A 72,089-nucleotide genomic window follows, 5' to 3' on the forward strand; every position below is an offset into this window, starting at 1 on the left:
TGGGATACATTTCATTATCTACTTTCAAAGCCATCTTGAGTTGCTGCAGCCCATGTAGTGATGGTGTTAGATATTGAATTCCAAGGTTTTGACCCAGCGATAATGAAGGAATGGCGGTATATGTCCCAAGTCAGCTCAGTGTGTGACTTGGAGGTGATGGTGGTCTCACAATATTGCTGTTCTTCTCCTCCTTGGTGGTGGTGGTGTTATGGGCTTGGGAGGTGCCATTGAAGTCAGCTCAGAGGCGTTGGGTATTGACTCCAGCGGTTGAGTTGTTGATCAACTGGGCTGCTTTGTCCTAGTTGATTCCACTTTTAAGAATGGTATCTCCATTTCTGGTTTAATTGTTTAATTCTCTTTGTTAAACATTGTATGCATATTTTTATGTTTCTCTATATGCTGTTTGTTCAACATATTTTCAAATAGTTAATGAAACATTACAATGTAACAATTTGCATTTCAGATTCATGCCATTTAATTTTGCCTTCTAACTTTCTATAGAGGTCGATGCTAACACTGTGATTTTCCTTCTACCTTGCAGAGGTTCCGTTTCTGTGGTGACCTGGACTGCCCGGACTGGGTACTGGCAGAGATCAGTACCTTGGCAAAAATAGTTGAGTATCTAACCTTTGAATGTCTGAGTGTTTCTGCAATTGTTATGCTGTGTGCTCTCCTAGCAACTGTGCCAAGAGACAGTCTTTACACTAATGCAAGTTATCCAATATTCTGCTGAGTTCTAAATATATGATTGGTATAGTAAATAGTTGCCCATTAAACATCAACTGCAACATTTTGTTGCAACCAATAATTTTACAGTATTATGTTTCCAATAGGAAATGTAGTGCAAGGCACCAAAATTCAAACTTCCCTGTAGTGCCTCCTTTTTTCCACATAAAGAAAGATTTGCAGTATTATAGCATGTTTTACAACTCAGGACGTCCCAAAGCGCTTTTGAAGTGTAATCACTGTTGTAGGAAACGCGGCAGCCAAATTGCGCACAGCAAGATCCCACAAACAGCAATGAGGTAATGACCAGATTATCTTTTTTTAGTGATGATTGTTGAGGGATCAATATCGTCCACGACAGCGAGGACAACCCCCCTGCTCTTCGAAATAGTAAGGAATCTTACATATTGTAAGATTCCTTACATTTGTCCACCCCTGTCCATCACCGGCATCTGCACATCTTCGAAATAGTGCCACGGGATCTTTTACATCCACATAAGAGGGCAGAAGGGGCCTCGGTCTCTTCCGAAACGGCCGACTTGTGATGCAGTTTTATTTGTTGTGTTTTTAAAAAAGTAAGGAACTGTGAAATAGATCAGATAGATTTAGTATTCGTTGAGTGTTTTGGGAGGTCGCTCAGTGATGTGACCAAGCAGGCTGGTCTTTATTCTCAAAGTTCTGATTTTACACTCCTTATTTAAATTTTAAATAAACAGATAGTATTGGATTGAGTTGCATATTAAGTGACACAGTTTACAGTAGATAATCTTCAAAATGTTGTTGCAGAGCTCTTTATTTTGTTATTTTTCTGAGATAGAGAGGCTGGCTATTGGAACATTATTTTAGTGTCACTAAAACAGATAATCTGGTCATTACAATTATTGCTGTTTGTGGGATCTTGCTGTGCGCAAATTGGCTGCCGCGTTTCCTACATTACAACAGTGATTACACTTCAACTTCATATTGCGAGTATTTAATGGTCTGGCTCATTTTACTCCACATCTTCTGCATCAAAAGATTTCACATTCATGTGGAATGGGCAGTCTGTGCATGAGGTGAATATAAGAATGATTTTATGGTTAATATAATTTTATGTCTTTTAATATAATTGATTTTTCTTGCAGTCCTCCGTAAAGATGAAGTTGCTGTGTGTCCAGGTACTGAAAGACCTGTTGGGAGATGGAATTGATGTAAGATTTTTAAAACTATTATTATATGACCTGTGTAGCAAAGGGCCTTAAAGGAGCAGTGGGTGTCACAAGCGATGGAAAGCTCCATTTTTTTTTTGTGATGACTTTCTGGTTTTCATTTTTACCAGTCAACTTGGTAAATACTATCTTCTCTTTCCCCCTCTACCTCCATGGTTATAAAGCTAACTGTATTACACTATGAATTCCCAAACCTATGAGCTCAACCACCTGGAAAGACAAGAGCAGTGGTCGCATGGGAACACCATCACCTCCAAGTCACACATCATCCCGACTTGGACACATATCGCCGTTTCTTCATCGCCGGATCAAAATCCTGGAACTCCCTACCTAACAGCACTCTGGGAGAACCTTCACCACGTGGACTGCAGGTTCAAGAAGAAGGCCCACCACCACCTTCTCGAGGGCAACTAGGGATGGGTCATAAATGCCGGCCTTGCCAGCGACGCCCACATCCCAACAATGAATTTTTTTTTTTTAAATGATCTGATGTAATGTACTTTTATGGCTAATTCATTTGAGAAATCTATACAACGTTTTACCCCAGAATGATTTTATATGGGTTCCAAAGACATCCTTGTAAAGAGGGTCGGCTATGCTATACTGTAGAGTGTCTGCAAAGCATATCATTGATTTCACGTAGCTGTCTGTGAGCAGATCATTTCCAAGTGTGAAGACCTTGACAATAGAACCCTTTAAATCAACTTTTCTGTATGTCTTGTATTTAAAGTGGAGTTTTGGCCAGACATGTAAGGGATAAGAGTTGTTTTTGGGTCAGTGGCACTTTATTTAGTTCAGTGTACGGCAAATTACCCCGGAGTGGAGTTGCTTCTGGTATTCTAGAGGAGACTGTGATCTATTAATCACTGGGTCAAGATCTGGGAACTCCCGACCTAACTGCACGTTTGGGGTAACTTCACTACACAGACTGCAGCAGTTCAAGAAGGCCCTCTTCCCACCTTCTCAAGGGGCTACTAGCGATGGGCAATAAATGTTGGTCTTGCCAGCGATGCCCATTTCTTGATAATAGATTTTTTCTTAAATCATGGCTTCTGAGTGAAGGAAGGAAAGAAAAAGAGCTGCAAGGGAGAAATTGGAACTGCATATTAAAAGTTTGAGGTTAAGGTTTAGTTTTACATTCCCCTTTAAAAATACATCATTCGATTTTGCCTCTTTAACAGCTAAGTCTGGCAGTAAAGCACCTTTCTCTTAGTTTCATCGCCGCTAGGTCAAACTCCTGGAGTTCAATACCTATTGCGATTGGCTATCTTTGAGATTTAAATGTCTGATCAGATTTCCTCACGGTGCCCAAATTAATTGAACGGATCAAAGAACTAATCCCATTCGATTTGGATACTTCAGTTCTATGAAAGGCACCAACCTGCTAAATTTTTTCCTGATTTTTGTTCATTTTCTCCACTGGTAATAATTTATCATTGAATCGCTTCAATTTTTAAAAAAACTTGTTCTCTGGATGCGGGCGACCCATCTCTAGTGACCCCCATCAGTTGGTGATGGGCCTCCCTCTTGAGTAGCAATAGTGTCCACATCTCAAGCATGCAGCATGGAGGCGTGGGCATTTTTGAAAATAAAGGCTGAAATTTATAAGGCCTGTGGTCCCTGATCCTTTCAGGAAGCACATAAAATCCCGGCCTTTTACCCATCCTTAAGTATTTTGATTCATCATTTAATAAAGTGTGTAATTGACTATGTTATGATGCACCAATGCATCATGCCAGTGTATTTCTATGTACTTGATTGTGGATCCTTACCTGAGATGTGCTGCAGTGGAGTTACCTGGCTCATGGAGATATCTATAGCACGTATCAACTCTTGGCTTGCAGCAGCTGTATATTTGTTCATAAGAATTTGAGAGGGTAGCATAAAAAAGGGCCATGTGAGGGGTAGTGAAGATACCGTTAACTTAAGGTAGTCTGTTGGCACCAATAGTTAATATACTGTGCTACAAAGTGATATCGAGCCCCTTCAAACTTGAAATTGCCCCCCCAATGTAAAGACCCCATGAATTCTCTATAATCACCACCTTAAGGAAGTGAGGCACATTCATATAAGATCTGTGTGCACCCTGCCAGTCAGTTACAGTGTAGGCCACTTGCTGTGAATGTCCACGTTATAGATTGGCACAAGTAAAGTTGTGGAGGTACTTGGCTGATTCCAGAGTGTGATAGCAATAGAAAAATCATTCCCACCAAATGACAATCAATAACATTCCAGTGCCTTGCAATCACTTTCCTGCCAATGGAAAGCTTGGCCCACCATTTGGCTGCCATCTTGAAGGCGATAATTCATGTGATGTGCAATTAAATGCAGTGAGCAATGTAAATACAGTCTTCAAAAGCATGGACCTTACCTTAGACTGTAATTTTTTTTAAGTGAGAGAAGAACTGCAACATATTGGGTTTTTGAGAAGTTTCTTTGCATTGGCAACAAATTAGACTTTAGTTGCGTTAGCAATAACTTATTGTCTGTTGTCTGTCCCCTTTCAGTACGAGAAGATTGTAAAACTCACTGCAGATGCCAAGTTTGGTAAGTCTGTATAAAGCCTTTTCATGCATATTGTCTGATTACCTTTGCATTCCTTAGAATATTTTTAAAATGTTATGCATTGATAACCAACCATTCATACAGTGCCACGTAATGCTCATGATATTTTCATATTAATGTTCATATTGACCAGCGAATGTTATTACCTATATCCAGAATAAAGGAGACTCGCTGTGATACAAACATACAAAAAGACAATCAGGTCCACCAAGCCCACTCCAGCAGTGCAACCACGCACACCATGGATTCAACCTTCAACCTCCCAATCTTGTACACTATTGTTCTAATTGCTAATCACCTAATCTCATGGGAGAGGCAAAAGGCCTATGGCCAATTCAGGAAAAACCCTGGGAAATTTCTCTCTGGCTCCCTAAAGGCAGTAACTTATATAACCTGATATTTGAAAGTTGAATCTTCACATGGATCTGGATGTGTGATGAGAAATTTAATGAGACTTAAGGCTCCCCTTGATGGGAAAATACACTGCCTAGTGTGGTACAAAGCTATCTAGGTCCCTGGTTTGGTTCCCAATCTGTGTTGAGTTAGCTGATCTTGGGTAGGGAACAGTTGGAATGCTGCAATTAGCCTCAGCACTCTGGGGATGGGGAAACATTTGTCAGGGTTCCTGCTCCTAATTGCTAGCCATTGACCACTGCTAGTGTGCCTGAGAGTATTTTGGGGCGAGGACAAGATTGGGCTTGGGTGTGATGTCCTCCACAGTTTAGTAGTTTGTTGACATTTAGGCCCCAATTTTAACAGAGGGACGGGATGGGTGCGCGAGAATCTCAAAGTGGGTGGTGCACCTGGGGAGTCCAGGATGTGGAGGGCCAGGCCATCTTAATGGCAGGGCCTGATTGAAATCAAAGTTCCCGGAGTCCCGGCTGACATCCGGCCAGATTCACTACCTGACCGATGGGTGGGTAAGAGTATTTGGTGGCAGAAGGGGACCCTTGGGGACAATCCTGGCAGTCAGTGCTAGGAGGGGTTCCAGGGCGATCGAGGGTTCCAGGGCGATCGGGGATTGGCAGTTGGGGTGGGGTTCCCTCGAGATTGGAGGAGGAGGCCCAAGGATTCCTTGCGGGGCCTGGGGGTTGAGGGGAGCACTCCTGCCTCTTGACTCACAAGGATTTCTATCCGAGGTAATTTTTGAAGGCTTACCATGGCCTCTTCTGGCAGACGGTGCGGGACTCCCCCTGCTTTCGTTAATATTGCGCCGATGACATAATGGGGCGGGCAACTTTTGAATATTAAGTAGGCTCCCGCCTGCCTTTAGTGGGAGTCTCATTGATGGCCTAATTCGCTGTCATAAAAATTACAGCGGCCAGGAATGCAATGGGTTGGAGCTTGGAGGTTGAATTTTCAAATTTAACCCCTTCCATGCATCATTCTCACTGAGCGATTGGGGTGGGGGAGGGGTTAAAATCCCGGACTGACTGGGTTTACACATGATGATTTGGTCAACGAGGGCTGCTGAAGCCCATGGAACCAGTCCAGCAAATGGCACCTTTGGAAGAGGTGAATAACTGGTGAACATTGCAAATGTTTTTTTTAAATTAAGATTAGAAATTATATTGCTCAGGACGGGGATCCTCTATGACTTTCAGATGAGGCATTAAACTGAAGTCCCGACTGCCTGTTCTGGTGAATGTTAAGGATCCCTTGACTGTATTTGAAGAGTTGTCTTCCCAACATCTCTCCCTCTCACACTACCACCAAACAAATTAACTAGTCGTTCACCTTTTTACTGTTTGCTGGATCTTGCTTTGTGCAAAATGGTGTTTGCCTGTATACAACAGTGGCTACACTTTAAAGCAATTCATTGTTAGCTTTTGACACACTTCTAAGAAACCTGATGAGGTGTTGGAAAGATGTACGTCTTGTAAATTCCCCTCAGAAACACCAATAATATACATTGAAAACTAAACGGCTGAAATCATTTTAGGAACATTGGATCAGGAGTAGGTCATTCAGTCCCTCAAAGCCTGTTTTGCCATTCAATTAGATCATGACTGATCTGTATCTTAACTCCATCTACTCACCTTGGTTCCATAACCCCTAATACCCTTACATAACAACAATCCATCAATCTCAGTTTTGAAATTTTCAATTGACAGCTTTTTGGGGGAGAGTGTTCCAGATTTCCACTCCCCTTTGTGTGAAGAAATGCTTCTTGACATCACCCCTGAAAGACCTGGCTCTAATTTTAAGGTTCTGCCCCCTTGTTCTGGACTCCCCCCATCAGAGGAAATAGTTTCTCTCCATCTACCCTATCAATGCCTTTAATCATCTTAAACACCTCAATTAGATCACCCCATAATCTTCTATATTCAAGGGAATACAAGCCTAGACTCTGTGATCTGTCCTCACAATATAACATTTTAGCCCAGGTATCGTTCTGGTGATTTTCATTTGCCTGCGATAACTATGATTCAGATGCTGTTTACTTGACAGCCCTAAATAAATTAATATTTCGGGTGGTCGTATCTGGTACTTTGTGATTACTGAAGTTTGTCTGAGAGTTTGGTTTTCAGACGTTACTTCAAGTATCATCCCTTCAATTCTGGTGAATTTGGTAGAGTTAAACTAGGGTTGCTAATATATTGTACGTACAGGATAACAATCCAGCTGGATTGTTACAAAGCAGTGACGCACAGAGTTCAAACGATTTTTAAAAACTGCAAGAGCAAAGCTTAAGAAGTTGATCGAGGTTATCTGAAAATAAGGATGTTACATCCGTGCAACACATTCCACCCCATGTTAGTCTTTGTAATATACACAGTCAGGGTTTAGAGAGCCTGTCTTCCATTTTTGGCAAGGTTTAGTTTTGCAGCCTGCCATTGTCCTGGTTGATAACAATGGACAGATGGTTCCCACAATTGAACCACATTATTTGAGCTGTTGTGACATTGGGCTTTTTTTTCATGGCATATTACAGGGGAGATATTCTGAGCTTGCTAATTCAGGTACTGAGAATGGAGACTTATATAGTGGTTCCATACATAGCATGCTCATTCATTGTATCTGTTTGAAGGTGATTTTTTTTTCTGAAGTGTAGGTTAGCTCACTGGTAGCACACTTGCCTCTGAATAAGACGGTCCTGTGCTCAAGCCCCAATCCAGGACTTGAGTACTTAATCTAGGCTAATAATTAAAGGCAGCACTGAGGGAGTGCTGCACTGTCAAAGGTGCCATCTCTCAGATAAGATGTTAAACTGAGGTGCAGTCTGCCTACTCAGGTGGATGTAAAAGATCCCATTGAAGTGCAGGGGAGGTTTGGCAGTATCCTGACCAATATTTATCCCTCAATGAGTGCCACCAAATCAGATTAACTGGCCAGTATCTCATTTGCTGTTTGTGGGACCTTCCTGTGCTCAAATTAGCTGCCGTGCTGCAAAGTTATTGATTGACTATGAAGTCCTTTTGGACGTCCTGAGGCCGTGAAAGGCACTTTATAAATGCAAGTTATTTATTTTCTTATCTTTCCTTTACTGATGAGAAGTTTGATAGCTGTGTAGTTCACAGGAACATGATGCACATGTGGTTGAGATCAAGAATTTTGTTAATTTTACTTTTGCACAGTACCCAGGAGTTCCGTGCTGTCACAGGGTGAGAAGCTGTACCTATGTGTTTGCAAGGGGGTACTGAAATTCAGTGTTCAACCACAGGAAGAAACTGCCGTACCTGACCACAAAAAACCTGATACAGGTCACAGTATCAAAGTTGGAAAGTCTCCATTTTATGGGGATGTCACCAGCATGCTTTCCGTGGAGTTTAAAACACTAATATTGTAAATATTTTCTTTAGAACTGAGTTCCCAAAGTTTTTTTTGTTGCCAATGTTCTGTTACAAAACGAATCTTTGTAAAGTAGCGTAAAGGACATTCAGTACTCCTAAAAAAAAAATTAATGAGATCTTTATTTTTCCCTTTTTTTAATTCCAGAAACCAGTGATATTAAGGCCACCATTGCGGTGCTAAACTTTGTTTTATCAAGTGCTGCCAAATATGGTGTTGATGGTGAATCATTGTCTAGTGAATTGCAACAACTTGGTCTGCCAAAAGGTATTATTGTTCCCACCTGTAGCAATAATAGTTATATTTTTGATTTAAGAAACTTGATTTATATAATCACTAATAAATCCAATCGGGAATTCAGGAGAAATTTCTTTACCCAAAGAGTAATTGAGGCGAATAGTATAGATGCATTTAAGGGGAAGCTAGATAAACACACAAGGGAGAAAGGAATAGCAGGTTATGCTGATAGGGTTCGATGAAGAGGAGTGGGAGGACTCGTGTGAGCACCAGCATGGACCAGTTGAGCCGAATGGCCTGTTTCTGAGATGTACATTCAATGTAATGCGGGGTATGTACAAGCCTCGTGTCCTATCCAAAGTGGCACTAAAGCCCAGTGATAAAACCGTTCCTTCTGTTACGTGACCCACTGTGCAATGTGCTGCTTTTTACAGAGCAGACATATGTACCTACTCATTTAGGTCACTTGACCTATGATTGTATCTTTTTTAAAAGTCTCCCACAGTGTTGCTCAGAATAAGCCAAAGGATATGCTGTTTTATAAGTATCCGGAGTGCTAAACGATGCAACAAACAGTGTATTATTCTGCTGCTAAGGTGGAACTGCCTCTTTAAGGCCAAAAGGTCTAATTGCTGTAAATGGGTGCATGTGGGGGTCAATTAAAGGCTAATTGATGGGAAGTTTTTCAGTAGACTGGCAGCTGCTTGTAAATCCCCAGCTCCTTCCCAGTCGGAAGAAACCAGCAGAGTAACCAAAAGAAGTGAACATAAAATACTCTGACCAGAGGGATGAACAACATTTGTGGTAATTAAATGGAGAGTAATTACTAAAAGAAATTATTTTGCATTTGCTGTCTATTTTCTCCTTCAAGTTACTAAATGTTGAGTCCATTAAGTTCTCAGTCTAACCAAAACAATTCACAAAGTCATTAATTTCAATTTTGTTTGTTTTTCTTCCTCTTACTTTATTTTTTCTGTTTTTGATTGTGTGGATCTCTCCTCTGTCTTTTCGCCCCAATAATTCTAGGGAGGAGATTACAGAGATAGGGAGAGGTGAGGCCATGAAGGGAATGAAATACGAAGGTACACCTGAAATATCATAACCTGTCTTTTCTCTTTACAGATGCTAACTGAGCCATCATTTATTTCCAGCATTTTCAGTTTTTAGTTCAGTCATTTTCAGTCATTATTTGAGAGTGATTTTAATTGTATCAATACGACCTTCTGAAAATAATTGTAGTGTTTTGAATAAGTGGACTAGTTTGCTTTGAACAATGTGCTCTCATTATGAGGATTCCACTGTACTCCCGAATAGCCTTTGATATCTTTAACACTGAGCTAGAAATCCCCTTAACTGCATTTCATGTTTAACATTTCAGAACATTCAGCTGCACTCTGTAAATCTTATGAAGACAAACAGACTGCCCTTCAGGACAGACTAAAGGAGAGTAGCCTCAGGTGTAAGTGGAAGTTTCTTTTCTTGAGGTTTGATATGTTGCTTATTTGGGCTTAATCCAATTTAGTGTACGTGAATGAGATGATGTAAAGTGCAGTAGAGAAGTCTGAGTGTTATGGGAGCAGATTGAATTTTTTTTTTTCTCTTTTTAAACTACGTGACCCTAACTAGACTCGAAGTATGTGCTTTTGTGTGCAGTAAACAAACTAGACTCTGTGTCATGGAGAGTGGACTACACACTGAGTTCCAGTGAGCTGAAGGAAGTAAATGAGCCTATTGTTCACCTGAAGATTAACGTTCACAACGTAGACACGGGCGCCGTGGAGCCCACAGTCATTTCAGTGACCGCCGACAAGTTCAGAGTCTTACTCACAGGTAGGACAGGTCAAAAACCAATGGGAGAGTTAAAAATTTGACTTGGATCATTTTCAGTCTCTGTAAAATCTTAATTTGGATTTATTTGACTGATCAAACCAGAGTTGCTAATGAATGCGGCTGTTTTGCATCTACTACTTCAGTCCTAAGATTGTGTTCTGCAGATGTTTAATGTTTATTTAAAAATTCTTATCCTCGTGTTCAAATCTCTTCATGGCCTTGCCCCTCTGCCATCTCTGTAACCTCCTTCAGCCCTCTGAGAACTCTGCATTCCTCCAGCTCTGGCCACTTGTGCATCTCCCACTTCCTTCGTTTCACGGTTGGCAGCCGTGCTTTCAGCCGTCTAGGAATTCCCTCCCTAAACCTCTCTGCCTCTCCACCTAAGGTGGTTAAGAAGGCATACGGGATACTTTCCTTTATTAGCCTAGGCGTAGACTATAAGAGCAGGGAGGTTATGCTGGAACTGTATAAAACACTAGTTAGGCCACAGCTTGCATACTGCGTACAGTTCTGGTCACCACATTACAGGAAGGATGTAAATGCACTAGAGAGCGTAAAGAGGAGATTTACGAGGATGTTGCCAGGGCTGGAGAATTTTAGGTATGAGAAAAGATTGGTTAGGCTGGGGTTGTTTTCTTTGGAACAGAAGAGGCTGAGGGAAGATTTAATTGAGGTGTATATAATTATGAGGGGCCTAGATAGAGTGGCTAGGAAGGACCTATTTCCTTTAGCAGGGAATTCAATAACCAGGGGGAATAGATTTAAAGTAATTGGTAGAAGGATTAGAGGGGAGTTGAGGAGAATTTTTTTTTACCCAGAGGGTGGTGGGGATCTGGAACTCACTGCCTGAAAGGGTGGTAGAGGCAGAAACCCTCAACTCATTTAAAAGTACTTGGATGTGCACTTGAGGTGCTGTAACCTACCAAGAGCTGGAAAGTGAGATTAGGCATGATGGCTCTTTTTCAGCCGGCACAGACACGATGGGCTGAATGGCCTCCTGTACGGTAAATTTCCATGATTGTGTGTCTCCTCCTTTAAAACGCTCCTTAAAATCTAGCTCTTTGACCAAGTATTTGGTTACCTGCCCTAACGTTTTCCTCCTTAGCTCGGTGTCAATTTTTGACTGATTACGATCCTGCGAAGCGCCTTGGGACGGTTTACTACTTTAAAGATGCATTATAAATGCAAGTTGTTGTTAGAGTTGATCACACGTTGATAATGGCTGATGGCTACTAATGTTTTTTTTCTCTTCTCAGAACTCAAGCAAGCACAAGCACTGATGAATGCCTTGAACTAAATGATTTTGTACAACAATGTTCAACTTTTCTGGTAGCTGTGAGCTTGCTGGGATTACAGTGGATTGGAGGGAGGGGGCTTACGTTCTGATACATTTTTTAAAAACATAATGGCTCATTGCTCTCTGTTGAGAACGTTACTTGGGTTGTGGATTGCACGAGGTTTGAACATTCCATTTCAGCACTTCATGCAAATGATGCAGAAATATGTTTGTATGTTCAGAAGATTAGAACCTGAATTTATATTTTAGCAAAGCACTTTCTAGATAATAGTTTGTGTGTAATGATTTAGCTTCAGTGTTGCAATTTCTTGGGAATATAACTGGTACAAACTGATTTACCACTGACAAATATCGATGCCAACATGAGAAATTAGTGTCTCTTCATGATCTGTTGAGTCTCGTCATTTTAAATGGCTAAGCTGACTGACCTCTGAACTAAGGTTTATGTGAGGTTGACCAATTAGGTGCAGCATGGTTGAAACATTGTCCATTCACTCCTGAGATCTTGGTTCAAATCCAGCTGAGACAGCACAGGTGAAAGTCTCCTCTCTGCGAAGGTTATTAAGGGCCCCAGGTTAAAGAAATTTGTGCATTTTAATCCAGGTTGCATGATTGTGTGGGATTCCTCAACTCATGATACCCAGAATTTAACAGTTTCAGTGTGTCTATAAGGATGCAGGAGTTGGTACAGAAAATGGAAAAGTCACTTCAGCTCATTAGTTGGTGGCTGAAGAATTGGGATATAATTGGGACAGTGGAAGGGAGCTCTGCATTTAATACTGTGCATTACCTGAGAGAGTTTGACACTAACAAGGAGCACAGATAATTGTTTGATTGCCAATACTGTTGTTCTTCTATTTAACTACATAGTCCATATTAATAAGTAAGTGAACTTTTGAGGTTTGACCAAATATCTTTGACCACTTTTACATTGGAGTGAAGCTGGAGCTGAAGAGGTTCTGGATAATAAAGCCTCTAAAGCCAGGACATTTCAGTCACTAATCTCCCAGGAATTGAAGCAATGTTAGTTAGTTGGATATTGAGGACCGTGGAGTCAGTTTGGTCTCCAACTGAAATGTTTGTTGGATCTGGAAGGCTACCAAAGAACTGACACTAAGTGAATAAATAAAATGGTAATTCCAGTGTCAGTGTATTTTCGAAGAGTCGGTGGGTTTGTTCCTGGCTATGTGACATCACTCCTCTGGCTTGTGAATCAGCTGGGAGTAAAGGAGCTTCTAACTGAAGCAGGATGAACAATTTTGAAACAATATCATGCTCACATCTAACCACTTTAGTAAATTGGAGGAAGCTGACCCATAAGAAAGCCAAATAATAAATTTCATTCTTCCCATGGTTTAAAGAAAGCTGATGTCTGCTTAACTTCAGCTCTCCCCATTTATAGTGATACAGTAGGTTAGCACAGTGGTTTTTAAACTCTTGTGACCTGGCTTCAGAAACAGCTAAGACTGATGGTTCTTTTGTCTCTTCACTAAGTTGGTTATCTAATTCAGAAAGGTGGCAGATTCGGCTGGTGCGGAAATGGTCATCTCCCTCTGGTTTGGTAGGGGTGTCTTATGGGGCTGACGGCACATCGCTAGAGCGGAGTACAGCAAGCTTTACTCTTCAGCTGCTTGCGCTATAGCTGCTGTGAGAATGTTTGACTGGGTGCCCGAAGCATCAAAATTTTCCATTTCTCAGCACCAATCCCTTCACCTTGGCGAACACAAAGATTCACCAGAATTCTTAAGATTACCATCTCCAAAATAAAATAAAGCTGGCTTCATGTAAAGATGGGCTTGGATAATCTTCTTCCGGGCAGATCGTATGTTTTCCAATAGTCCGGCTGCTACTGGGTGCTTTTCTTGCTGACTGTCTGCCTGTATAGTTTAATGTCAGAGGGTAGGGCCTGCGCTATATCGTATATGGAGCAGAACGACTGATCATTTTACGTCCTGCTTTTGAGTTTAGCTTGAAATCATTTGGCAAGTAACATCAAAAATATATAAGATGGTCTGAAGCAGGCACACTGAGAATAGGAGACTTGGCTACGAATTTCACGAACAGGGCAACTAATTGGAGAATTATCACATTGAGTTCTTGGTACCTATGGGATGTCGAGCAGTTTGTAACAGTAACTTTGCGTTCAACGTCAGAAATATTCATGAATGTTCATTCCAACTAGGATGTGTGTTGTGTAATTGTTTACATATATATATGTTGAATAAAGTTACAAAAAAAAGGCTCAGAAGAAATTTAAATTTGAAAGTATGTCATTTAATTTCAGTTTTGAAATATTTATCTTCATTATATTCTGTTTCCTGCAAAAACCCATGTGATGGTATAGTGAAGTGATATTGTACCTTTTATTAATCAGGGACTATAAACATACAGTATTGTGACTGGGTAGTATTACTATCAAGTGTTCTTACCCAGTGTGATCACATTTGGTCACCATTGAAGACCTTTCACATGCTACAATTTACCAGTAGGTTTATATGCTATGTACAGATTTTTTTTTGAGTTTCGAGCAGAGACTGAAAAGTTGCTTTTGGGTTTTGCATACATGCTGGAGCAAGAGATAAGTACTATCCAGCTAATTAACAGCATGTAAACTTCTAAATTGTGAAAATAAAGTTTTAAATTTATCTGAACTGATGGTCTGTCTTTTTAAACAAAAAAAATAATTTCTTTGGTTCTTCAGTTAATGGCTAAAGCATCGGCTAATTAGAATACCGGTTTAGATAAGGGTCTGGTGCATACCTCCAAAACTGGATTCTTTTCCCAACACAGGGCAGTGAGATCTGTTGTAGTTCCTTAAGTTCCAGCCACAGTTGAAGTCAGCTAACTCAGCAGAAACTGTGCTGCGGTGGGAGATATTTTTACTGTTCTCCCAGTGTTCCGGCCAACATTTATCCCTCAACCCTCACCCACCAAAACAGCTTAACTGGTCATTCATCTCACTGCTGTTTGTAGGACTTTGCTGTGTGCAAACTTGGCTGCTGTATTTGCCTATAAAACAAAAGTGACTATACTTCAAAAGTACGGCCCCCACCGCTTATAGCGAGCGCGTTGGTATTAACACGATTTATGCGCTATAAGCAGTGGACGGTAAAACCAATCTCCCGCTGCTGTAATCTCTGGGGCTCTACTGGTCACTAAAATAAGGATTGGTGTCTGTTGCAGCTTCCACTCGGTTCCTGTACTGGTGGAGAGAACGCCAACAGAAAATCCGAGTCTGCCAGCATTGAGGATGTACCATCCACAGAATGCACTGTAGCAACTCGTCAAGGCTTCTTCAACAGCACCTCCCAAACCCGTGACCTCTACCACCTAGAAGGACAAAAGCAGCAGGCACATGGGGACAACACCACCTGCACATTCCCCTCCAAGTCACACACCATCCTGACTTGGAAATATATCACCGTTCCTTCATCGTCGCTGGGTCAAAATCCTGGAACTGCCTAACAGCACTGTGGGAGAACCTGCATCACACGGACTGCAGCGGTTCAAGAAGGCGGCTCATCACCACCACCTTCTCAAGGGCAATTAGGGATGGGCAATAAATGCTGGCCTCGCCAGTGATGGCCCACATCCCATGAGCGAATAAAAGAAGAGAGAATCGTGGGAGAGACACATGGCAACACTGACGCTGTCTGGAGTCCTCATCAGGGATATAAACAGAACATGGCACTTAATGCGTTCTAAGCTGCGCTTTTGTTACTGACTCTTATAGTACTGGCAAATGGTTAGCGCTGTTTGCTCAACATAGGCAGGTGGCTGTCAGTGATAGTGTGAACAGTGTAAGTGGTGGGGACTGTAATTCATTGGCTTTAGGGAGCTTTGGGACATCTGAGGAATCAAAGGACGCTATATAAATGCACGTTCTTTGCCCACTAGGCCATTGGAGGTGCTATTTTCAAACCTTACACTGTTTCATGAAAATGTTTGGTGCTTCAAACATTGTGATGTACTTCATCACAAGTGATCTGATCTGTGCTTGGTTAAATCACTTTTGCGTTAAAAAGCCAGTTTGGTTTCTTAATTATATCCGTGCTCCAGATCCTATGCCATGGAGATATGGTAAAAAATAAAATCTTATTGATCACCATTTTCTCTCAATTACATTCATGGTGTCAGATAATGATGCCAAAGAGATTAGAGGAGAAAGCACTGATCTGGAATGAGTGATCAATTTTTAGACCACTCCAATCACCAGATTGATAAAATTTTGTTAGGCAAGGGTATTAAGGGATATGGAACCAAGACGGTTAAATAGAGTTAAGATACAGATCAGCCATGATCTAATTAAATGGTGGATCAGGTTCGAGAGGCTGAATGGCCTACTCCTATTCCTATGAATCAATTCGCATCTCATGCTGTCAAGTGGAGGAGAGTCAGAAGCGGTGTTATTATGGGCTGGGGTTAGACTATCCTGGATCTCTGCTGGTACTGCTGATTCCCATCATCGTGGATCTTGTATTGCTGGCTGCAACCTGAAAACAAGTATCTTATTCGTTAAAGCCAACCACCAGGTCAGATCTTGACGGTTCCTGTAGGTTCAGCTTCAGATTGAAGTCGACTGCATGAGCCCTAGGTGTCTGGAATCGGAGGTGGTGAGCACAGGAACAGAGGTGGCGAGGTGTGTGAGTGCGTGTGTGTGCACACTTCAGTCAGTATGATTCTGCGACTAGAGTTAGCAAGTCTAACGTCCACCCAAAAAGATAGACTGGGTGGAGGAGGGGACCTTGGTTTAACATCTATCGGAAAGGCTTGTGACAATGCAGTTCTCCCAGAGAACTGCACTAAATTGTTAGCGTAGATTATGTGCTCAAGTCCTGGCTTGAATTTTCTGACTCCGAGTGCTAGCGCTAAGCCAAGCTGACACATAGGAACAGGAGTAGACCATTCGGCCCCTTGGGCCTGCTCCGCCATTGAATCAGATCATGGCTAAGGTTGCAAACTGTGGTTGGGTGTATTCCTGGATGTTTCATCACATGACCTCCCGCCTCGAATCATCCTGCCCCCACACTCCCGCCATTGGTCCATCCTCCAGGCCAATTGGAAAGGGAAAAGACTCTTTGTTGCCCAACTGGATTAATCTTGACTGTTAGTGAAACAGCCTACCACCCCATTCCCATCTCCAATATTTTTATAACTAATAAATTAAAGTGTTCAAAGAAAATTAAAAAATGTTTAATGCCCCTATGATTTTTCTCCTGGGTTTGCTCGGAGCCGTTTTCTAGAAATTAATCTTCAATTCATAGGAGACTCCAGGACAATCCTGGAGGGTTGGCATCCCTAATAATGGCTCATCTGCACCTCAACTCCATTTTCCTTTGCTCCATATCCCTTGATACCCTTACCTAACAAAAATCTATCTATCTCAGTCTTGAAAGCTCCAATTGACCCAAAATGCACGGGGGGAGGGAGTTCCAGAGTCCTACTACCACTTGTATGAAAAAGTGCTTCACACAGTGGAGGAGAACCAAAAACTCCTTTAAAAAAATCTTCCATTGGTATTGGGTGCATTTTGTTATACAAAAGAGGCAAGAAACACTGCTCCTTTAAGACTGACGTCAGTGCTGTGAGAGGGCTACAAGTCCCAGAGTGCAGCATTGAGGAAGTGAAACCTACATTTGAACAGGGAGAAGAGGTTCTGATATTGCTCGGGGTTTGTTCAAACTAAACTTTGCATTGCAAACTCATCATTTAGTCCAATTGCATTGGACTTTGCTCGTGTGTGTGCGCTTCGGTCGGTATGATTCTGGTTGCAGTCCAGCTGTTTTGTAACAAATGGCTCACGTGTCGGACCCGACAACAAGTCCCAGGCGTTTCATTGAATGCATTGAATGCATTATTGAATGCATTGAATGCATTATTGAATGCATTGAATGCATTGACTAGTGCGCTGCAAACGCGAGGGTCTCTCGGCTAGAAAGGAAATCTATCGAGAGCTTCACCTTCCGGCAGCCGCGTTTAATGCAACCAGTTTTTGTGGCTGCACATCAAGTGCCTCTACCCACCCTAAACTAAGAGATTCAGTGTTTGGGGTCTGTAGGTTTACTGTGTGTTTAGGTTCATGACACTTTGTATAAATATTTGTAGATAGATTATGCACATCATAATAATCGCATGTTTATACCATATGTACCAGGTATCACCCTTGATTTTAGATAGTGGCTCAGTTGGTAACACTCCCCTCAAGTGAGGCGATCTTATTGAAACATATAAGATTGTGAAGGGGCTTGATCGGGTGGATGCGGTAAGGATGTTCCCAAGGATGGGTGAAACTAGAACTAGGGGGCATAATCTTAGAATAAGGGGCTGCTCTTTCAAAACTGAGATGAGGAGAAACTTCTTCACTCAGAGGGTAGTGGGTCTGTGGAATTTGCTGCCCCAGGAAGCTGTGGAAGCTACATCATTAAATAAATTTAAAACAGAAATAGACAGTTTCCTAGAAGTAAAGGGAATTAGGGGTTACGGGGAGCGGGCAGGAAACTGGACATGAATTTAAATTTGAGGTTAGGATCAGATCAACCATGATCTTATTGAATGGCGGAGCAGGCTCGAGGGGCCGATTGGCCTACTCCTGCTCCTATTTCTTATGTTCTTATGTAAGTGAGTGTGTTTAAGTCTCTGGAATGGGTTCAAATCCACTCCCAGAGACTTGAGCACATAATCCAGGCTGATGCTCCATTGCAGTACAGCACTACAAATAGTGTTGCCCTATCTGAGGTGCCGTCTTTCGAATGAGATGTTAAACCGAGGGCCCCATCTGCCCTCTTAGGTGGACGGAAAATATCTTGTGGCACTGTTCAGAGAAGAGTTGTCTTGGCATCCTGGCTGACATTTATCCCTCAACCAACATCAGTAAACAGATGATCTGGTCATTTATCTCATTGCTGTTTGTGGGATCTTGCTGTGTGAAAATTGGCTGCCACGTTTCCTACATTACAACAGTGATTACATTTCAAAAGCAGTTCACTGGCTGTGAAAGCACTTTGGGATGTCGAGGTTGTGAAAGATGCTATATAAATGCAAGCCCTTTCTTTACTGCCATCAATTTTCAACTTGCCACCTGGGCATAAAACTGGCATTGAGGATTGGCTGACAGATTTTCATTTCTATTGATTTTTTAAAATACAAATGGAACTGAGTTGCCAGGGTTCAGGGGCTGAATTAAACCCTTGACTGCACGTCAAACACTCTGCTGTATAATACATTACTCTATTATAAACAACAACTCGCATTTATATAGTGCCCTTAATGTAGAAAAATTAATTTTCTTGATCACTAACTTTTAAAGGTATCAATTCCATATTCTCACACTACAGATAACCGTATACCGTTCTGGGCTCATGTCACTGTATGGGATGCATTGTTTTGCTATTGCTGTGTTATATTGTGACATTAGGCGAGCAATGTTTATGCACAGTGCATCCACTGTTGTATACAGTGTGACTGAGTAATCATGGGGGGACTTACAGTTCACCAAGTGTATGTGACAACTGGGCAGTTTTTAAGATATTTGGAGGGAGTTCCAAATGTGAGCGACCAGGGGAGTTTTTTTTTCCACTGACTGCGTATATCAGAGAGTAGAGAAGCTGGGATTGTTCTCCTTAGAGCAAAGAAGATTAAGGAGAGATTTAATAGAGATGTTCAAAATTATGAGGGGTTTTGATAGAGTAGATCTGGAGAAACTGTTTCCACTGGCAGGAGGGTCAGTAACCAGAGGACACAGATTTAAGATAATTGGCAAAAATCCAGGGGCGAAATGAGAATTTTTTTACTCAGCGAGTTGTGATGATCTGGAATGCGCTGCCTGAAAGGGTGGTGGAAACAGATTCAATAATAACTTTCAAAACGGAATTGAATAAATAGTCGAAAAGGAGAAAAATTACAGGGCTATTGGGAAAGAGCAAGGGAGTGGGACTAATCGGATAGCTCTTTCAAAGGGCTGGGCCAAACGACCTACTTTCTGTGATGTATGATTTTATGATCAGGGAATTGTGGGCAGGGCTGCTTGCCTGTGATTTACTGAATTGGTAGGGCAGCCAGTGAGGCTTTTCACCGGTTGTGTAGATTTTGAAAATTGGCTCCATTGTCTCAACAGTTTTCAGTGGCACCACAGTCCTGTACTGTATATCGTTTGTAATCCTTAACCACTCAGCTACACAACCTACACAACTCACCTTTCCCACACTAAAAACAAGATGTACATGTAATTTTAAGGCAGTTTGAGAATCAAAAATAGGGACCTGCGGTGATTGAAACTAGGTTCATTGTATCTAATCGAAAACATAATAATCTTTCGAGTAACCTCAGAACTCAGACATCTGGTAAATGGTGTGAATTGTGTGGGGATTCCAGCATTCAAGTGTCTTGCATCTATTTCTTGTTCACATGACATTCTTTGTAAAATCCAGAAGTTGTTGAGTTTGCATTTTGAAGTACTTCCGTTCTCTTTGTGCTCATTTTAGTGGCATCACAATGACATAGAGCAGCGGGTTACAGTGTTTTAAAAAATATTCTTATGAGGTCGGCCATTTAGGACTGAGATGAGGAAAAATTTCTTCACTCAGAGAGTTGTGAATCTTTGGAATTCTCTACCCCAGAGGGCTGTGGATGCTCAGTCGTTGAATATATTCAAGATTCAAGGCTGAGATCGATAGATTTTTGGACACTAAGGGAATCAAGGGATGTGGGGATAGGGCAGGAAAGTGGAGTTGAGTTCGAAGATCATGATCTTATTGAATGGCGGAGCAGGCTCGAGGGCTGTATGGCCCACTCCTGCTTTTATTTCCTATGTTCTTATTTCCCTTATTCCAGTTGTTGGGTTGATGAACAAACTGAGAATGTCTCTTCACTGTCAGTAAGAAATATTCCATGTTTTTAGATATTTGGTTGTGCTGTGTTGATAGTTTTCCTCGAAGAAAGAGGAAAATTATGTTGAGTAATGTTCACGGAAAATGCTGAATTTTGACTGAAACTGCAAGACAAAGAAGGGGCCCACATACCCAAAATGAAACCCTAAGCGTTTGGTGCAGGAGTGATGATTTTTGAGATGACCATTAAGATATTGCTTTCGATGTATTTTGTATATAGAATTTGGCACAGAAAGTAATGATTTTATACACCAGATTCTTTTACACGGGTCAGTTAAAGGGGCACTGTAATCATCAGCAGAACCTTCCATTGATATTTATCAACATGCCATAACGATATTTAAAATAAAAATTATAATCTTATGAATTAAGGAACATAGGAGCAGCACCTTGGGCCGTTCGATTAGGTCATGGCTGATCTGTACCTCAACTCCATTTATCTGCCTTAGCTCCATAACCCTTGATACCCTTATTCAACAAAAATCTCTCAATCTCAGACTTGACAGCTCCAATTGTCCTAGCATTCATAACCCTTTGGGGGAGAGAATTCCACATTTCTACTACCCTTTGTGTAAAGAAGTGCTTCCTGATTTCTCTTCTAAATGGCCTAGCTCTAATTTTTAGATTATGTCTCCTCATTCTTACTTCCCACACCAGAGGAGATAGTTTCTCTATCTACCCTATCGAATCCTTTTCATATTTTAACACCTCAACCCCTCAGTCTTCTATACTCAGAGGAATACAAGCTAAGTTTATGCAACCTGTCCTCATAATTGAACCCTCAACCCAGGTATCATTCTGGTGAATCGGTGCTGCACCCCCTCCAAGGCCAACATATCCTTCATGAGGTGCGGTGCCCAAAACTGAATGCAGTCTCCAGATGGGGTCTGACCACAGCTCTGTACAACTGTAGCAAAACTTCCAACCCTTTGTATTCCTTTGTAATTTCATTGGAATGCATCATCATGTCACTTGTACATAACACCATTGCGATGAAAATGTATCAGCTTGCCTCAGTTGTTGACATTCTTAGCTCTGGATCAAAGCTTGTGGATTCAGGCCCCATATTAAGCATGGAGTTCCTCATTTAAACATACCTCTAGTACCGAACTGTGGGAGAGCTGTGTTGGTGGAGGTGTTCGAAGCAAGATTCGGCCTGCCTGCTCATGTGGATGTTACAAGATCTGATGACACTATCTGAAGAGGAACAGGGAGTTCTCCCGGTGTCTTGGCCAACATTGCTTCCTCAACCCCCCCCCCCCTCCAAAATAAATCCCTTCATCTTATTGCTGTTTGTGGAATGTTGCTGCCACTTTTTCCCACATAACCAAACAACAGGCACTGCTCTTTGAAAGTAATTAATTTGAGATGTTTCAACATGATACAGTGCCTTCTAAATGGAAGCAGCACTTTTTAAATAAAATAACCCATCAGCGTTTCATTGTAGGTTTTGTTGGTGTCTTTTTTGAAGCATAAAAATACCGAGTCAAAAATTATAACCTGGATATGAAATATTGATATTTTTCTAATTTGTGTAGAGTGAGATGGTTGAGGTATAAATTTGTCTCAGCAAAGAAGATAATGTGTATTTTAATCTGTTAGGAGTCTTTCTGTCAGAATGCCATTTCTTGGCAAACTATGCGTGTTTGTTGAGATTCAACTGTATTTTCTGTTGCTGCAGACACTTGGGGTAAAAAGTAGGGATCTTGCTACAAGATAATTCGCGAGCGGTCACATGTTAAGAATTTTCATTCTGCCTCTGATCTGGTCTCCCGAGAGTGCTTTAATGGGTAAGTGGCAAACCACTTTGGTTTGCCGAACATTGTGGGAACGACAGAATGCTGTTTGACAAAAATGATTTAGGGCTATTTCATTCCTTCTCCATTCCTGAGGTGGAAACAGTGCTCCTTTAAGACTAGCCCTCAACCTGCCCACAGTCCTTCCATCTTATTATCACCTGCCTTGATCACTTTTTTTTATTATTCTAGATTGTCTTCTAAAATGCCTGAAGGACCCGAACTTCACTTGGCAAGCAAGTTTGTTAACAGAGTCTGCAGTGGTATTGTGTTTTCAGGGAAAGTGGAAAAATCTACAGTGAGCAAGAACTGTGACGTGCCTTTCACATGCGCCACTTATATCATCTCTGCGGTATCCAGAGGGAAAGAGGTCAAGTTGACTCTTATCCCGATCAAGGAGGACATAAAGACAGATGCTGTGGAGCATGAGTGTGAATTACCAGGTTCAATGGACATAATTTTCCGCTTTGGAATGTCTGGTTCCTTCAAACTGACTGCCGAGGAAGAGGTCCCTAAACATGCTCATCTCAAGTTCTTCACCAAAGAGAGGCCCAAGCAGGTGCTGTGCTTTGTTGATCCGAGGAGATTTGGGAGTTGGGAAGTCAATGGGACCTGGCAGCTGGACAGAGGACCTTGTGTGATGTTTGAATATGAAAAGTTCAGGTATAATTGTGCTTCCTCTTTTCTTAATCTACTTTCTATTTTCTGCGATTGAGCTGGAGAAGGCTGACCTTGTCCACTTGCCTTATCCTATTGTCCAGCTGAACTAACATGGTCACCTACCGTGCTTCTTCTCTAACCCAGTGTGATCAGTCTGCCGAGTGGGTGAAGTTGAGAGAGAATGCTTCACTCTTGTGGTGCTTTGTATAGCAGCCCTGTCGTGAAGACTGTATTCCACCAAAGATAGGGGAATTACCTCGATTTGACTGATTCCCTTTGATTGGGAGCCTAGTACTCATACCTAAATTATGTAGGGCAGCACTTTGAGTTTACAGTGCACTGCTAAACAGAAACCTGAAATGAGAGAAACTGTAATGAGTCCAATAGTCAACTGAACGCATTCCATCCAATATTAGTTCATTGCATTGTGCCTGCACATGCAGGAAGCTTTTTTTAAAAAAAAAATTTCTTGGCATGCAGTGTCAGCCGTGGCTCAGTGGTAGCACTCTCACCTCTGAGTCAGAAGGTCACGGGTTCAAGTCCGACTGCAGAGACTTGACCACATAATCTAGGCTGACATTCCAATACAGTACTGAGGGAGTGCTGCACTATCGGAGGTGCCATCTTTCAGATGAGACCTTAAATTGAGTCCCTGTCTGCCCTCTCAGGTGGACTTAAAAGACCGTAAGGCACTATTTTGAAGAAAAGCATGGGGAGTTCTATTTTGAAGAAAAGCATGGGGAGTTCTCCCCGGTGTCCTGGCCAATGTTTACCCCTCAACCAACATCACTAAAAACAGATTATCTGGTCATTATCGCATTGCTGTTTGTGGGACCTTGCACAAATTGACTGCCACGTTTCCTACATTGCAACAGTAACTATACTTCAGAAGTCCTTCATTGGCTGTAAAGCGCTTTGGGATGTCATGAGGTCGTGAAAGGCGCTATAAGGCGCAAGTCTTTCTTTCATGGCAATTTTCTCCATTTCCATTCTCTCTGAGGAATTAACTCTGTGGGGATACAGTTACTGGCACAGTTTACATGAGTGCTGGGCATTTATTCATATGAGAGTCTTGACTGTCAATGTTGGCAGACTATTTGATCACATTCTGGGCCTGTCGTATCCACACATGTGCACTTCCACCAGGAGCTGCTGGATAATGATCAGGAATGGGGCTCCTAGTCAATCGTCTCTGCACTGAGGCAAGGGTGTTAAGGCTAATTGTGCAACTGTCCTGATTGAGCTCTGTTAACTCAGCAAATCCAGAGATTGAACCTGGGGCCATCATGGTCTATATGGTTCAGCTACTGGCTGGCTGAACCTGCTGAGATATCAAGGGGAGGAGGGGGAGGGGTCAAAGTGGAGCTCTGTCCACAGCTCTTTTTTTGAACTAACTCCAACAATCACTTACATTCACTGCATTTCTTACATACATGTATTAGTTTGTGTAATAGTGGTTGACTAGGCCTACTGTTCGGTGTTTTTCTAGCCTTCACCTCGAGCTCTGCGTGCTTTGATGCTCTCTTCTTTCTCTGCCCGTTAATCCACCCTACATCAAGGATCATTTGGAATTGAAAGCTGCCCGGGCCGAAAGTGGTTCCACCAATCTTGTCTGTTGTGGCTCCAAGTCTACAAGTTGAAATCTTTTTTCAGATCATTGTTTGATGTTGTCAAACCAAAATTTTGATGGACAGCCCCTTCTGGAATTGTCCATTCGCAATAGTCCATGTGAGCTCTCCATCACTGGTGTGAACTGCTTGGTCAAACTACATTCTCCATAAAGCAGTTATTTTCTCTTCTTGGCAATGGGTAGAAATAAAGGGTGATCCTTGTACCATTGACTTTGACCTCTTGTGTATCCCCTCCATCCTTCACCCCACCATTGGCAGCTGTGCCTTCAACTGTCGAGGTCATAGTGTCCGAAATTCACTCCCTAAACTTCTTTGCCTCTCCATCTCCTCCTCTAAGACCCTTCTAAACCCGCCTCTTCAACCAAACTATTGGGCACCCCTCCTAATCTCTCCTTTCGCTCTGCATCCAATTATCTTACACCTCCGTGAAGGGCTGTGGGACATCTTTCTTTGTTAAAGGCGGTTTAGGTATGTAAGTTGTTGACATTGTAATGCAACTACAAGTTTAATTTTTAATTTTGCTTTTCTTGTCACCTATCCCAGATTGAATGTGCTGTCAAATCTGTCACACAAAGCCTTTGACAAGCCAATCTGTGAGGTGCTATTAAATCAAAAATACTTCAACGGTATTGGGAATTATCTCCGAGCAGAAATTCTATTCAGGTGAGAGAGACATCATTTTATTTTAATTCTTTGCCAACACCCACTTGTTTCTTCACTGGGAGTGATTAGGTGGGATAGTCTAGGCTTGTAGGCTTTTCCATGGCCACTGGGTAAATTTTGCCATTTTCCCACCTCTGTGAGATGAGGGTACTCTCATCCAACACTGTGCCAAGCCTGAACTCTGCTGACAAGTGCTCAGTTGGTGAGGGTAGGTCAGCCGGTGTTTGCTCAAGGCTGCAAGTTGAACTGCTGATCCCCTGGTTGAGAGTTCAACTGTTGAGTTCAGTATCTGACATTTATTTTTAATACAAGTATGTGTATGTTTATTTTTAAAGGCCAGACATGCTACAGTGGAGATATGGCTCAGTGCAGCACTGCCTGTAGGGATATCATTTTGGAAAGCGTACTGAGTGGAGCAACCAGGATGATTTATTGGCATCAGGAGTTTGTTATGAGGAAAAGTTGAAGAAATTGGGCTTGTTTTCTTTGAAAGAGAGGAGACATTGAGGTGACCTAATTGAAGTTTTTCAGAATCAGGGTAGGAATTAACCAACTGATCCAGCCTAATTGCTTATTACGTGAAAGGGTTCATAAACCAGGACTGACCAATTTTTAAAATATCAGTAAGTTAGGAGTTAGAATGAAGCTAGTCAGCACTTTTTCAGTGAAACTGCAATAGAGTTAATGGGTTGAAAAAGTAAGAGATGTTTTTGGAAAGAAGAGATTGAGGGATAGGGTGAAATGGTACATAAACGGGATAAATCTATTCTAAATGGACAGGCTTGCTGGGCCTATCGCCCTTTTTCTGTCCTTAAAAGTTTTTAAAGAGCTCATATGTCCGTCAGTAGCATGTCCGGCCTTTAAAAATAAACATACTTGTATTAAAAATAAATGTCAGATACTGAACTCAACAGCTGAACTCTCAACCAGGGGATCAGCAGTTCAACTTGCAGCCTTGAGCAAACATCAATCAAGCACTTATCAGCAGAGTTAAGTTTCTAAAGAGCTCAAAAAAACACAGAAGTGAGGAAAAGGCTCTGAAAAAGCAACATGGCTTTCATTAATGAGTTCTGCTTTCCTTATGGGGTACCAGGAGACTTATGTCATTGTCTATTGTGACTAGAGATGGTTGAACAGTAACTAAATACCTTGTAAAAATGTTCAAATCTTTAGAAGTAAAGAAAGGAAATCATGCAGAATTCTTTCCCAAAAACGAAGTAGTCTCCTAGTTGTTACTGATCTTGTTCCAGTTTTTCACCCAACTGTGCAAGTCCAGCACTGTACCAGCAGTTTAAGAATTGGTGGAATCTGTTACCTCAGCAACTGCCGGCCACTATGTGATCATCTGGTTCAGTAATGACGTTGAAAGATAGACATACCAGGATGTTGAAATACTTTTCAAGTGCTGCTGTGGTAAGAGCAGTAAGACCTCCAATTCAGGACACATCCAGAGGCCTTTGACTGATAGATGCCTGGAGTGATTAATCTCTTTTTTTGTTGCTTTAGGTTAAAAGTCCCTCCGTTTGAGAAGGCGAGGACAGTATTGGAATCTTTGCTGCACAAAGTAAAGGTAAGATTTAATATCTACCCCCAGGCTTTCACAGACGTAAGGCAGGACCGGACAGTTCATGGATCTTAGCACACCCACCGTACAAGAAGGCAGAGTCATATATGAATTGATCTAGGTTGTTACGGCTCAATCTTAATTTTTATGAGCACTGACCCTTTGGGCTGTTTGACAACTGTGTATTTGATACAGTTTTTCCATGACAATTCTCTTCTAGACAAGTAAAGCTAGCAAGGACGTTATTTCTACATGTCATTTGCTAGGCCTCAGTCTATGCTTTTAGCATCTTTAAACCTTCATCTGAGGGGAGTATGTGGCAGAATGGGTTAGAACATTGACCGTTGAACTCTGGGACCCGGGTTTTTTTTTTATTTATTCTGGCAATGACCCGTTTATTGCCTATTCCTTCACTGTCCTGAGAAAGCGATGGTGCCCCTTCTTCTTGAACTGCTGGAGTCCTTGTGCTGATGGTGTTTCCATGATGATGTTAGTCAGGTAATTCCAAGATTTTGACCCACCGACGATGAAGGCACTGCGGATGATGAGATGAAAGGCTACCCTCTGCGGGTTGTAAGGACTCTACAAGAAATGGCCATGCACATTCCAACCCAGTTCCTAATGGGTGTGGGTTCACAGCCACAAAACTGCCAGCAATTTGACAGCCTCAAGAGAGACTCTTAAGGACACTGGTGCGGACAGTGAAAATGACACATGTTGCCGCTTTAATGTCTGCAGTCACAAAGACGGGTTTGTGAAACTCCCGTTTAACGAGCCTTTTTTAAACTATTTTCTTATATCTTTCAAAAAAAACAGTTACAGGAGAAAGCAGAATTGAGAAGGAAAGAGTAAATGCGAACAACATAAAATGCAAAAATGGGGGACATCATAATAAATTAAAAGCCCTAAATCCCAGTGTTTTCGGCACTAACAGAGTGCTGGAGAAGTAATTGTTGTTGGTTGAAGACAGGAAGAGTAGATGTTTGGGCAGGATATGAAATATTTAATTTGATCATTCTGATTCCAAAGCTTAAGTATAACCCAGATGTTCAGACAGATTGGTGGGGCTATCAGGTGGATGCAATTTGCAATTAGTTTGGGCTGATTTTGCTTTTTGTGTTTTTAAATTTAATTGGCCTATTTTGATTGAACCAACACTGAGTTGTCCCATTTAGAAAGTCAAATTAATTTTTTTTTAATTCCTGTAACTTTGGAGCTAAATCACACTTGCACAGTAGATTACAAAAATCACGAGATTGCACTTCATGACCAATCACTAGCCTTATCTATCAGGGAGGCTGCCCACCATTTTAAACGGAGCAGATCTCCAACCAGCAAAGCCAATGCGTTGGAGTGTTGAGTCTGGGTTGTGGTGTTCAGTCTCAGCAGCAGTTCATTTAGATCAGCTCTGCATTAAAAAGCTCATTCCACAGCAACTTAAATAATTAGGAAAGCAAAGAGAGGACATGAAAAAATACTGGCAAGTAAAATCAAGGAAAACCTGAAGATGTTTTATAAATGCATAAAGAGTAAGAGGATAACTAAGGAAAGAGTAGGACCTATTAGAGACCAAAAAGGTAATCTATGTGTGGAGGTGGAAGATGTGGGGATGGTTTTTAATGAATACTTTGCATCTGTCTTCACAAAAGAGGAGGACGATGCAGACATTGTAGTTAAGGAGGAGGAGTGTGAAGTATTGGATGGGATAAACATAGTGAGAGAGGAAGTATTAATGGGATTAGCATCTTTGAAAGTAGATAAATCGCCAGGCCCGGATGAAATGTATCCCAGGCAGTTAAAAGAAGCCAGGGAGGAAATAGCGGAGGCTCTGACCATCATTTTCCAAACTTCACTGGCTACAGGCATGGTGCCGGAGGATTGGAGGACTGCTAACGTTATACCATTGTTTAAAAAGGGAGGAAAGGATAAACCGAGTAATTGCAGGCCAGTCAGCCTAACTTCGGTGGTGAGCAAATTATTGGAAACAATTCTGAGGGACAGTATTAATCGTCATTTAAAAAGGCACGGAGTAATCAAGGACAGTCAGCATGGATTTGTTAAGGGAAGGTCGTGTCTGACTAACTTGATTGAATTTTTTGAGGTGACAAGGAGGGTCAATGAGGGTAGTGTGTTTGATGTAGTCTGCATGAATTTTAATAAGGCTTTTGACAAGGTCCCACATGGCAGACTGGTCAGAAAAGTAAAAACCCATGGGATCCAAGGGAAAGTGACAAGTTGGATCCAAAATTGGCTCAGTGGCAGGAAGCAAAGGGTAATGGGTGATGGGTGTTTTTGTGACTGGAAGGCTGTTTCCAGTGGGGTTCTGCAGGGCTCAGTACTGGGTCCCTTGCTTTTTGTGGCATACGTTAATGATTTAGACCTAAACGTAGGGGGCGTGATTAAGAAGTTTGCATATGATATAAAAATTGGCTGTGTGATTGATAGTGAGGAGGAAAGCTGTAGACTGCAGGAAGATATCAATGGACTGTTCAAGTGGGCAGAAAAGTGGCAAATGGAATTCAATCTGGAGAAGTGTGAGGTAATGCATCTGGGGAGGGCAAACAAGGCAAGGGAATTCACAATAAATGGGAGGATACTGAGAGGTGTAGAAGAACAGAGGGACCTTGGAGTGCATGTCCACAGATCCCTGAAGGTAGCAGGACAGGTAGATAAGGTGGTTAAAAAGGCATACGGGATACTTTCCTTTATTAGCCGAGGCATAGGATATAAGAGCAGGGCGGCAATGCTAGAACTGTATAAAACACTAGATAGGCCACAGCTTGAGTACTGCGTACAGTTCTGGTCACCACATTACAGGAAAGATGTGATTGCACTAGAGAGGGTACAGAGGACTGGAGAATGTTAGCTATGAGGATAGATTGGATAGGCTGGGGCTGTTTTCGTTGGAACAGAGGAGGCTGAGGGGAGATTTAATTGAGGTGTATAAAATTATGAGTGGCCTAGATAGAGTGGATAGGAAGGACCTATTTCCCTTAGCAGAGAGGTCAATAACCAGGGGGCATAGATTTAAAGTAATTGGTAGAAGGATTAGAGGGGAGCTGACGAGAAATTTTTTCACCCAGAGGGTAGTGGGGGTCTGGAACTCACTGCCTTAAAGGGTGGTAGAGGCAGAAACCCTCATCGCATTTAAAAAGTACTTGGATGTGCACTTGAAGTGCCGTAACCTACAGGGCTACGGACCAAGAGCAGGTAAGTGGGATTAGGCTGGATAGCTCTTTTTCGGCCGGCACACGATAGGTCAAATGGCCTCCTTCTATGATTCTATGAAATCAAAAAGGGAGAGCACCATCTGGCATTTCTGCTTTCAGGCATATTTAACCCCTTTTGCGCCAGTGCTCGTTTTTAAAAATAATTAGTTAATATTACCAGTATATTTACAGTTCAGTTACTATTACATTTCTTCTTATCTGCTAAACAATTTATCCATCATTATTGACAATTAGAATTACATTTCAACTTTCTGCACAGGGTCTTAACTTCCCTGCACAGGCTGGTGCTTGTTCCTCACACTATCTTGTTGTCATGTTTCACTGTTTGACATCTCACTGCAGGCATGGTTGCATTTGACTTTTTTGTATTCCCATCAATTCTTGATCATTTTATTTCAGAATTGTGAGGAAATGAATATCCAATTACTCTGGGTTTTTGTGCAGTTCAGTTGCAGAAAGCTGGACCGCTGTGAGAATTATTCTTTTTTTAATTATCTGCAGTACGGAATGCTGAAATAGACTGATAACCTGAAATGTGTTCTCATTTTGAAATACTTTCCTCCTTTTCTGGTTACGTGTACACAGTCTCCTCCTTCTCCTTATTCTCCTCCTCCTCTTCCTCCTCGTTCTTTAGAAACAGGAAGACAATGGACACCGGGTGCAAGGGAAAGAACCGGTAGAATTAAGTCAGGAGGCAAAGCCAGAAGAGCAGCAGAAGAGAAAAATCCTTATTGGGGATTTGAAAGGGGGAAGTGAGCTGAAAGGGTTTTCGGAGGTAGTTCCAGAGAGTCAAGGGTAAAACTCCATTCATTGGGACGGGAGACGGTCATGTGACCTGGTCCCATGCCCTTTGACCCAGTCCTGGAAGCAGTATGGCGGTGCCTTGTTTTGATATCCCAGCCTTGTAAGGAGATGCCTCACTACTGCTCAGCCCCTGCCTTCCAGTTTTCTTAAACCAAAAGCTAGGATGCTAGGGGTGTGACTCACTCCACCTTTGATCCTGAAGTTGTAACATTAAACCTTTTCTCTCAATCCAACAAAAGCATGGACCAGCGCACTTTAAACAACAACAACTTGCATTTATATAGCGGCTTTCACGTAGTTAAAACATTCCAGGAGTGTAATCAGTCAAAATTTGACCATAAACGTTATTGAGCATAAATGGCATACTCACTTGCATAACCAATCCCTGAAAAAAATTGATATATTGTACAAATCATTCAGAACTTGTAAAGGATTGCCTGAAAACATTAATGATATGGTTCCATTGACGTAACTGAAACGTGCAATGGATTGGTTGCTTGCATGTCGTTTTTGTAGAAAAAATATAAAGGCAAATTTTCCAATTTAGCAGAGCTTCATACAACAGGATTGCATATAGGGAATTCTAGTGCAGAAGGTCCGTGCACTCAACCTGCAGCCCACGCGGTTTTTCATTAGTTAAAATAAGTGCAAATTTATAAAATTTAAGGGAAGAACTTGGATATGTTTAGCACCTTTCATGTCTTCAGGATGCCCCATAGAGCTTCACAGCCAATGAATTGCTTTTGAGGTGATGTCACTTGTTTTGTAGGCAGACAGTAATGAGATGAAGAAACCATTTAACTTGTTTTGGTGGTGCTGGTTGAGGACATCGGGAGAACTCCCTGATGTTTGAAAAAGGAATCTTTTGCCTCCTTCTGAATGGTCCGAGGTGGGCCTCTATTTAACATCTTCGACAGGCAGCGCCTCTGACAATGCAGCACTCCCTCAGTACTGTACTGAAATGTCAGCCTAGATTATGTGCTCTAGGACTTGGAGTGAAGCTTGAACCCACCACCTTCTGGCTCAGAAACCAGACTGCTACCAATTGCGCCAAGCTGACATAATGTACACTAAATCAAAAGCAAAATACTGCAGATACTGGAAATCTTAAATAAAATCAGAAAATGCCGGAGAAGCTCAGCAAGTCAGGCAGCATCTGTGGAGAAAGAAACAGAGTTGACGTTTCAGTTCGAAGACTTTTTTTTATTCGTTCATGGGATGTGGGCGTCGCTGGCGAGGCCGGCATTTATTGTCCATCTCTAATTGCCCTTGAGAAGGTGGTGGTGAGCCGCCTTCTTGAACCGCTGCAGTCCGTGTGGTGAAGGTTCTCCCACAGTGCTGTTAGGAAGGGAGTTCCAGGATTTTGACCCAGCGGCGATGAAGGAACAGCGATATATTTCCAATTGGGATGGTGTGTGACTTGGAGGGGAACGTGCAGGTGGAGATGTTCCCATGTGCCTGCTGCCCTTGTCCTTCTAGGTGGTCGAGGTCGTGGGTTTGGGAGGTGCTGTCGAAGAAGCCTTGGCGAGTTGCTGCAGTGCATCCTGTGGATGGTACAAACTGCAGCCACGGTGCGCCGGTGGTGAAGGGAGTGAATGTTTAGGGTGGTGGATGGGGTCAAGCTTCTTGAGTGTTGTTGGAGCTGCACTCATCCAGGCAAGTGGAGAGTATTCCATCACACTCCTGACTTGTACCTTGTAGATGTTGGAAAGACTTTGGGGAGTCAGGAGGTGAGTCACTTACCGCAGAATACCCTGCCACTGACCTGCTTTTGCAGCCACAGTATTTATATGGCTGGTCCAGTTAAGTTTCTGGTCAATGGTGACCCCCAGGATGTTGATGGTGGGGGATTCGGCGATGGTAATGCCGTTGAATGTCAAGGGGGGGTGGTTAGATTCTCTCTTGTTGGAGATGGTCATTGCCTGGCACTTGTCTGGCACGAATGTTATTTGCCACTTATCAGCCCAAGCCTGAATGTTGTCCAGGTCTTGCTGCATGCGAGCACAGACTGCTTCATTATCTGAGGGGTTGCGAATGGAACTGAACACTGTGCAATCATCAGCGAACATCCCCATTTCTGACCTTATGATGGAGGGAAGGTCATTGATGAAGCAGCTGAAGATGGTTGGGCCTAGGACACTGCCCTGAGGAACTCCTGCAGCAATGTCCTGGGGCTGAGATGATTGGCCTCCAACAACCACTATCATTTTCCTTTGTGCTAGGTATGAATCTAGCCACTGGAGATTTTTCCCCCTGATTCCCATTGACTTCAATTTTATAGGGTGCCTTGGTGCCACACTCGGTCAAATGCTGCCTTGATGTCAAGGGCAGTCACTCTCACCTCACCTCTGGAATTCAGCTCTTTTGTCCATGTTTGGACCAAGGCTGTAATGAGGCCTGGAGCCGAGTGGTCCTGGCGGAACCCAAACTTTAGTCAGAACAGACATAATGTACAGGTTCTTTCTTGCACTAAAGTACTGTACCTTCAGGGTCTGTGTCATAGAAGAGCAACTGATTGAAGGGCGGGAAAGGAAGTCAGCTAATTTTGGGATATATGAATGACGCCAGGACAGGTTGAGATAAGATTGGGGCAGAAAATGGAGTTAGAGGAAGCAAGATAGCAACTGAGTCAGCATGACTGGGAAATGGGCCAAAGTTTTTAGAGGAAAAAGTTTTGCTATAAATCAGCAGTTTCCTTCCAACACATTGTTGCTTGAGCTTTGTTACTGTGCAGTTCTTAACTGCTGCCCTTTTTTTTTTAAGACTGTTGAGTTGACTCTGAGTAAGAAGATTAAGGTAAAGTTGGCGAATCCTGATCTTCTTGAACTCTGCCACGTGCTACCTATGGAGGTCATTAATTTGGGTAAGTCACTTTGTCTTTATGCACAGTATCCTCCAGATCCAGCTGCTGACCATGTTGCTTTGATTTGCTGCTTCCTAAATTATTGCAGTCCATGTTTCCCAATGTCTGTTGGTGCTGGGATTCAGCGCTCAAGAGGAAATGATATTGTAATTTCCATAGTGGTAGGCTTATGGCCTCTGTTTTAGCATCTCCCTACACCAGCGTGGCAGTGGTTGATAACTCAGCCTCCTGGGATGTCGATTGAGCCATTGCCCCAATCTAGTTGGTAACTCTCTTTATTGCCAGTCACTAACAGCTGAATGTTTGCTAGGCCACTTCAGAATGGCATTAAGAGTGAACCACATGGAGTAACATGTAGGCCAGACCGTGGACGCATTTAGTTATGGGTTGTCAATCACTACCACGCACCTGTGGAGAGATTCCATAACAGAGACCACAAGCCTGCCACTATGAGAGTTAAAATAGCATTCCCTCGAGAGTAGTGTCTGGCCTACATGTGACTCTTGGTTCTACCTGTGGTTGGCTTTCTAGGTAGAGGTGACATTTCCCTTTGCTGTAGGGTATTAGTGAACCCATTGGGTTTTTAAAATAATCTTGACTGTTTTTCACGATTTTATCTGGTGCGAGTCCACAAGTTACCAGATTTCCGGCACTGGCACGATGGGCTGAATGGCCTCCTTCTGTGCCGTATGATTCTATGATTTATTGAATTCAATTTCACAAGTTGCCGTGGTGGAATTTGAATTGCTGACCCTTGGGTTGCTAGGTGAGTACCAGAACCATTACTCATATTGTGTAGGTAAGCATCTCTAGATTTTAAATGCAGGCATGAATGTTGATTTGATGGCACCATCCTTCCACATTGCACCATATAAAACTGATCCTTGCAATCGAATTAGGGCCAGTGCATGGTGCAAGAATGAATTCAAGCCACATCCTTACTCCCGGGTCAACACACACAATCAACTACATTGAAGAAATACTAAAACAAAAGCAAAATACTGCAGATGCTGGAAATCTGAAATAAAAAGAGAACATGCTGGAAACACTCAGCAGGTCAGGCAGCATCTGTGGAGAGAGAAACAGAGTTAATGTTTCAGGTCGATGACCTTTCATCAGAACACCTGGCGAAAGGTTATCACCCTGAAAAGTCACCTTTTGTTTCTCTTTCCACAGATGGTGCCTGACCTGCCGCATGTTTCCAGCATGTTCTGTTTTTATTGAAAAAACACTAACCTGCTGCTTCAAAGAAGAAGAAAAAAAATGGTCTCATCTGTTTTAATTGAAAAGCTTAATGCTCACTCTGCCACTTCCCCAACAACAGGTGGCAAGGGTTACGATCCAGAGCATTCAGACGATTCCTCTGCTTTTGAAGAGTGGCTTCGGTGCTATTGTGTTGCTGGGATGCAGTCGCTTTGTGACGGTAATGGCAGAATCATCTGGTTCCAGGTAATTAGAGCAGCTTTACTACAAGTGTCTCAGCCAACAGGTTTCATGTGATTTTTGTGGGGAGGGGGGGGGAATGAAGCTGTCTGCTGATTTTATGGTTCTGGCAATCTGCATGGAATTGTGAGGACAACTTAAAATGGTTTCATAGAATCTTGCAGCACAGAAGGAGACTGTTCGGCCCATCGTGCCTGTGCCGGCTCTTCAAAAGAGCTATCCGATTATCCCCACTCCCCCTGCTCTTTCCCCAGAGCCCTGCAAATTTTTCCTTTTCAAGTATTTGTCCAATTCCCTTTTGAAAGTTATTGTTGAATCTGCTTCCACCGCCCTTTCAGGCAGCACATTCCAGATTATAACAACTCGCTGCATAAAAGAAATTCTCATCTCCCCCCTGGTTCTTTGGCCAATTATCTTAAAAATGGTTTCTAGAGTTTTGTACTAAGGAGTTATTTTCTAGTTTGTTACTTAAAGGGGTTAGAGTTTAGGTGTTCTCATTTTGTATTGTAATATGAGCTGGCACCATGTACATTATCAAGCGGCACTTACTCACCAATAACCTGCTCACTGATGCTCAATTTGGGTTCCGCCAGAACCACTCAGCTCCAGACCTCATTACAGCCTTGGTCCAAACATGGACAAAAGAGCTGAATTCCAGAGGTGAGGTGAGAGTGATTGCCCTTGACATCAAGGCAGCATTTGACCAAGTGTGGCACTAAGGCACCCTAGTAAAATTGAAGTCAATGGGAATCAGGGGGAAAACTCTCCAGTGGCTGGAGTCATACCTAGCACAAAGGAAGATGGTAGTGGTTGTTGGAGGCCAATCATCTCAGCACCAGGACATTCCTGCAGGAGTTCCTCAGGGCAGTGTCCTAGGCCCAACCATCTTTAGCTGCTTCATCAATGACCTTCCCTCCATCATAAGGTCAGAAATGGGGATGTTCGCTAATGATTGCACAGTGTTCAGTTCCATTCGCAACCCCTCAGATAATGAAGCAGTCTGTGCCCGCATGCAGCAAGACCTGGACAACATCCAGGCTTGGGCTGATAAGTGGCAAATAACATTCGCGCCAGACAAGTGCCAGGCAATGACCATCTCCAACAAGAGAGAGTCTAACCACCTCCCCATGACATTCAACGGCATTACCATCGCCAAATCCCCCACCATCAACATCCTGGGGGTCACCATTGATCACAAACTTAACTGGACCAGCCACATAAATACTATGGCTACAAGAGCAGGTCAGAGACTTTGTATTCTGCGGTGAGTGACTCACCTCCTGACTCCCCAAAGCCTTTCCACCATCTTCAAGGCACAAGTCAGGAGTGTGATGGAATACTTTCCACTTGCCTGGATGAGTGCAGCTCCAACAACACTCAAGAAGCTCGACACCATCCAGGACAAAGCAGCCTGCTTGATTGGTACCCCATCCACCACCCTAAACATTCACTCCCTTCACCACTGGTGCACAGTGGCTGCAGTGTGTACCATCCACAGGATGCACTGCAGCAACTCGCCAAGGCTTCTTCGACAGCACCTCCCAAACCCGCAACCTCTACCACTTAGAAGGACAAGAGCAGCAGGTACATGGGAACACCACCACCTGCACGTTCCCCTCCAAGTCTCTCACCATCTCGACTTGGAAATATATCGCCGTTCCTTCATCGTCACTGGGTCAAAATCCTGGAACTCCCTTCCTAACAGCACTGTGGGAGAACCGTCACCTCACAGACTGCAGCGGTTCAAGAAGGCGGCTCACCACCACCTTCTCAAGGGCAATTAGAGATGGGCAATAAACGCTGGCTTCGCCAGCGATGCCCACATCCCATGAACTAATTTTTAAAAAATTATAGTACATGAACTTGTGATTTATATCTGAATCAATGGAACCCTTTTTATGTATTATAAAAAGAGGCGTTGAGAATAATGATTTTAAGCCCCTGCTCCTGATGTGTGGCCGTAATCTAATATAGGATCTTTTTATTAAAAAAACACACATTTAAACCATTATTTTTTTCGAATTTTCAGTCCATGTGTATCACTACACAACCTCTCCGTCAATCCACATTGATCCATCCAGGCAGAATTGAGGGAAATGACATTCCATTTCTTAAATTTAGTCAATGTTGAAATTAGTGGAGACTGTTGATTTGCAGAGAACAAACCAGAGGTACAGTGGCCAGCTGCACTTGGTTTAATGGAGGTGATCTGGGAAGTTAAGCAGAGTTGGCCTGGTTAGTACTTGGATGGGAGACCGTCAGGTGCTGTAGGTAAGATAAAATAAAGTACCTACTTCACTACTCAAGCCTTTATTTCCTCCAGCTACTGCGTACCGATCCCCTGGCCCACTCTGGATCCTATATGTTGCTAGTATTCACGAGCCCACTGTGTCCTAGCTTTTATACACAAGCCCACAGAAATGTAAAGCACAGCTTCAGTCAGTGATTAAGAGTTGATTCACGCCTCTAAAGAGTGCCCTCCAATGGGCTAATCCTGTATAACTTGGGTGTTTGATTGGAATTTAAAAAAATGTTCCTGTTGCAAAACCAGCTGATAGGCCCAACTTTCTGTTATTTCTTGCAAGAGGAAAAAGCTAAAGGCTGCAAAAAGGTCCCTGCTAGATCCATCAGTGATGGCCTAATGATGCACAATCAGGCTGATATGGCAGCTCTAAAAAAGAAAGACTTGCATTTATACATCGCCTGTTATGACGTCCCAAAGTGCTTTACAGCCAATGAAATACTTTTGAAGGGTCGTCACTTTTGTAATATAGGAAACACAGCATCCAATTTGTTCACAGCAAGGTCCTACAAATAGCAATGAAATAATGACCAGATCATCTGTTTTAGATGTTGGTTGAGGGATAAACATTGGCCAAGGCACTGGAAAATCTCCCCAGCTCTTCTTCGAATAGTGTTGTGGGATCTTTTCCATCCACCTGAAAGAACAGACAGGGCCTTGGTTTAACGTGTCATCTGAAAGGCATCGCCTCTGAGAGTGCAGCAGTCCCTCAGTATTGCACTGGGAGCGTCAGCCTAGATTATGTGCTCAAGTCTCTGGCGTGGGACTCGAACCCATGACCTTCTGACTCCGAGGCGAGCGTGCTATCTGCTGAGCCACAGCTGACACTTTATGTATGATGGTGATGGTCAGCAGGCAACTTGACTGTGGAACCATCCACACCAAGCCTGATGCTGTACTTGCCCAGTGCCCACACCGGCAGACTTTCCAGAAGGTCTCTGGATGTCCATTAGGACTGAGCCCCTGACTGATTTTTTTCCCCTTGTTCTAGGGGTGCTGTGGCCAATTGCAGCAGCCCCTACTGAATCAGAGCTGAGATCAGCCAACTTAAGAGGTGGTGAACCAAACCTGGGACTTTCCTGGTCTGTATGGATCATTCCTACACTGGATAACAGATGGGGGAACTATATCGCTTTTTAATGCAGTGAAATGGTTCATATATTCAACAAAGTGGTACATTTCAAATGAAATGGCTGGCATGCCATGTACAGGATGTCCAGGGCTACATGAGTATTAAAGGTGAGGTTTAAATGGTGACCAGCGTGCAGAGATTTTCCCTGAGGAAGTTCATATTCTTAGCTTACTGCGTAGTGCAGAATTACTAACATGGCCCTGAGATGAGTTCTCGTGTTGCCAATGAGCTAAGCTAAAGAGGTTCAAGTCTCATTATGTCCGGGTCACGCTGTTGTTCAAGGGCATCGGCTCAGATCAAGCTAATCCTACGCTGCTCGCTACTTCCGCATCTTTTTAACAAAAATAACATGACATACATTTTTTTCCCACTTCATATAAAAGCAGACAAATAAAAAGGGAGACTTCAAAAGGCTGGCCTCTCAGGGCAAAGTGAAATAAGAGAACCCACTTTTCTCCTGCCTTGATGATGCACATGACAGCTCGATCCCTTGTTGCCTTGCTGATGGTGTTGTCATAGCAACTCTTTTGTAGTGCTGTTACACCTCGGATCTTGTGTTAAGTTTAATTTTGATTGTTTTCCAAGGCAGGTTTGTATGAGATTCTACCACGGGATTTACTCTTTCTACTTTGAGCTCACACTTTTTCCGTGTGACTCGTGCGGGCAAGGTCTTGTAGCCGACGTCTGTATCTGCTGCAGACACAAGCACACAGATCATTTTATAATAGTCAATCCTTACTAAAGGGATTCAGCGAGGTCAGGTGCTATAACCTGCGACCATAACGACAGTAAACGGTGCTACTTGTGACTGGTCAATATCGAATGCCGGGACACTTAAAGAAACAAAGACATTTTTATAGCACCTTTCACAAACTCAAGACGCCCCAAAGCGCTTTACAATCAATGAAGTACTTTTGAAGTATAGTCACTGTTGTAATGTAGGAAACGCGGCAGCCAATTTGCGCACAGCAAGATCCCACAAACAGCAATGTGACAATGACCAGATAATCTGTTTTAGCAATGTTGATTGAGGGATAAATACAGGGGCGAGATCCCTGCTCCTCTTCGAAATAGTGCCATGGAATCTTTTCTGTTCACCTGAGAGGGCAGATGGGGCCTCGGTTTAATGTCTTATACGAAAGACGGCGCCTCCGACAGTGCAGCACCCCCTCGATACTGCACTGGGAATGTCAGCCTAGATTTTGTGCTCAAGTCTCTGGAGTGGGATTTGAACCTTCCATGGAGGAAATGCCACTAAAAGCATGGAAGAGCTAATTCTTGAATTAGCCAACAGCATCCACAGCCTGCAATCCATGACACAGCCACAGTACAGAACAAGTCCGAAAAGAGTGATCGTGGATAGTCCCAAACACAACACCAGAGTTATAGAATCATAGAATCATAGAAGTTACAACATGGAAACAGGCCCTTCGGCCCAACATGTCCATGTCGCCCAGTTTATACCACTAAGCTAGTCCCAATTGCCTGCACTTGGCCCATATCCCTCTATACCCATCTTACCCATGTAACTGTCCAAATGCTTTTTAAAAGACAAAATTGTACCCGCCTCTACTACTGCCTCTGGCAGCTCGTTCTAGACACTCACCACCCTTTGAGTGAAAAAATTGCCCCTCTGGACCCTTTTGTATCTCTCCCCTCTCACCTTAAATCTATGCCCCCTCGTTATAGACTCCCCTACCTTTGGGAAAAGATTTTGACTATCTACCTTATCTATGCCCCTCATTATTTTATAAACTTCTATAAGATCACCCCTAAACCTCCTACTCTCCAGGGAAGAAAGTCCCAGTCTATCTAACCTCTCCCTATAAGTCCCGGTAGCATCTTAGTAAATCTTTTCTGCACTCTTTCTAGTTTAATAATATCCTTTCTAGTCCCTGCCTTAGGAAAAGTGTGGAGGAGAGTCACAGGAGGTCCAACAACAGACGACCGGTGATACCAAAGGAATATTCGTTATAATTAACCATCTCAACGCTATGTTTAAAAGGGTATCAACTAGCTGCCCAAAAACGAGGAATATCGAAGGATTTGGGGAGTGGGCAGGAGATTGAGATTAGACTAGGTGGCTCGTATGGAGAAAGATACAAGCACAAACTTGATGGGCTGAATGGCCCTGATTCTGTGCTGTGGCATTTTGTGATTCCATACTGATGTAGCAATTCAATTTAATGTACTTCATGTTGATGTCTTTGATTTTATTCCAGGGCAACCCAGGACCAATGGCACCAAAAGGTGAGTATGATTTTATTCTATTTTTTTAGTTTAATGTTTTTTTTGTTGTTTCCATGCTGTTTCACATCCATTATTTAAAAAGTTAATGATTCAAGCCTCCTGAACCGGACAGAAGCTGGAATTAGCTACCACGGAGACTGCTGATGAGGTCCCACTGCTGCTGTTTCCTATTGTAACACCTCACAAGCCTCTCCCCCCAGACCAGGCTCTATTGTATTGCAAATTAGTGCTAGCAACATGGGGCTTTGCTTGTTGATAGCACTAATCAGAATATTGGGTATGCAGTTTAACACATGCGTTTCGCAGCCTTCCAGATTTTCCGTCCATTGAATATTATAATGCCCCATAGCTACCAGAAATGACGAACTTCAGTTACGTGGAGAGACTAGAGAAGCTGAGATTGTTCTCCTTCAGAGCATAGAAAGTTAAAGGAAGATTTAGTAGAGTTGCTCAAAATTATGAGGGGTTTTGATTGAGTAAATAAGGAGAAACTGTTTTCCACTGGCAGGAGGGTCGGTAAATAGAGGACACAGATTTAAGATAATTGGCAAAAGAACCAGGGGGGAGATGAGGAGATTTTTTTTATCGCAGCAAGTTGTTATGATCTGGAATTCACTGCCTGAAAATTTCCATTGAGTAGAAGGATTTTGCTGATGTCATCATGTGGTGAGTTCTTAATCTCAGTTGAGCTGTTGGTGAGAAGTGCTGAGGGGAGGCTGGGAGCTCCCTCACTGGGAGGAATTGTCATTCTGGTGCTAATCTCAGTGGCCTTTTACGGAACTGTGTTGGAGAAGACTGGGATTGACTTTTTTGTCCTTTTGAGGGTGGAAAGAAATGTAACATGAGGTGATTTCAGAAGCTCATAGTAAGGCATCAAGTGACTTGAGGGAAACAGCCAACATCAAGAGATGGTTTCCTGATCCCTATAAAGGTGTCAACTGTGGCTCAGTGGAGGCACTCCTGCCTCTGAGTCAGAAGGTTGTGGATTTCAAGTTCCACTCGAGACTTGAGCACACAATCTAGGTTGACACTCCACTGCAGTACTAAGGGAGTGCTGCACTGTCAGAGGTGCTGTCTTTCAGATGAGATATTAAACTGAGGTCCTGACTGCCCTCTCAGGTGGACTTAAAAGTGTGCAATATATAATGTTAAACAAGTGCAGGAGTGATTTCAGGGCAGTAGTTGGTTTCCTCATGATGTTCAGTTTTAAACCCATAAAGCTTTGTTCTGTCCTTTCTTGATGCCACCTCAACCCCTGGTTGCGATTACTACTTCATGGTCACTCCCAAATCTTCACTACTCTGCAGTGGATTCTCCGTTATCCACCAGCATTTTCCCAAGGTGTTAAAGCTGCAGGTTTCTTTTGAGTATTTCACCTTTTCTTGGTGAATAAATAGGATGTTTGTTTATTGTGTTTGCCTTCATTGCAGAACCCATTTGTGCAAAATGTGGGAACTCTCGATTATCCACCTATTATTCACCGCAGCGGGGGGATTACTCCTTTCTGTTATGGAAGATAGTGAGGGCTCCACGGTATTGCAACTCTGACTTTTATTCTTAAAACCAAATCTTCTCTCTCAAAGGATCCAAAACTCCCAAATTCAAGTCCCGGAGGAAAAAGGCAGCGGATGAAAATGAAAACCAGGATTTGATTCCCAAAGTGAGGTTTGCTTTAAGACCAGAGGGGCAAGTGGGTAGCAAATTTTTTCTCAGAGCCATATAACTGAATTTACAGATAACATCCTCTCTAGCTTAACAAGAGTTATCCGCTAATCCAGCAAGGGGTCGGAGGGCCTGTGGTCTCCTCCAGGAGCGAAGGTACAGTGGGTTCCACTTTTTTTTAACTCTGATATTTCCCTTAAAGTTACATCTTCCTTTGGCATTCATTTAAAAATAAATTCCTTCTATCCCCCCCTTTTTAAAAAATGAATTTAAAAGAAAAGGTTCTGCTGAATAGTTTTATCATTTCCTTTCTCTCAGATGCTAATTACAATTGTTGGAGAGGCTTTTTCCAGATTTTTCTTTTCGCTAATTGGCCTGGGTTTTTATTTTTTTTGCCTCTCCCAGAAGATCACATGGCTTCCGGGTGGGGTGGGGAATGAATGAATTGCACTGCACAAGACATCACAACTGTATGGGACAGGCTGGACCGACCAGTACTCTTTTCCCATTTGTCATTTTTCATATGTTTGTATATATCCCTCTGTGCAATTCCAACATTTTCTGGGTTTTTAAAAATTTAAATGTGTCCAACATTTGAAATTTCTTTTTCTTTTGGTATCTATACTTTCAAGAGGATCATTTTATCTGGTTAGGCAGCATCTACTGCAACCTGTAGCTCTAGGAACAACTCCACTAGTAGCTCAGTACTATGTCCCTTGCTTTTTGTGGTATATATCAATGATTTAGACCTAAACGTAGGGGGCATGATTAAGAAGTTTGCAGATGATACAAAAATTGACCGTGTGGTTGATAGTGAGGAGGAAAGCTGTAGACTGCAGGAAGATATCAATGGACTGGTCAGGTGGGCAGAAAAGTGGCAAATGGAGTTCAATCCAGAGAAGTGTGAGGTAATGCATTTAGGGAGAGCAAACAAGGCAAGGGAGTACACAATAAATGGGAGAATACTGAAAGGTGTAGTGGAAGTGAGGGACCTTGGAGTGCATGTCCACAGATCCCTGAAGGTAGCAGGCCAGGTAGGTAAGATGGTTAAGAAGGCATATGGAATACTTTCCTTTATTAGTCAATGCATAGAATATAAGAGCAGGGAGGTTATGCTGGAACTGTATAAAACACTAGTTCTAGGTCACAACTACAGTACTGCGTACAGTTCTGGTCACCACATTACAGGAAAGTTGTGATTGCACTAGGGAGAAGGTACAGAGAAGATTTACGAGGATGTTGCCAGGACTGAAGAATTTTAGGTATGACAAAAGATTGGATAGGCTGGGGTTGTTTTCTTTGGAACAGAGGAGGCTGAGGGGAGATTTAATTGAGGTGTATAAAATTGAGGGGCCTAGATAGAGTGGACAGGAAGGACCTATTTCTCTTAGTGTAGAGGTCAATAACCAGGGGGCATAGATTTAAAGTAATTGGTCGAAGAATTAGAGGAGAGCTGAGGAAAAATGTTTTCACCCAGAGGGTGGTGAGGGTCTGGAACTTACTGCCTGAGAGAGTGGTAGATGCAGAAACCCTCATCACATTTAAAAAGTACTTGGACATACACTTGAAGTGCCATAGCCTACAAGGCTACAGACCAAGTGCTGGACAGTGGGATTAGGCTGGGTAGCTCTTTTTCGACGAACGCAATGGGCTGAATGGCCTCTTTCTGTGCCGTAAATTTTTGATGTTTCTATGTTTTCACTCCTTGACTCACCTCCAGATGTTTTATAATCGTAACAGCCTTGGCTCAGTGGGTCGCACCCTTGCCTCTGAGTCAGCAAGTCATGGGTTCATGCCCCACTCCAGAGCCATGAGCACATTATCTAGGCTAGCACTTCAGTGCAGTACTGAGGAAGTGCTGCAATATGGGAGGTACTGTCTTTCGGATGAGACATCAAATTGAGGGCCTCTCTGTCCTCTCAGTTGGACATAAAAGATCGTATGGCACTATTTGAAGAAAAGCAGGGGAGTTTTCCCCGGTGACCTGGCCAATATTTATCCCTCAACCAGCAACACTAAACAACACTGATCTAATTGCAGACTGTGCGACCCTTGCTGTGTGCAAGTTGGCTGCCGTGTTTCCTACATTACAACAGTGACTACACTTCAAAAAGTAATTAATTGACTGTAAAGCGCTTTGTGACGTCCTGAGGTTGTGAAAGATGCTATATAAATGGGAGGTTTTTTTTTAAATAGCTGTCAGTAGTGACCATCACTGAACCTAAACTTTGACTTTTGAATCTGAAGGGAAAGTGAAAAAAGAATTCAGAGCTCCTTACACTGAACCCTATTAGTTTTCATAAGAACATAAGAACATCAGAAATAGGAGCAGGAGTAGGCCAATCAGCCCCTCGAGCCTGCTCCGCCATTCAATAAGATCATGGCTGATCTGATCCTAACCTCAAATTTAAATTCATGTCCAATTTCCTGCCCGCTCCCCGTAACCCCTAATTCCCTTTACTTCTAGGAAACTGTCTATTTCTGTTTTAAATTTATTTAATGATGTAGCTTCCACAGCTTCCTGGGGCAGCAAATTCCACAGACCAACTACCCTCTGAGTGAAGAAGTTTCTCCTCATCTCAGTTTTGAAAGAGCAGCCCCTTATTCTAAGATTATGCCCCCTAGTTCTAGTTTCACCCATCCTTGGGAACATCCTTACCGTATCCACCCGATCAAGCCCCTTCACAATCTTATATGTTTCAATAAGATCGCCTCTCATTCTTCTGAACTCCAATGAGTAGAGTCCCAATCTACTCAACCTCTCCTCATATGTCCGCCCCCTCATCCCCGGGATTAACCGAGTGAACCTTCTTTGTACTGCCTCGAGAGCAAGTATGTCTTTTCTTAAGTATGGAGACCAAAACTGTATGCAGTATTCCAGGTGCGGTCTCACCAATACCTTATATAACTGCAGCAATACCTCCCTGTTTTTATATTCTATCCCCCTAGCAATAAAAGCCAACATTCCGTTGGCCTTCTTGATCACCTGCATACTAACTTTTTGATTTTCTTGCACTAGGACCCCCAGATCCCTTTGTACTGCAGTACTTTCCAGTTTCTCGCCATTAAGATAATAACTTGCTCTCTGATTTTTCCTGCTAAAGTGCATAACCTCACATTTTCCAATATTGTATTGCATCTGCCAAATCTCAGCCCACTCACCCAGCCTGTCTATACCCCCTTGTAGGTTTTTTATGTCCTCCTCACTCTCTACTTTCCCTCCCATCTTTGTATCATCTGCAAACTTTGATATGTTACACTCGGTCCCCTCCTCCAAATCGTTAATATAGATTGTAAAGAGTTGGGGACCCAGCACCGACCCCTGCGGAACACCACTGGCTACAGGTTGCCAGTCCGAGAATGTACCATTTATCCCAACTCTCTGCTTCCTGTTAGATAACCAATCCTCCACCCATGCCAGAATATTACCCCCAATCCAGTGATTCTTTATCTTGAGCAATAATCTTTTATGTGGCACCTTGTCGAATGCCTTCTGGAAGTCTAAATACACTACATCCACTGGTTCCCCTTTATCCACCCTGTACGTTATGTCCTCAAAGAACTCAAGCAAATTTGTCAGACATGACTTCCCCTTCATAAAGCCATGCTGACTTTGTCCTATTAAATTATGTTTATCCAAATGTTCCGCTACTGTCTCCTTAATAATTGACTCCAAAATTTTACCCACCACAGATGTTAGGCTAACTGGTCTATAATTTCCAGCCTTCTGCCTACTACCCTTTTTAAATAAGGGTGTAACATTAGCAGTTTTCCAATCTGCCGGGACCTTTGCCGAGTCCAGAGAATTTTGGAAAATTATTACCAAAGCATCCACAATCCCTACTGCCACTTCCCTCAAGACCCTAGGATGTAAGCCATCAGGTCCAGGGGATTTATCCGCCTTGAGTCCCATTAATTTACTGAGTACCAATTCCTTAGTGATTTTAATCGTATTTAGCTCCTCCCCCCTAGAGCCCCCTGTTTGTCCAGTGTTGGGATATTCTTAGTGTCCTCTACCGTAAAGACTGAAACAAAATATTTGTTCAGCATTTTTGCCATCTCCATGTTTCCCATCATTAATTTCCCGGACTCATCCTCTAAGGGACCTACGTTTGCCTTAGCCACCCTTTTTCTTTTTATATAACTATAGAAACTCTTGCTATCTGTTTTTATATTTTTTGCTAATTTATTTTCATAATCTATCTTCCCTTTTTTAATCAATCCTTTAGTTACTTTTTGCTGTCTTTTGAAGACTTCCCAATCTTCTATCCTCCCACTAAGTTTGGCTACCTTATATGTCCTTGTTTTTAGTCGGATACTATCCTTAATTTCTTTACTTAGCCACGGATGGCTGTCATTTCTTTTACATCCTTTTTTCCTCAGTGGAATATATATTTTTTGGAAGTTGTAAAATAACTCCTTAAATGAACACCACTGCTCATGTACCGTCTTACCCTTTAATCTATTTTTCCAGTCCACTTTAATCAATTCCGCTCTCATACCATCATAGTCTCCTTTATTCAAGCTCAGTACGCTTGTTTGAGAACCAACCTTCTCACCCTCTAATTGGATATGGAATGTAAGGGTTAATGCCCTTGAAAAGGAAGGATTCATATGTTTCTATTCCTTAATATTGACACGTCTTGTCTAAGGGAGCCTCTGTGTGTACCCCCGAGTGGATCTGGGTGTTGGATGGGTGACTTCACCTAGTACTTGAGGTTTCTGGTTTATCTCTATGGATAGATTTTTCACACTGCTGTAACCGAACTATTCAGTACGAATGGTTTTCAGACACTGTTCAGATAGCAGTCAGAGTCATTATCAAAATAAAGCCCTCCTACATGCTTATAAATTTAAAAATGTAAAAAAAACAGTAGCATGTGAAAGTTTATTTTTCTCTTAGTTTGCCTAGTGCTGATAAAATTTGATGTGGAGTGTCTGTTCTTAAACCTATTAAACATTTTTTTAAAAATGCATTCTCGGGATGTGGGCGCCACTGGCAAGGCCGGCATTTATTGCCCATCCCTAATTGCCCTTGAAGGTGGTGGTGATCTTTCTTCTTGAACCGCTGCAGTCCGTGTGGTGAAGGTTCTCCCACAGTGCTGTTAGGAAGGAAGTTTCAGGATTTTGACCCAGCGACGATGAAGGAACGGTGATATATGTCTAAGTCAGGATGGTGTGTGACTCACTAAACAAACATAAAAGCAAACAATACGGAAACCAGAGAGTGACAGGAAGGAGGAAATTCAGAGGAAAATTGAAAGTATGTTTTTGATCATTTAATAGGACAGAGAGTAAAAGGGCCTCCTAGAGAGACCTCGATACAAACTGGCATGAGTCAAGCTTGTAGTAATAGGGCTACCATTTTAAAAATGTGGCCACTTTTTTTTCTAAGGCTAAGACTGCTCTTTTTAAGACTGCTATTTTTCTTTTGTGTCTGCCCATGGCATGTTGGTCTGATGCCCTACCCAGGCTAATGCTGTGCCACCCAGTCATTGAGTGTGTGACAGGAGTCCAAGGTGCCTTTTATTCCTGTTTCTTTTCCTCCCTATGAGAAACCAGCTGACATCTGCACCGTGCCGTCCCACGCTGGCATGGCTAAAATTTGTTAATTCAGAGGATGGGCCCACTTTAGGCACCAATCCCCATGTGCCAGTGCTCCGTGACACACCTTGCTGGAGTTCAGCTTGGCTCTGTTGGTAGCACTCTTTCCTCTTGAGTCAGAAGGTTGTGGGTTCAAGTCCCACTCCAGAGATTTGAGCACATAATCCAGGCTGACACTGCAGTGCATTACCGAGGGAGTGCTGCACTGTTGGAGATGCTGTCTTTCAATGAGATGTTAAACTGATGCCCTGTCAGGTGGATGTAAAAGATCCCATGGCACTATTTCAAAGAAGAGCAGGGGAGTTCTCCCCGGTGTCGTGGCCAACATTTATCCCTCAATCAACGTCACCAAAACAGATTATCTGGCCATTATCTCATTGCAGTTTGTGAGATCTTGCTGTGTGCAAATTGGCTGCTGAGTTTCCTACATTACAATTCTGACTATACGTCAAAAATGCTTCATTGGCAGTAAAGTGCTTTGGGACGCCCTGAGCACTTGAAAGGCACTATGTAAATACAAGTTCTTTCTTGCCAACATGCTACTCCTTATATGGTCACAACTGTTTATTGTACAATTTTCATTTGTCACTAGGATTCCAAATTCAAAAAAGGGAAAAGGAAATCGGATCAGCGAAAGACTCCACAAATCCCGAATGATCTTTCTCAGAAGACGGCCCGGAGCTCCAAAGCGGTTACAAAGCAAACTGCTGAAGCATTGCAAACTGGTGAGGAACCGAGGAGGAAATCCACCCGCAGTAGAAAGAAAATGTCAGGAAAAAAGTCGCCTCTCCCAGAGGCTCCAAAAGGTAAAGGAGCAAATAGTTAAAAGTAGGGCAAAAGGCTGCAAAGCCAGAACTATACCAGAAGCAGCCAGTAACTCGATCGGAAACTTGTGTTCCCTGTGAAAACTTCAGCAGGCCAACATGAGAGAGCTAAATCTTAACGCTCACTTAAAGATCAAAAAATCAAATCGGCCTAAATGGAAATTCATCTTTCAAATGTAGAAAGTTTGAATACAAACAGTACCATAACGCTGGTACATTGTGAGCAGGTCTCTCCTTCCGGCACCAAGGCTTGTTTGAAGTGAGCTTTCATTTAACATTTTGATTATTTAAAGTGGTTCTGACAAAAGTCCTTATTGAACTAGGTGACTAGGGAGCATGGTGAGTTAGTGCTCTGTCCTTTCATCTGAGATTAGAGAGGCTGAATCCAGTCTGGGATGAAAGGTCCTCTCCGACACACTCGAGACGGGGATGAAATCTGGTTGGTCGCCTGGCAGGTTGCTGCTAAAAATGTTTTGTACCAAAATACATGGACGTCGTATAGTTTTTTTTCCTTCAAAATGTTTAATTTTTTATCAATTATCAATCTTATTAGTGCTTGCTGCAGTGACTTTAGTGTCTCGTTCTAGATCACTTCGGAGCAGATTGTCACTAGATTAAATAATCTGCAATGGAGCAGACAGGTACTGAATCTATTTTACTTCAGCCTGACTTACTGCTACAACCCTCTTCCCTTTCATGGGCATCGTCACATCAAAATTATTTAGTCAAACTCGGCAGGAATCTTCAGAGGCTACGCTTCAGAACACACTGGGCCACTAGATGCGATTGGTGGCCCAGTGTGCAGATGTGAAATCTTAAAGAGCCCGTACTGCTTACCCTGGCACTTAAAATGAACCCTCTTCTGTTTGCTTTGGGAGCCAAGAATTAGCCGTGCACTGACAACAAAACTTAATGGTGCCCAGTGAGCTTGAGTGCAGGCCCTCTGTTCTGGCCCAGTCAGCAATAACATGATAATTTTGTTCAGGTGGGTCCAGGAGAAGATTGGGTCGTGCAAAAGACAACAACTTAGCTTAACATCTGTGGTGGGTAAAATTTTGGAGTCTATTATTAAGGAGACAGTAGAAGAACATTTGGATAAACATAATTTAATAGGACAAAGTCAGCATGGCTTTACAAAGGGGAAGTCATGTCTGACAAATTTGCTTGAGTTCTTTGAGGATATAACGTACAGGGTGGATAAAGGGGAACCAGTGGACGTAGTGTATTTGGACTTCCAGAAGGCATTCGACAAGTTGCCACATAAAAGATTATTGCTCAAGATAAAGAATCACTGGATTGGGGGTAATATTCTGGCATGGGTGGAGGATTGGTTATCTAACAGGAAGCAGAGAGTTGGGATAAATGGTACATTCTCGGACTGGCAACCTGTCGCCAGTGGTGTTCCGCAGGGGTCGGTGCTGGGTCCCCAACTCTTTACAATCTATATTAACGATTTGGAGGAGGGGACCGAGTGTAACATATCAAAGTTTGCAGATGATACAAAGATGGGAGGGAAAGTAGAGAGTGAGGAGGACATAAAAAACCTACAAAGGGATATAGACAGGCTGGGTGAGTGGGCGGAGATTTGGCAGATGCAATACAATATTGGAAAATGTGAGGTTATGCACTTTGGCAGGAAAAATCGGAGAGCAAGTTATTACCTTAATGGCGAGCAACTGGAAAGTACTGCAGTACAAAGGGATCTGGGGGTCCCAGTGCAAGAAAATCAAAAAGTTAGTATGCAGGTGCAGCAGGTGATCAAGAAGGCCAACGGAATGTTGGCTTTTATTGCTAGGGGGATAGAATATAAAAACAGGGAGGTATTGCTGCAGTTATGTAAGGTATTGGTGAGACCGCACCTGGAATACTGCATACGGTTTTGGTCTCCATACTTAAGAAAAGACATACTTGCTCTCGAGGCAGTACAAAGAAGGTTCACTCGGTTAATCCCGGGGATGAGGGGGTGGACATATGAGGAGAGGTTGAGTAGATTGGGACTCTACTCATTGGAGTTCAGAAGAATGAGAGGCGATCTTATTGAAACATATAAGATTGTGAAGGGGCTTGATCGGGTGGATGCGGTAAGGATGTTCCCAAGGATGGGTGAAACTAGAACTAGGGGGCATAATCTTAGAATAAGGGGCTGCTCTTTCAAAACTGAGATGAGGAGAAACTTCTTCACTCAGAGGGTAGTAGGTCTGTGGAATTTGCTGTGGAAGCTACATCATTAAATAAATTTAAAACAGAAATAGACAGTTTCCTAGAAGTAAAGGGAATTAGGGGTTACGGGGAGCGGGCAGGAAATTGGACATGAATTTAGATTTGAGGTTAGGATCAGATCAGCCATGATCTTATTGAATGGTGGAGCAGGCTCGAGGGGCCAATTGGCCTACTCCTGCTCCTATTTCTTATGTTCTTATGTTCTAACTTTTACAGTGCAATGGTGGCACATGTCTGAGCTGGGGGAGGGGGGAGAGGATGCTGTTAGCTTAACATGTAACTGAGCTTTTATGTTTTATCCATTGTGCGATCTACCTCGATACCATGACCCGACTGCCATTGCCAGGACTGTCAACACAGAGCTTAAGGCTGCGATTCCCAACCGTGAGCCATTGACTTGAGGTGTCAATCTGTGGCACAGGTTAAAAGCAGTAAGCAGCATTCGTTACATGGGCTGTAGATGACAGCCACAGGCCTTTAATCTATCCTTTTCCCCTTCTCATCTCCCATCGCAGGATTTGTGAGTGTTCTCTCCAGCAACTCACAAATTAATATCTTATGGAAACAGGACTATCCCAGCATTCATGGCAGTAGTTAAAGGCCTCTATTAAAGCTGTAGCTCTATGATTTGAGTTTAAAAAGCACATTTATATAGTGCCAGAAGTGCTTCACAGCCAATAAACTATTTTTAAGTTATTTGTCATTGAAGGAAGTGTGACAATTACTAGCACAAAGGAAGATGATAGTGGTTGTTGGAGGCCAATCATCTCAGCCCCAGGACATTGCTGCAGCAGTTCCTCAGGGCAGTGTCCTAGGCCCAACCATCTTCAGCTGCTTCATCATAAGGTCAAAAATGGGGATGTTCGCTGATGTTCACAGTGTTCAGTTCCATTCGGGACCCCTCAGATAATGAACCTGTCTGTGCTCGCATGCAGGAAGACCTGGACAGCATCCAGGCTTGAGCTGATAAGTGGCAAGTAACATTCGCACCAGACAAGTGCAAGGCAATGACCATCTCCAACAAGAGAGAGTCCAACCACCTCCCCTTGACATTCAACGGCATTACCATCGCCGAATCCCCCACCATCAACATCCTGGGGGTCACCATTGACCAGAAACTTAACTGGACCAGCCATATAAATACTGTGGCTACAAGAGCAGGTCAGAGGCTGGGTATTCTGCGGCGAGTGACTCACATTCTGACTCCCCAAAGCCTTTCCACCATCTACAAGGCACAAGTCAGGAGTGTGATGGAATACTCTCCACTTGCCTGGATGAGTGCAGCTCCAACAACACTCGAAGCTCAACGCCAACCAGGACAAAGCAGCCCGCTTGATTGGCACCCCATCCACCACCCTAAACATTCACTCCCTTCACCACTGGCGCACTGTGGCTGCAGTGTGTACCATCCACAGGATGCACTGCAGCAGCTCATAGGAACATAGGAACAGGAGTAGGCCATTCAGCCCCTCGTGCCTGCTCCACCATTTGATAAGATCATGGCTGATCTGTGATCTAACTCCATATACCTGCCTTTGGCCCATATCCCTTAATACCTTTGGTTGCCAAAAAGCTATCTATCTCAGATTTAATTTTAGCCATTTGCGGAAGAGAGTTCCAAACTTCTACCACCCTTTGTGTGTAGAAATGTTTTCTAATCTCGCTCCTGAAAGGTCTGGCTCTAATTTTTAGACTGTGCCCCCTACTCCTAGAATCCCCAACCAGCGGAAATAGTTTCTCTCTATCCACCCTATCTGTTCCCCTTAATATCTTATAAACTTCAATCAGATCACCCCTTAACCTTCTAAACTCTAGAGAATACAACCCCAATTTGTGTAATCCCTCCTCATAACTTAACCCTTGAAGTCCGGGTATCATTCTAGTAAACCTACGCTGCACTCCCTCCAAGGCCAATATGTCCTTCCGAAGGTGCAGTGCCCAGAACTGCTCACAGTACTGCAGGTGCGGTCTAACCAGGGTTTTGTGTAGCTGCAGCATAACTTCTGCCCCCTTGTACTCTAGTCCTCTGGATATAAAGGCCAGCATTCCATTAGCCTTATTGATTTATTTTCTGCACCTGTTCATGACACTTCAATGATCTATGTACCTGTACCCCTAAGTCCCTTTGGACATCCACTGTTTTTAACATTTTACCATTTAGAAAGTACCCTGTTCTATCCTTTTTTGATCCAAAGTGGATGACCTCACATTTGTCTACATTGAATTCCATTTGCCACAGTTTTGCCCATTCACCTAATCTATCAATATCCCTTTGTAATTTTATGTTTTCATCTACACTGCTTACAATGCCACCAATCTTTGTGTCATCGGCAAACTTAAATATGAGACTTTCTATGCCTTCATCTAAGTCGTTAATAAATATTGTGAATAATTGAGGCCCCAAGACAGATCCCTGCGGGACTCCACTAGTCACATCCTGCCAATGTGAGTACCTTCCCATTATCCCTACTCTCTGTCGCCTTTCGCTCAGCCAACTTCCGAACCAAGTCCGTACTTTTCCCTCGATTCCATAGGCTTCTATCTTAGCTAACAGTCTCTTATGTGGGACCTTATCAAATGCCTTCTGGAAGTCCATATAAATAACATCCATTGACATTCCCCTGACCACTACTTTAGTCACCTCTTCAAAAAATTCAATCAGGTTTGTCAGGCACGACCAACCTTTCACAAATCCATGCTGGCTCTCTCTGATTAACTGAAAATTCTCGAGGTGTTCAGTCACCCTATCCTTAATTATAGACGCCAGCATTTTCCCCACAACAGATGTTAGGCTAACTGGTCTATAATTCCCTGGTTTCCCTCTCTCTCCTTTCTTAAAAAGCAGAGTGACATGTGCAATTTTCCAATCTAGAGGGACAGTTCCTGAATCTAGAGAACTTTGAAAGATTATAGCTGGGGCATCTGCAATGTGCTCACCTACTTCCTTTGAAACCATCTGGTCACTCTTTAGTGCTATTATTTTCTTCATTACTGTTGCTTTACTTAAGTTAATTTTATCGAGTCCCTGTCCCCGATTCAATATTAGTTTTCTTGGGATTTCCGGCATGCTATCCTCTTTTTCTACTGTAAATATTGACGCAAAGTAATTGTTCAACATGTCCGCCATTTCCCCATTGTCAATGACAATATCCCCACTTTCAGTTTTTACGGGGCCAACACTGCTCCTGACCACCCTCTTTTTCCTAATGTAACTATAAAAGTTCTTCGTATTGGTTTTGATATCCCTTGCAAGTTTCTTTTCATACTCTCTTTTTGTAGCTCTTACTTTCTGTTTTGTGACCTTTGTATCTTTCCCATTTGCCAGGATCCGTGCCATTTTTTTGCCTTTTTGCATGCCCTTTCCTTATGTCTTATACTGTCCTTTACCTCTTTGGTTGTCCATGGCTGTTTTTTTTGGCAAGTAGAGTTCTTGCCCCTAAGGGGAATAAACCGATTCTGTATCACGTTAAATGTTTCCCACTGATCATCAGTCGTTTTACCCATTAACAGATTTGCCCAGTTTACTGTGGACAGTCTCTGTCTCATCCCGTTGAAGTCGGCCTTACCCAAGTTTAGAATCTTAGCAGCTGATTCATTTTTTTTCCCTTTCAAACACTGCATTGAACTCGATCATGTTATGATCGCTATTGGATAGATGCTCGCATACAGTTAAGCCGTTAACTAAATCTGGTTCATTACTCATTACTAAATCTAGTATGGCTTGCCCCTTGCCAAGGCTTCTTCGACAGCACCTCCCAAACCCACGACCTCTACCACCTAGAAGGACAAGGGCAGCAGGCACATGGGAACAACACCACCTGCACGTTTCCCTCCAAGTCACACACCATCCCGACTTGGAAATATATCACCGTTCCTTCATCGTCGCTGGGTCAAAATCCTGGAACTCCCTTCCTAACAGCACTGTGGGAGAACCGTCACCACACGGACTGCAGCGGTTCAAGAAGGCGGCTCACCACCACCTTCTCAAGGGCAATTAGGGATGGGCAATAAATGCTGGCCTTGCCAGCGACGCCCACATCCCATGAATGAATATATTTTTAAAAATCCGACAGTTGATTGTATGAATCCACCCATTTAATTTTAGAGATTTCTTTTCTCTCCAGTATTTATTTCAAGCCAGCAAGGTCAATCTGTCATCTTTTCTCTCTAAAAATGTGAGAGAGAAAAGATGACAGATTCATAGAGTCAACATTATCCCACAATGAACGATAGGATACCCATTGAATGTTATGTAGACAATCTTCAGTGCTCCCGTTGTACAGGATGTCACTCAAGGTATTTGCCAAATAGAATCCCATATCTACTGCATTGACAAGAGCCAGTGTTTCAGCAGGCAGAGTACTTTTAACACCCCTTTATAGTTTCTTAGTTTCCCAAGCTAAAGCACAACATTTCCCATTCTCACCCATAAGAAACACTATGAAACCAGCTGCACCAGAATACCCATCAGGAAAATTAGCATGTGAAGCATCGCTAAAGATAACTAGCTTCATTTTCTTTGGGTCACCTAAGGATGGGAACTTAAGTACACATTTATCTATATTTAATTTCTGTAATGTTTTATTCACCCTTAAAACATTCTCTGCTATGGTGTTTTATTGAAGTACTTAACTCCAACACATCAAAACCAGCATCTGGTCTAGTCTGAGTGTACAATCAGTTCAACTGACCAAGCTTCGTAATTGCTCTGTCTCTTTAGATATAACATCACCTTTCTTTGATACCTAGTACGATTAACCGGGATCGGAGTAACTCTCTAAATAGGACTGTTGATTTAAAATTATATCAGACCCACTCTGCTTAATATCTAAACCAATATATTTAAAATCCCCACAGGCCTGACTCCCAATTTTAAATTCTACTCTAATCTTATTAATGACGAATTTCTCAAGTTCCATAGTACCCCCCATAAGAAATCGTCAACACGCATCATGAAAATGCCTGAAAGTTTTCTGTTATGGTACCAATAAAACGTTGCGGGGCACTGCTTTTAGATGGTCACAACCTAATTTCAGCAAAACAGATCTCACCGAAAAATACCATACCCCAGAAGCATCATTCAGGCCATAAGACACATTTATTTAGTTTCCATAGTTTTCCTTCCGCATCTGCTGCCTCTTTCAGCAGTTTCAGAAACACTTCTCTCTGAAAAGTATAGCCCTGCAGAAATGTGACTTTTATGTCAACTGACCTACACTCTCATGAATAACCACCCTCTCCTTACTATATATTAGTGTAGAAATACTAAATCTCATAGCCAGGTCAATAAAATGTAAGATGAAAACATTTGTCTTTGCCCCATACCTTAGATCTTTGGCAACTACCTCATTAAAGTCACATGCTAACAGAACATTTACAATAAGACATGGGAGCGTCCATCTATACTTCTTATAGATTTCACAGTTCTCATAAATCTCTTCCATTAGCCTCGTATACTCATTAACTACACCTGCATCTTTTAGCAGGATTTTAAAACGTTGACAAGTAGGGAATGCTGCGCTATTCATCTGAGAGGGCTGACGGGGCCTTGGTTTAACGTCTCATCCGAAAGACGACACCTGGGGAAACAGTCATTGCCTTCAGCCTTCATGGAACAAATGGGGCCTTCCGCTGTGACACAAAGAATAGAAGATTTGATGGTTACAAGGTTTCAAAATGTTCCAGACACTAAACGCAGGTGCCAGACCAGGTTTCACTCCCTCAGTACTGCACTGGAGTGTCGGCCTAGATTTTGTGCTCAAGTCTCTGGATTGGGACTTGAGTCCACGACTTTCTGACTCAGGCGAGTGTTACCACTGAGCCATGGCTGACACTTGTTCCTTAAAATGGAGTGCAGCCAAACGAAATGTAGATTTCACCCAATAATTCTTCTGCCTACCTGACAAAGACAAATGGCTGTGAGAGGATAAGTCCTGGCTCCTGTGCTGCAAATATCTGCAAAGCCCAGGCCACCCTTTTCCCCTGGTAAATACTCTGCCTCCCTAGGGTACAGTTTGAAGCTCCCATTACTTTACTGATGATATGTTGCTTCTGATTTTATTTTTCCCTCTCTGTCTCCGCAGAATCTGAAACCCCGAACAAACGATCCAGGAAATCCAGGACCAAATAAAAAGAGGCATTACATGCCACTTTAACATTTGAGAAGAAACCTGAGAGATACTCTTAATTAAAGTGGCTTTATTATGCTGCAAGCAAGCAAGGAAGGATTGGATAAAGATGGGCGATGTGTTTGGAGGGTATTGGCAAACAGCTGAGGGACTGCTGAGACTCAGTGTGGCTGCTGGGCTGGATCCCCACTTGATTACAATGCCTGGAGCTTTCTGTTTCTGTGACATTCTGTCACTGCATTCTTGAAATCCACAGAATTAGCTGAGCTTCTTCAAGTAACAGAAATGCTTTTTTTTTTAAAAAAGGTACATTTCTATTTTTTAAACGTAGGCTTAAGTTTTTTCACTGAAATAAAATCTAATCAACATTTTAATGAAAGAAATTGTCCTCTTTCTAATGTGAATGGGCTGACTGGTCAAAGATCTGCTCAGTCGGGATAAGCAAAAGGTTTGTAGCTACCCTTTAGGGGAATCATTCGTACCCTGGGGTGAGCCACTGGTTTCAAAGCAGGTCGAAGTGTAACTGGGGTAAAATAAAAGTCTGTTTTCTTGGCAACTGGCCTCTTAGCTTAGCTACAATCATAACTGAGGTGAAAGATCCAAGAGTGTTGGAGAGGATCTGTTTATGTGAGGACTGCAGTGGTTCAAAGAGAAGACCCATCGCCACTTTTTCACCCAAAGGGTAGTCGAAATCTGGAATTATCTGCCTCAAAATGCTGTGGATGCTGGGGGACAATTGGAGCTTTCAAGACTTGAGATCGATAGATTTTTGTTAGGTAAGGGTATTGAGGGATATGGTGCTAAGGGGTGGAAGATCTGATTAGACCTGATCTGGAGTACTGCATTAAGTTCCGGGCACCGCACCTCAGGAAGGATATATTGGTCTTGGGAGAGGGTGCAGCGCAGATACACCAAAATGATATTGGGACTAAAAGGGTTCAATTATGAGGATAGGTTACATAGACTAGGCTTGTATTCCCTTGAGTATAGAAGATTATGGGTGATCGAATTGAAAGGTTTAAGATGATTAAAGGATTTGATAGGGTAGATACAGAGAAACAATTTCCTTTGGTGGGAGAGTCCAAAACAAGGGGATATAACTTCAAAATTAGGCCATTCAGAGGTGATGTCAGGAAGCACTTCTTCACACAAAGAGTAGTGGAAATCTTGAACTCTCTCCCCAGAAAGCTGTTGAGGCTAGGGGTCAATTGAAAATTGATAGATTTTTGTTAGGTAAGTGTATTAAGGGATATGGAACCAGGGCAGGTAGATGGAGTTAAGATGCAGATCAGCCATGATCTCATTGAATGGCGGAACAGGCTCGAGAGGTTGATTGGCCTACTCTTGTTCCTATATTTTGTGGCCAAGTAAGGATGGACAATAAATGCGGCCATGCCAGGAGCAGCACCAGGCGTACCTAAAAATGAGGTGCCAACCTGGTGAAGCTATAACTCAGGACTACGTGCATGCTAAACAGCGGAAGCAACATGCTATAGACAGAGCTAAGTGATTCCACAACCAGCGGATCAGATCAAAGCTCTGCAGTCCTGCCACATCCAGTCATGAATGGTGGTGGACAATTAAACAACTAATGAGAGGAAGAGGCTCTGTGAACATCCCCATCCTCAATGATAGCGGAGTCCAGCACATGAGCGCAAAAGACAAGGCTGAAGCATTTGCAACTATCTTCAGCCAGAAGTGCTGAGTGGATGATCCATCTCGGCCCCTTGACATTCAACGGCATTACCATCGCTGAATCCCCCATCATCAACATCCTGGAGGTCACTATTGACCAGAAACTTAACTGGACCAGCCATATAAATACTGTGATGTGGAGATGCCGGTGATGGACTGGGGTTGACAAATGTAAGGAATCTTACAACACCAGGTTATAGTCCAACGGTTTTATTTGAAAATCACAAGCTTTCGGAGGTTTTCTCCTTCGTCAGGTGAAGTGTGGGATTCCTTGAATGTTACCGACAACGCAATTGATAGCCAAGTTCCGCACCCATGAGGACGGCCTCAACTGGGATCTTGGGTTCATGTCACGCTACACGTAACCCCACTAGCGAAAAAAAGTTATCTGTTTTTAATACAATGGGTCATTCTCTGTCTTTCTCTTCCTTTCGGATGTTTCTCTCTCTGTCTGTCTTTTGTTCTGGCCGTTTGTATATTCGGTGGCCCTGTATGTAACATCTCTCTGTCTCAACACTTTGATTGCCTTGACAACGGGCAGTTGGAAAGATTATCTGTAATCACCAGGTATTGTTCTCTGACTATAAATGCGGTAACATTCAAGGAATCCCACACTTCACCTGACGAAGGAGAAAACCTCCGAAAGCTTGTGATTTTCAAATAAAACCGTTGGACTATAACCTGGTGTTGTAAAATTCCTTACATTTATAAATACTGTGGCTACAAGAGCAGGTCAGAGGCTGGGTATTCTGCGGCGAGTGACTCACCTCCTGACTCCCCAAAGCCTTTCTCCCGTCTACAAGACGCAAGTCAGGAGTGTGATGGAATACTCTCCACTTGCCTGGATGAGTGCAGCTCCAACAACACTCAAGAAGCTCAACACCATCCAGGACGCAGCAGCCCGCTTCATTGGCACCCCATCCACCACCCTAAACATTCACTCCCTTCACCACCGGCGCACTGTGGCTGCAGTGTTTACCATCCACAGGATGCACTGCAGCAACTTGCCAAGGCTTTTTCGACAGCACCTCCCAAACCCACGACCTCTACCACCTAGAAGGACCATGATGTGGAGATGCCGGTGATGGACTGGGGTTGACAATTGTAAACAATTTTACAACACCAAGTTATAGTCCAACAATTTTATTTTTAATCCCACAAGCTTTCGGAGGCTTCCTCCTTCCTCAGGTGAACGGTGTGGAAATAACATTTTCGAATCCTTCGCATTTTAAAATCACAGAACAATGCCTGGTGATTACTGCCCGTTGCCAAGGCAATCACAGTGAGCAGACAGAAAGGTGTCACCTAAAAAGGCCACCGAATATACAAACCCCCAAAAACAAAAAAAGAGAGAGAGATAAGGAAGACAGTCAATGACCCGTTATATTAAAAACAGATAACATTTGTTCGCTGGTGGGGTTACGTGTAGTGTGACATGAACCCAAGATCCCGGTTGAGGCCGTCCTCATGGGTGCGGAACTTGGCTATCAATTTCTGCTCGACGATTTTGCGTTGTCGTGTGTCTCGAAGGCCGCCTTGGAGTACGCTTACCCGAAGGTCAGTGGCTGAATGTCCATGACTGCTGAAGTGTTCCCCGACAGGGAGAGAACCCTCCTGTTTGGCGATTGTTGCGCGGTGTCCGTTCATCCGTTGTCGCATCCGTTGTTGGACCTCCAACCAACACTATACACCAGATACATCGACGACATTTTCTTTCTATGGACCCACGGTGAGGAATCACTAAAGAGACTACACGATAACATCAACAAGTTCCATCCCACCATCAAGCTCACCATGGACTACTCCTCAGAATCAGTTTCTTTCTTGGACACACGAATCTCCATCAAAGACGGGCACCTCAGCACCTCACTCTACCGCAAGCCCACGGACAACCTCACGATGCTCCACTTTTCCAGCTTCCACCCTAACCACGTCAAAGAGGCCATCCCCTATGGACAGGCCCTGCGAATACACAGGGTCTGCTCAGACGAGGAGGAACGCGATGGACACCTACAGACGCTGAAAGACGCCCAAGTAAGAACGGGATATGATGCTCGACTCATCGATCAACAGTTCCGACGGGCCACAGCGAAAAATCGCGTAGACCTCCTCAGAAGACTAACACGGGACGCAACCAACAAAGTACCCTTTGTCGTCCAGTACTTCCCCGGAGCGGAGAAACTACGCCATGTTCTCCACAGCCTTCAACATGTCATCAATGATGACGAACACCTCGCTAAGGCCATCCCCACACCTCCACTACTCGCCTTTAAACAGCCACCCAACCTCAAACAAACCATCGTTCGCAGCAAATTACCCAGCCTTCAGGAGAACAGCGTCCACGACACCACACAACCCTGCCACGGTAACCTCTGCAAGACATGCCAGATCATCGACACAGATACCACCATCACACGAGAGGACACCACCCACCAGGTGCACGGTTCATACTCCTGTGACTCGGCCAACATTGTCTACCTCATACGTTGCAGGAAAGGATGCCCCAGAGCATGGTACATTGGCGAGACCATGCAGACGCTGCGACAACGGATGAACGGACACCGCGCAACAATCGCCAAACAGGAGGGTTCTCTCCCTGTCGGGGAACACTTCAGCAGTCATGGACATTCAGCCACCGACCTTCGGGTAAGCATACTCCAAGGCGGCCTTCGAGACACACGACAACGCAAAATCGTCGAGCAGAAATTGATAGCCAAGTTCCGCACCCATGAGGACGGCCTCAACCGGGATCTTGGGTTCATGTCACACTACACGTAACCCCACCAGCGAACAAATGTTATCTGTTTTTAATATAACGGGTCATTGACTGCCTTCCTTCTCTCTCTCTCTCTTTTTTTGTTTTTGGGGGTTTGTATATTCGGTGGCCTTTTTAGGTGACACCTTTCTGTCTGCTCACTGTGATTGCCTTGGCAACGGGCAGTAATCACCAGGCATTGTTCTGTGATTTTAAAATGTGAAGGATTCGAAAATGTTATTTCCACACCGTTCACCTGAGGAAGGAGGAAGCCTCCGAAAGCTTGTGGGATTAAAAATAAAATTGTTGGACTATAACTTGGTGTTGTAAAATTGTTTACAACCTAGAAGGACAAGAGCAGAAGGTACATGGGAACAACACCACTTGCACGTTCCCCTCCAAGTCACACCCCATCCTGACTTGGAAATATATCGCCGTTCCTTCATCGTTGCTGGGTCAAAATCTTGGAACTCCCTTCCTAACAGCACTGTGGGAGAACCGTCACCACACGGACTGCAGCGGTTCAAAAAAGCGGCTCACCACCACCTTCTCAAGGGCAATTAGGAATGAGCAATAAATGCCGGCCTCGCCAGGGACGCCCACATCCCATGAACGAATATATAAAAATGCCAGAGTCAGCCACATCCTGAGAACAATTTTTTAAAAATTAGATGTGTTAAAAATTTTCAAACACACCTCTCACATTTCAGATACCATGTAAATTTCTGTGGCACGCTTAAGTATTGGAAAAAGGGAAATGTCAGAAAATACCTTAGGAACATACGAACATGGGAACAGGAGGAGGCCATTCAGCCCCTCGAGCCCGCTCCGCCATTTGATAAGATCATGGCTGATCTGTGATCTAACTGCATATACCTGCCTTTGGCCCATATCTCTTAATACCTTTGGTTGCCAAAAAGCTTTCGATCTCAGATTTAAAATTAGCAATTGAGCTAGCATCAATTGCCATTTGCGGAAGAGAGTTCCAAACTTCTACAACCCTTTGTGTGTAGAAGTGTTTTCTCATCTCACTCCTGAAAGGTCTGGCTCTAATTTTTAGACTGTGCCCCCTACTCCTAGAATCCCCAACCAGCGGAAATAGTTTCTCTCTATCCACCCTATCTGTTCCCCTTAATATCTTATAAACTTCAATCAGATCACCCCTTAACCTTCTAAACTCTAGAGAATACAACCCAAATTTGTGTAATCTCTCCTCGTAACTTAACCCCTGAAGTCCGGGTATCATTCTAGTAAACCTACGCTGCACTCCCTCCAAGGCCAATATGTCCTTCTGAAGGTGCGGTGCCCAGAACTGCTCACAGTATTCCAGGTGCGGTCTAACCAGGGTTTTGTATAGCTGCAGCGTAACCTCTGCCCCCTTGTACTCTAGTCCTCTAGATATAAAGGCCAGCATTCCATTAGCCTCATTGTTTATTATCTGCACCCGTTCACGACACTTCAATGATCTATGTACCTGAACCCCTAAGTCCCTTTGGACATCCACTGTTTTTAACTTTTTACCATTTAGAAAGTACCCTGTTCTATCCTTTTTTGATCCAAAGTAGATGACCTCACATTTGTCTACATTGAATTCCATTTGCCACAGTTTTGCCCATTCACCTAATCTATCAATATCCCTTTGTAATTTTATGTTTTCATCTACACTGCTTACAATGCCACCAATCTTTGTGTCATCAGCAAACTTAGATATGAGACTTTCTATACTTTCATCTAAGTCATTAATAAATATTGTGAATAATTGAGGTCCCAAGACAGATCCCTGCGGGACTCCACTAGTCACATCCTGCCAATGTGAGTACCTTCCCATTATCCCTACTCTCTGTTGCTTTTCGCTCAGCCAACTTCCTAACCAAGTCCATACTTTTCCCTCAATTCCATGGGCTTCTATCTTAGCTAACAGTCTCTTATGTGGGACTTTATCAAATGCCTTCTGGAAGTCCATATAAATAACATCCATTGACATTCCCCTGTCCATTACTTTAGTCACCTCTTCAAAAAATTCAATAAGGTTTGTCAGGCACAAACTACCTTTCACAAATCCATGCTGGCTCTCTCTGATTAACTGAAAATTTTTGAGGCGTTCAGTCACCTTATCCTTAATTATAGACTCCAGCATTTTCCCCACAACAAATGTTAGGCTAACTGGTCTATAATTCCCCGGTTTCCCTCTCTCTCTCCTTTCTTAAAAAGCGGAGTGATGTGCAATTTTCCAATCTAGAGGGACAGTTCCTGAATCTAGAGAACTTTGAAAGATTATAGTTGGGGCATCTGCAATGTGCTCACCTATTTCCTTTAAAACCCTGGGATGGAAACCATCTGGTCCTGGGGATTTGTCACTCTTTAGTGCTATTATTTTCTTCATTACTGTTGCTTTACTTAAGTTAATTTTATCGAGTCCCTGTCCCCGATTCAATATTAGTTTTCTTGGGCTTTCCGGCATGCTATCCTCTTCTTCTACTGTAAATACTGACGCAAAGCAATTGTTCAACATGTCTGCCATTTCCTCATTGTCAATGACAATATCCCTACTTTCAGTTTTTAAGGTGCCAACACTGCTCCTGACCACACTCTTTTTCCTAATAAAACTATAAAAGCTCTTCGTATTGGTTTTGATATCCCTTGCAAGTTTCTTTTCATACTTTTTCTAGCTCTTACTATATTTTTGTGACCCTTTGTTGATCTTTGTATCTTTCCCATTCGCCAGGATCTGTGCCATTTTTTGCCATTTTGCATGCCCTTTCCTTATGTCTTATACTGTCCCTTACCTCTTTAGTTGTCCATGGCTGCTTTTATTGTTCTTCCCCCTCAGGGGTATAAACCGCTTCTGTATCACGTTAAATATTTCTTGAAACATTTCCCACTAATCATCAGTTGTTTTACCCAATAACAGATTTGCCCAGTTTAAACATAGAAACATAGAAAATAGGAGCAAGAGTAGGCCATTCGGCCCTTCGGGCCTGCTCCGCCATTCAAAATGGTCACGGCTGATCATCTAACTCAGTACCCTGTTCCCGCTTTTTCCCCATATCCCTTTAGCATTAAGAAATATATCTATCTCCTTCTTGAATACATCTAATGACTTGGCCTCCACTGCCTTCTGTGGTAGAGAAAGGGAAAAGCCTAGAACAGCAGAAAGAGAGTGTACTTTAGGCACTGCAGATAAAGTGAAAACTAGAGGGTGTAAAGCGATTAACCCAGCATCAAAGCTGAAGGACAGGCTAGGGTGTGTGGCCCAACTAAGAGTTCTATATGGAAACGCACAGAGTATAAGAACATAAGAATAAATTAAATGAACTACAGGCACAAATTCAAATTGGAGGATAAGACAAGATAGCTATTACTGAGACATGGCTGCAGGATGGTCAGGATTGGGAACTAAATATACCAGGTTATAAGGTCTACAGGAGAGATAGGGAAAATGGAAGAGGGGGAGGAGTAGTCTTAGTGATTAGAGGTGAAATCACTTCAATGATAAAGGACGATATAACGAGAGGTAAACAGCCAACAAAGACCTTATGGGTTGAATTGAGAAATAGGAAAGGATCCAAGACTATAGTGGGAGTTGTGTATAGGACCCCTGGCAGCAACTCTGAAGTGCTAGATTGTATAAATGCAGCGATTAGACAAGCGTGTAACAAAGGCATTGTGGTCTTAATGGGGGACTTTAACCTTCACACAGATTGGGAAAAGCAGGACTAGCAACTGTCAGAAAGGTAGTGAATTTCTTGAGTGTGTCCGGGATTGTTTTCTACAGCAGTAGGTCCTGGAGGCATAAAGGGGGCAAGCCATATTAGATTTAGTAATGAGTAATGAACCAGATTTGGTTAACAGCTTAACTGTGCGTGAACATCTATCCAATAGCGATCATAACATGATCGAGTTCAATGTAGTGTTTGAAAGGGAAAAAAGTGAATCAGCTGCTAAGATTCTAGACTTGGGTAAGGCCGACTTCAATGGGATGAGACAGAGACTGTCCACAGTAAACTGTCCACAGTTAATATGTCAAGAGAAAAAGATTAGTGAAGACAAATGTAGGTCCCTTACAGTCAGAAATGGGGGAAATTATAATGGGGAACAAAGAAATGGCAGAACAATTAAACACATACTTTGGTTCTGTCTTCAGGAGGACACAAATAACCTGCCAGAAATGTTAGGGAACCAAGGGTCTAGTGAGAGGGAGGAACTGAAGGAAACCAGTATTAGTAAAAAAAATAGTGCTCGGGAAATTAATGGGGCTAAAGGCTGACAACCTAACCCTAACCCTAACCCTAACCCCAGGGCCTGATAATCTACATCCTAGAGTACTAAAGGAAGTGGCCCTGGAAATAGTGGATGCATTGGTGATCATCTTCCAAAATTCTATAGACTCTGGAACAGTTCCTACAGATTGGAGGGTGGCAAATGTAACCCCATTATTTATAAAAGGAGGGAGAGAAAAAAGAGGGAATTACAGACCGGTTAGCCTAACATCAGTAGTGGGGAAAATGCTAGAGTCTATTATAAAAGGTGTGATAACAGAACACTTGGAGGGCATTAACGGGATTGGACAAAGTCAGCATGGGTTTATGAAAGGGAAATCATGCTTAACAAATCTACTGGAGTTTTTTGAGGATGTAACTAGTAGAATAGATAGGGGAGAACCAGTGGATGTGTTGTATTTGGATTTTCAGAAGGCTTTTGATAAGGTCCCACACAAGAGATTAGTGTGCAAAATGAAAGCACATGGGATTGGGGGGAATATACAGCATGGATTGAGAATTGGTTGACAGACAGGAAACAGAGAGTAGGAATAAACGGGTCTTTTCCCGGGTGGCAGGCAGTGACTAGTGGGGTACCGCAGGGATCAGTGCTTAGGTCCCAGCTATTCACAATATATATCAATGATTTGGATGGGGGAACTAAATGTAACATTTCCAAGTTTGCAGACGACACAAAGCTGGGGTGGAATGTGAGCTGTGAGGAGGATGCAAAGAGGCTCCAATGTGATTTAGACAAGTTGGGTGAGAGGGCAAGAACATGGCAGATGCAGTATAACGTGGATAAATGTGAGGTTATCCACTTTGGTTGTAAAAACAGAAAGGCAGATTATTATCTGAATGGTGATAGATTGGGAAAAGGGGAGATGCAATGAGACCTGGGTGTCCTTGTACACCAGTCGCTGAAAGCGAGCATTCAGGTGCAGCAAGCAGTTAGGAAGGCGAATGGTATGTTGGCCTTCATTGCAAGAGGATTTGAGTACAGGAACAGGGATGTCTTACTGCACTTATACGGGGCCTTGGTGAGACCACATCTGGAGTATTGTGTGCAGTTTTGGTCTCCTTATCTGAGGAAGGATGTCCTTGCCATGAAGGGAGTGCAACGAAGGTTTACCTGACTGATTCCTGGGATGGCAGGACTGGCGTATGAGGAGAGATTGGGTCGACTAGGCCTATATTCACTAGAGTTTAGAAGAATGAGAGGTGATCTCATCGAAACATATAAAATTCTAACAGGACTGGACAGACTAGATGCAGGGAGGATGTTCCCGATGGCTGGGGAGTCCAGAACCAGGGGTCACAGTCTCAGGATATGGGGTATGCCATTTAGAACTGAGATGAGGAGAAATTTCTTCACTCAGAGGGTGGTGAACCCGTGGAATTCTCTACCACAGAAGGCAGTGGAGGCCAAGTCATTAGATGTATTCAAGAAGGAGATAGATATATTTCTTAATGCTAAAGGGATCAAGGGATATGGGGAAAAAGCAGGAACAGGGTACTGAGTTCGATGATCAGCCATGATCATTTTGAATGGCGGAGCAGGCACGAAGGGCTGAATGGCCTACTCTTGCTCCTATTTTCTATGTTTCCATGTTTAAGACGCTCTTTAAAATCTACCTCTGTGACTATCTGTCCTCATGTCTACTTATGTGGATTTTGTTTGATAACATTCCTGTGAAGCGCTATATAAATGAAAGTTGTTATTGTTGTTGTCTAGGATCACACAGGAAGGGTGGTCTCTGAGGTTCTGGAGCCTATTCTGTGCTTACCCATGAAACAGTACCACAAAAAGAGTTACCAACTTGAAGAGAGGAGATAAATTTGGAGCAGGGTAGCAAAAGTGTGAATGTGAGGACTTCTGCAGAACTAGCAAGAGAGCAAAACAGACCCGATTTTCTACTACACACAAACTCAACTAAGAAAGTAAATGATCTAAATCTGTGACTAATATTGTGTAGCTGGACACTTCAAATTGAGCTCCAGGAATATAATTAGACTGCAATGGGAGAATTCTGTATTTATTCAGGGGTTTTAATAAAACAGTGGAAGAGCGGAGGCAAAGTCGAGGGTTTTAAATGGACACAATGGGGTAGATATTGATCTAGGACCATTTTCAGGGGCAGACCGGTCAGCTCGAACTCAACATATCCTTGTTTTAATAATTGCGGTGAACTGCTGGTCCCTGTCGCCGTGGCAACACTTTGGGCCTCTGCCTCACTGGCAGCAGCTTGCGGGTAAGTCCTGGGAGGGAATGGGGGGCGAGTGCAGGCTGGCAGAGGCATGTTGTGGTGCGGTGGAGCCGAGTGGCGCACTCCTATTCCCATGAAGGTGAGTATTAAAAAGCCGGGGCTTTCCAGCGCTCCATTTCCGAGCATGGAAACGATAATCCTGAGCACCTGGGCAGACGGATTTTTGGCCGGGCCCTCAGAGAGGTGTAAGGCCCCTAATTTGCAAGGGGCCTAACGCCTGTTCCAGGCTGGCACCATGGACACATGGAGAGCCGTCTTCACCACTATGGTCATTATCACATTGCTGTTTGTGAGACCTTGCTGTGAACAAATTGGCTGCCGCATTTCCTATATTACAACAGTGACTACATTTCAAAAGTACTTAATTAACTGTAAAGTACTTTGGGATGTCCTGAGGTTGTGAAAGGGGCTATGTAAATCCAAGTCTTTTTTATGAAGTTTTTATCACGTTTATCCCAAAGTGCCTCACAGCCAATGTTGTTATGTGCGAAAGAGAGAACTTGCATTTCGAAAGTATTGTCCATTTTCTTGGGGCGTCCCAAAGTGTTTCACAGTCATTGAGTATTTTTTGGAACTACGGTAACTGATGTTTTGCAGGCAAATGCAGTAGCAATTCTGCTCCCAGCAAGGTCCCACAAACAACAATTAAGATAAATGATGAGACAATTTTGTTAATGTTAATCGAGGGATAAATATTGGCCAGGTCACTGGGAGAACTCTCTGCTTTTCTTTGAATAGTACCATGTGATCTTTCGTGTCCTAAGAGGACAGACAAAGCCTTGCTTAGTCTCATCTACAGTAGAGAGCTCCAATGAGGCCCAGGAGGTGAAGTGTTAGCTATGCTCAATTGGTAGCACTTTCATCTTTAAGTGAAATACTTTTGGGCTCAAGTCCCGTTTCTAGACTTAAGCACATAATCTAGGGTGTGGGTTAGGGTTAGGGTAGGTTAGGTTAGGGTTAGTGACACTGCATTAGGGTTAGGGGTTAGGGTTAGGGTACGCTGTGTTAGGGTTAGGGTTGGGTTAGGGTTAGGAGTTAGGGTTAGGGTAACGCTGAATTAGGGTTGGGGTTAGGGTTAGGGTTATGGTGCATTAGGGTTAGGGTTAGTGACACTGCATTAGGGTTAGGGTTAGCATTTTGGGCAGAGGGGGAACAGGCCCACCATGTGTTGTCTGCCTCTTGGCTCTGGCCCGCACCTCAGACTTTTCCTGCTGTCCAAATGAATGCGCCTTTTCCTTTAGCTTTAGGCACCATCCAGAGTTCCTGCTTGGCTACTACTGCATTAGGGTTAGGGTGTGGGTTAGTGACATTAGGGTTAGGGTTTGGGTTAGTGCATTAGGATTAGGGTTAGTGTTATGCTGCATTAGGGTTAGGTTTAGTTTTTGCATTTTGGGTAGAGGGGGGTTAGGATTAGGGTTAGGGTTACGCTGCATTAGGGTTGTGGTTATGGTTACGTTGCATTATGGTTAGAGGTAGGTTAGTGAGCATTAGGGTTAGGGTAAGGGTTAGGTTTAAGGGCTGGGTTGTTAACATAAGAACATAAGAAATAGGAGCAGGAGTAGGCCAATCGGCCCTTCGAGCCTGCTCCGCCATTTAATAAGATCATGGCTGATCTGATCCTAACCTCAAATCTAAATTCATGTCCAATTTCCTGCCCGCTCCCCGAGTGTGGGCAGGAGGGCAGTTAGGGTTAGGGATAGTGCATTAGTGGTTAATGTTAAGGTTGGGGTTAGGGTTAGTGACGCTGCATTAGGGTTCGGGTTAGGGTTACGCTGCATTAGGGTTAGGGTTTGGGTTAGGGTTAGGGTTACGGTTAGGTTGTTTAGTGCGGGCAGGAGGGTAGTTACACCCTCTTGTATTCGTATTCTCACTCAGCCCTTGAGCTTCTTGTCACTTATACCTGCCACTTTTGGTTGGCCCATGCTTTACCTTACCACCTGTTTTATTTTTCTTGCCGATCTCTTCTTCTTAGTAGTTTCTTGATCAATAATCCTTTGATCCATCTCTGGGGATATAATCACCCTTAGACTATTCCCTGTTTTTCCTACGTAGAAGATGTGGCATTGTTTGCATCGAATTGCATAGACAGCATTGTGCTGTTCACATGGAATTCTTTGTTTTATTAGGTCTGCTTTTCCTGTGTGTCTATTTTGTATCATTTTGCGGATTATTAGGTATTTACATGTCCCACATTTTGGGTTTGTGCAGTTCTGGGTTGTCTGTTTTCTTATCCTACTTCGGACCAGAATATCCCGAAGGTTCTGAGTTCTTTTGTATGCTGATGTTATGTTGTATCGGCTAAGTGTGTCAACATCCTCTTTTAGTTTTCCAAATTGGGTTTTAATCATTCCGTGTATTAGTTTGGCCGTTGTATCGTATGTTGTTATCAGTGATAGTATTGCTGCTTCTCTGTTTGGCCGTGGGCTATTCAGTCCCCTCAGGAAATCTGACAACAAATAAAGATCCCCACTAGTAACTGTAATCTCACCCCACGGTGGCTCCCTGGCTCAGATGGTCTCCTGCCTGTGACTGCATCATCCAAACACTCCCCAGCCCAGCCGGCCGTCCCGCCTGGAAAGGCTCCTCTCTCACCAGTCTCACCTCCACTCAGGTGGCTTTCTAGCTCCAGTGGTTCTCTGCCTGCAACAGTAATATCCAAAAACTCTTTAGTTCAGTAAGTTCTCCGGCCTGGAATCTTTTTTTCTCCGACGTTTTGCTTATCCTTAAGCTTCATCAGGGAGAAGAGCAAAAAAGAGGCTGTGATTTTGTTTGCAGTTGTTTTTAACTTTGAGTGCCTTGGACTGGCCCCTCACCTGTGTGCTACTGTTGGCTGAAGTTTTGTTCCCACCCACAAGCAGGCTAGTCTTAACTTGGGATTTGTTAGGATTTCTGTCTTGTGTGTATTGAGTCCTGTCCCATACAGGGCTGGCCCCACCCCTTTCCTTCCTTATGTTAGTTATTTTTAATTTATATTTTTACCTAATGTTTTAATGTTCCTTTAGTTTATGTTAGATTTTTTTGAGGGGTGGGGGGAATATGTGGGAAATATTTTTTGAGGTAATTTAAAAAAAAATAATGCTTTTTAACCTTTAAATCTGTTTTAATGCTTCAGGTCATCCTGGTGCCACGGTGTCCCTTGGTCTGAGGGACTGAGAGGGAAACAATGTTTCAGCTGACACCTGGCCCCGGGGCTTGATTACCTGTCCGCCTCACCTGCTTTTTTTAAAAAAATGAAGCCACTTTTCCAAACCCTCACATCCGGCTATGCCTTTTAATTATAAAAGGTTTTTTAAAACAATTAATTATAGTACCCTCCGTTTTGCTCCTTTTTAAAGACCGAGTGCCGTGTCCCGTTTAACAAAATTCAATCTCCCAGAGTGCCTCATGCATCGATCGCTTTTCAGCGGCTGCGTGCAAAAAAACCCGAATTTCCAAGGACCGATTCCCCAAAAAAACTCCAGTACCCACCGCCACACTGCCCAACACCAAGCAATCTCTTAAAGGGACCGCCCTCGCATCAATGTTCAGAGACCGTGTCTATTATTCCAAGGGGACTCCAACTTTTTTCAAAAATATATATAATTTTTTGTGCCATTATCGCTGTCCTAAACCTCATCGGGGGGTTTGGGAAGATGAGTTCCATGTCTGTCAGTCCCCCATTTCCAGTTATGCTTTTTTTTTAATGTGCACATACTTTTTTAAGAAAAGTTTTTTTTATATTTGAAATCCTCCTTGGTGCTTCTTATTTTTATAGTTGTCCTAAACTTGTTTGTTTTTTTTGTGGGTGGCGAAAGGGG

At 43.0% G+C, this 72,089-nt stretch overlaps 2 protein-coding genes across 2 annotated transcripts; both read left to right on the plus strand.

Moving 5' to 3' along the window:
- Nucleotides 1-546: 546 nt before the first annotated feature.
- On the plus strand, nucleotides 547-14,306 carry commd4 (COMM domain containing 4). Its single transcript, XM_067981113.1, has 7 exons — nucleotides 547-613; nucleotides 1,851-1,916; nucleotides 4,442-4,481; nucleotides 8,439-8,558; nucleotides 9,907-9,987; nucleotides 10,182-10,358; nucleotides 11,615-14,306. Exons 2-7 carry the CDS (start codon nucleotides 1,863-1,865, stop codon nucleotides 11,653-11,655), a joined length of 513 nt encoding a protein of 170 aa, XP_067837214.1. The 5' UTR covers nucleotides 547-613; nucleotides 1,851-1,862; the 3' UTR covers nucleotides 11,656-14,306.
- Nucleotides 14,307-17,259: 2,953 nt separating this feature from the next.
- Nucleotides 17,260-57,711, plus strand: neil1 (nei-like DNA glycosylase 1). The gene is made up of 10 exons (XM_067981114.1): nucleotides 17,260-17,326; nucleotides 22,529-22,999; nucleotides 25,171-25,290; nucleotides 26,797-26,860; nucleotides 33,652-33,751; nucleotides 35,076-35,200; nucleotides 40,851-40,878; nucleotides 42,462-42,538; nucleotides 48,737-48,950; nucleotides 57,272-57,711. The coding sequence occupies exons 2-10, from the start codon at nucleotides 22,542-22,544 to the stop codon at nucleotides 57,316-57,318; spliced, it is 1,233 nt and encodes a 410-aa protein (XP_067837215.1). The 5' UTR covers nucleotides 17,260-17,326; nucleotides 22,529-22,541; the 3' UTR covers nucleotides 57,319-57,711.
- Nucleotides 57,712-72,089: the final 14,378 nt, after the last annotated feature.

This window comes from Heptranchias perlo, unplaced genomic scaffold, assembly GCF_035084215.1.
Source record: "Heptranchias perlo isolate sHepPer1 unplaced genomic scaffold, sHepPer1.hap1 HAP1_SCAFFOLD_654, whole genome shotgun sequence".
In the NCBI taxonomy this organism is placed as follows: domain Eukaryota; kingdom Metazoa; phylum Chordata; class Chondrichthyes; order Hexanchiformes; family Hexanchidae; genus Heptranchias; species Heptranchias perlo.

What these genes read in the sequence shown, in the direction of transcription:
- neil1 (XM_067981114.1), top strand. Translation starts at nt 22,542, where the DNA reads ATGCCTGAAGGACCCGAACTTCACTTGGCAAGCAAGTTTGTTAACAGA. An exon ending in CGAGCAGAAATTCTATTCAG is followed by an intron (nt 25,291 to 26,796) that starts GTGAGAGAGACA and finishes TTGTTGCTTTAG; the next exon opens with GTTAAAAGTCCCTCCGTTTG. An exon ending in GCAGAATCATCTGGTTCCAG is followed by an intron (nt 35,201 to 40,850) that starts GTAATTAGAGCA and finishes ATTTTATTCCAG; the next exon opens with GGCAACCCAGGACCAATGGC.
- commd4 (XM_067981113.1), top strand. Translation starts at nt 1,863, where the DNA reads ATGAAGTTGCTGTGTGTCCAGGTACTGAAAGACCTGTTGGGAGATGGA. An exon ending in ACAACTTGGTCTGCCAAAAG is followed by an intron (nt 8,559 to 9,906) that starts GTATTATTGTTC and finishes TTAACATTTCAG; the next exon opens with AACATTCAGCTGCACTCTGT. An exon ending in GTTCAGAGTCTTACTCACAG is followed by an intron (nt 10,359 to 11,614) that starts GTAGGACAGGTC and finishes TTCTCTTCTCAG; the next exon opens with AACTCAAGCAAGCACAAGCA.